This window comes from Trichomycterus rosablanca, chromosome 11, assembly GCF_030014385.1.
Source record: "Trichomycterus rosablanca isolate fTriRos1 chromosome 11, fTriRos1.hap1, whole genome shotgun sequence".
In the NCBI taxonomy this organism is placed as follows: domain Eukaryota; kingdom Metazoa; phylum Chordata; class Actinopteri; order Siluriformes; family Trichomycteridae; genus Trichomycterus; species Trichomycterus rosablanca.
The window spans coordinates 19,559,082-19,631,170 of NC_085998.1; the positions used below are offsets into that span (position 1 = coordinate 19,559,082).

The 72,089-nt window shown below is 37.9% G+C and overlaps 1 protein-coding gene across 1 annotated transcript; it reads right to left on the bottom strand.

Annotated features, from left to right (window-relative positions):
- Positions 1-32,879: 32,879 nt before the first annotated feature.
- ttc36 (tetratricopeptide repeat domain 36) lies at positions 32,880-36,776 on the bottom strand. The gene is made up of 3 exons (XM_063004526.1): positions 36,602-36,776; positions 34,445-34,633; positions 32,880-33,300 (listed from the first exon to the last, which is right to left on the bottom strand). The coding sequence occupies exons 1-3, from the start codon at positions 36,705-36,707 to the stop codon at positions 33,032-33,034; spliced, it is 564 nt and encodes a 187-aa protein (XP_062860596.1). The 5' UTR covers positions 36,708-36,776; the 3' UTR covers positions 32,880-33,031.
- Between the last annotated feature and the right edge of the window lie 35,313 nt (positions 36,777-72,089).

The following is a 72,089-nucleotide window of genomic DNA, read 5'->3' on the forward strand; positions in this document are numbered from 1 at the left end:
AGTTAAGCACAAGGCACACAAACACACATCCTTAGGGGGCTTTAGTATCTCCAATTGACCTGACTGCGGGAGGAAATTAGCGGTCCCAGAGGAAACCCGCACAGACATGGGAAGAACATGCAAACTCCACACAGAAAGGTATTCTTGCTGTGACCAGACAGTGCTACCCACCAAGCCACAGTGCCACCCTGAGATTAAGCAATTTTGTCTTATTTCACTTTATCTTATTCTTTAAGCTCTTTCAACATATTCAATGAGAAGTTGTATATGTTTAATTAAGACCAACACTTGTTGGGCCTATAAGGGAAGGTTTTTCACCAAGATCTCTTTAAGCTGCACACTATTTACAATCCAATCAGTTTTGACCAGACTGTGTGTCTCTGATGGTGTGAAGCATGTCTATAATATGATGCTACCACCAATATATTTAACAGTATGGTATGAATTTATATTCATTGTTGTATTATTTACAGTATCCAACCAGCTTAGTATGTAATGTTTTGCAGTTTCATTAATTCAGCACTATTTTTGCCAGTCCATGCTCTTTGGTGGAACATCTTGGATAACAATTATTTACAAACATTACCTTCAGTTGAAGCCACTGATGCCTGAAATTTAGTTACGTTTGCTGATTAGTCAAATTTTAAGTTTATAATTTCTTTACAGGCATGTATCCTGTTCCATGTCAGAATTTTTGTATAATTAGATTTAATGACTTGTTTTAAATGCTTTTAAAAGCAAGGGACATTTATTTTACTTAATAATAATAATAAAATTGGTTGGTTTAGTTTCTCCTGAATCACAGAACACCATGAAAATTTACATGTAATTAGATCAAGGTCTAGAAATGGTAGTTCTGCGTGTACAGACAATTAGCATGCTTATTATGACCACAAATAATCTTTTTAGTGACTTTCAAAAATCAATTATGGGACTTTCAAAGACCTTTCGAGGCACAAGGGTAAGGTGCCATCTGCTGGATGACACTTTTACATACATATACGAAAAGAATCCTAATACACTTTGTCATAATAGTTATATTTAAAATTTATAAACATTTATTAGACGTTGGCAAGCCTACGAAGCTGCTCAAAAGATTCCCCTATTATTTTTGTTAAACACTTCTAATGCATATAGTCATTTGGCAAAGTTAATAGCAGAGAAAGTAGGTAGTGCCAAATACTAAGAAATTATGATGTTTTTTTTATTTTATTTATTTAATAAACTGTTATGTACATTATATAATTTGTAATGTACGTAGTATATTAAAAAATGATAAAAGAAGATAAAACCTTTAATATTGGTCTTAGAGTTGGACTTCTCACAGCATGTATTTATCTGTGTACAGTATATACAGTGGGGGAAATAAGTATTTGATCCCCTGCTGATTTTGTAAGTTTACCCCCTTACAAAGACTTGAACAGTCTATAATTTTTATGGAAGGTTTATTTTAACAGAGAGAGACAGAATATCAACAAAAAATTCAGAAAAAAAACATTAAATAAAAGTTGTAAATTAATTTGTATTTACTTAAGGGAAATAAGTATTTGATCCCCTACCAACCAGCAAGAATTCTGACCCCCACAGACCGGTTATGTGCCCATGAGGCACACAAATGAGTCCTGTCCCTGTATAAAAGACTCCTGTCACAGAATCAGTTTCTTCCGTTCAAATCTCTCGACCACCATGGGCAAGACCAAAGAGCTATCGAAGGACGTCAGGGACAAGATTGTAGACCTGCACAAGGCTGGAATGGGCTACAAGACCATCAGCAAGAAGCTTGGTGAGAAAGAAACCACTGTTGGTGCGATAATTTGAAAATGGAAGAAATACAAGATCACAGTCAATCACCCTCACTCTGGAGGTCCATGCAAGATCTTACCTGGTGGGGTAAGAATGATTCTGAGAAAGGTGAGGTCAGTCCAGAATTACACGGGAGGAGCTTGTCAATGATCTCAAGGGAGCTGGGAGCACAGTCACCAAGAAAACCATTAGTAACACACTTCGCCGTAATGGATTGAGATCCTGCAGTGCCCGCAAAGTCCCTTTGCTCAAGAAGGCTCATGTACAGGCCCGTCTGAAGTTTGCCAATGAACACCTGAATGATTCAGAGAAAGCTTGGGAGAATGTGATATGGTCAGATGAGACAAAAATTTAGCTCTTTGGCATCAACTCCACTCGCCGTGTTTGGAGGCAGATAAATGCCCAGTGGGGATGGTGTTCTTGGGGTCATATCCAGCATTTATCTGCTCCCAGCTCCCTTGAGATCATTGACAAGCTCCTCCCGTGTAATTCTGGACTGACCTCACCTTTCTCAGAATCATTCTTACCCCACCAGGTGAGATCTTGCATGGAGCTCCAGAGCGAGGGCGATTGACTGTGATCTTGTATTTCTTCCATTTTCGAATGATCGCACCAACAGTGGTCTCTTTCTCACCAAGCTTCTTGCTGATGGTCTTGTAGCCCATTCCAGCCTTGTGCAGGTCTACAATCTTGTCCCTGACGTTCTTTGATAGCTCTTTGGTCTTGCCCATGGTGGTCGAGAGATTTGAACGGAAGAAACTGATTCTGTGACAGGAGTCTTTTATACAGGGACAGGACTAATTTGTGTGCCTCATGGGCACATAACCGGTCTGTGGGGGGTCAGAATTCTTGCTGGTTGGTAGGGGATCAAATACTTATTTCCCTTAATTAAATACAAATTAATTTACAACTTTTACTTAATGTTTTTTTTCTGGATTTTTTGTTGATATTCTGTCTCTCTCTGTTAAAATAAACCTTCCATAAAAATTATAGATTGATCAAGTCTTTGTAAGGGGGTAAAATTACAAAATCAGCAGGGGATCAAATACTTATTTCCCCCACTGTACAAGGATACAGTGAGTCTGAGACCACTATTAAAATGTCGTCATGTTTTTTGTCTTTGTTTCTTGAGGGATTATTTTGTAGTGGGTAAATCTTCACTCGTGTAGTAGTGTGAAAGACGAATCTTTTAAAGGATTGTCTTTCACACTACTACACAAAAAAAGGGAGCTTTCCAGCTAAATGTCAGCTCACTGTACTTGTCTGATAATCCCCTTTTTGTCACTCATTCTGACTGACACATGCTTACTCTCTGAGCAATCTCAGTGTAAGCTAGCCCCTTCCTCACTACCAGCACCTTTTTATTCTGTATAATACGTACATGGATATATCGAGAGACTCAGAGCTGTCAGTTAGCTCTAAGTAGAATGATAACAGCTCAATATGCCCAGTGAAGGTAAATAAAAACAAAAAAAAATGGATGAAAGCATCTGCAAAATGCTGAAAATGTAAATATACAGTACATCGATAACTAAGCTTATGTGGCTTTTACAGAATTGTGCCTGTTTGGACAACCAGCTAGATCAAAAGCACTGTCTGGGATTCGAACCAAAGAGCTTGGGATCTTGGGATACATTGTTTAGCTTCAATGCACCAGTATGCAAATTAAGCTTCTGTATAGACATTCTTGTTTTTATGCATTTTCTCTCTTTTTCTCCACCATTTGTAGCGTGTCCAATTTTAACCCTATTGCGTTATGCTTCCTCTCTACTGGTGCTAATCCCCACCCCTGATTGAGGAGAGCGAACTGACACATGCCCCCTCCGAAACGTGAGCATTACCCGACTGCATCTTTTCACCTGCACGAAGCGAGTTTTCATGCCAATCAGCCTTGTGCATGGAGAGCCACACCCTGATCAGCATTATTCCTCTATTCTGTGCAGACACCATCAATCAGCCAGCAGAGGTCCCTATCAGTTATGCGGTCCCTATCCAGCTCCTTACATGGATGAACAACAGCCAAACATTGTTCATGTAGCCGACCAGCTGGATGGCAGAGCTGAGATTCGATATGATGTATTTAAAATCCCAGCTCTGGTGTGCTAGCATATTTTACCGCTGCGCCACCTGAGCGGCTCTGTATAGACATTCTTTCAAATGCTACATTTACCATGTGAAACATGACATTACATTTTTTTTCTGACTGGGTCCCAGTCTGCATTATATGTGCCACAGTTGGTTACTATAACATTTAAAGTGCACTAATCATAGAGATGAATTAAGACAGAAACAACATTGTATGGTACATACACCGATCAACCATAACATTAAAACCACCTCCTTGTTTCTACACTCACTGTCCATTTTATCAGCTCCACTTACCATATAGAAGCACTTTGTAGTGCTACAATTACTGACTGTAGTCTATCTGTTTCTTTACATGCTTTTTTTAGCCTGCTTTCATGCTGTTCTTCAATGGTCAGGACTCTCCCAGGACCACTACAGAGTAGGTATTATTTGGGTGGTGGATCATTCTCAGCACTGCAGTGACACTGACATGGTGGTGGTGTGTTAGTGTGTGTTGTGCTGCTATGAGTGGATCAGACACAGCAATGCTGATGAAGTTGTTAAACACCTCACTGTCACTGCTGGACTGAGAATAGTCAACCAACCAAAAATATCCAGCCAACAGCACCCCGTAGGCAGCGTCCTGTGACCACTGATGAAGGTCTAGAAGATGACCACATGAAACAGCAGCAATAGATGAGCGATCGTCTCTGACTTCATCAACAACAAGGTGGACCAACTAGGTAGGAGTGTCTAATAGAGTGGACAGGGAGTGGACACGGTATTTAAAAACTCTAGCTGCGCTGCTGTGTCTGATCCGCTCATACCAGCACAACACACACTAACACACCACCACCATGTCAGTGTCACTGCAGAGCTGAGATTAACTCACCACCTAAATAATACCTGCTCTGTAGTGGTCCTGTCGGGATCCTGACCATTGAAGAACAGCATGAAAGGGGGCTAACAAAGCATGCAGAAAAACAGATGGACTACAGTCAGTAATTGTAAAACTACAAAGTGCTTCTATATGGTAAGTGGAGCTGATAACATGAACAGTGAGTGTAGAAACAAGGAGTTTTACATAACATACATTACATATTCCTCCTCCAATAAACATTATAAACATGATGAACAATGGACCAACCTAAATGTGCAAATCAGTGAGATGGTTAATGTGTTTGCACTGTTCCAGAGTCCAGTGATGGGATTCTTTACTCCACTAGGTATAATTGGAGAGCACAGGTGATACAGGAGAAAGAGAAAAAGCTGAACAACAGTTGAGTGAGGAACAGCTATCAAGTGGTGAGATTAATGAGAATGATAAGGCTAAAAGCAATTCCTTAAGAGGATTTTCTTTCTGCTTGGCGAAGGGCTGACATTTTCTATTTGAGCTGAAAGTGATGAAAAGGCACTTCCTTGTAAAAGTCATCCTGTGGACTTAATTGAGAATAATGTTCTATGGCCAAAAGGGACAGGGAAAGTGCCTCATTTCTTTATGGGAACGCTAGTTTTATGTTTCCCTTTGCAGATGAGCTTTAAACTTTATGGGTCATCAGTTAAAATATACCAGATAAAACTGAACCAGATGCTGAAACAATTATTTAACTGGCGCTGCAGAGCAAAATCGAACCTAGGGAGCTGGGTTAAGTGCTGACCTCTGCTTACTTATAGCTTTTCACTGGGTTCTCCCACCTCCTAAAACATGCCAATGGTAAATAGGTCAGTGTGTTTTGCCTCACAATGGAATTGCACACTGTCCACTGGATCACACTACAGGGATAAACCAGTTTGTAAAAAGAAATACTTGTTTAACTGAATGATGGGTAACCATACATAAACCCTGCAAAACAGTGACCCACACAACCAGCTGTTGTATCGAAAAAGTCAGTGGTGTATAAAGTACCTGAAGTCCATACTTGATTAAAAGTACAAGTATCTTACCAGAAATGTACTTTGATAGAAGTAAAAGTCACCTTTTAAAATATTACTTGAGTAAAAGTCTAAAAGTATCTGATGTTTAATGTACTTAAGTATCAAAAGTATCTGATATTAAATGTACTTAAGTATTAAAAGTAGAAGTAAAAGTAAATGCTGTTAGTATAAACTGAAGTGGTCAGAATTTTGAAAAATATGAAGAAAATCCAGGTCTTCACAACATAAGAATTTATAGAATTAAATACATTTTATTCCTTTATCTGAACATGATTTGTGCCAAATCATGATTATAATCAGCTGTTGACATCACCTGTTTGAAAACACATAATTATTATTATTTTTTTAACCTTATTACTAGCCCTAAATTGCCCTGTTCCAACTTTTTTGGAATGTCTTGTAGCTTAAAATGTATGTTTATGTATGTTAAGAGTTTAAATGAAGTTAACCAGACAAAACATGAAATATTTTGGGTTACGATGGAATAAGAGTCGATGTAAATGTAAGAAACACTGCATTCATTTCATTTGCATTTTCTATACTGTCCCATTTTTTTTTATTTGAGTAGTACATTCAAGTCATAGATATATATTAACTCAAAAGTTTAACAAATCGTGTGGCATTTTTAACCCTTTAATGTTCTGCTCAACTATTAGTTTAAATCGAAATATTTGGGTAAAAATAAGCTGTATTTAAATCATCTTGTGTGGGTCGTATCTACTCCCTGATTGGCATGTTTTAAACAAAAAAATATTGGTATTCTTATTTTAAGAAAACATCGTTTCTAACTTCAAGCAGCAGCTGAAAAATCATCCATGAAAAGTTGGAAACGTTGAAAACTAGGAAAAGCAAAAAAATACTTTTTTTTAACATAATTTTCTTGTTGAGACATTAAAGGGTTAAAGACGTGCATTTTCCTCAACACCATGAATGTTTCCTCTGCCGGTGTAATACAGAAATTAGATGAAGAAATATTAGTCGGCAGGTGAGTTTTTATAAATGGACATTTCTTCATGAGTTTTGCACTGAATTAATTCCAAACAAATTTAGTGAAACGTTATATCTGTGATTCAAATGTAATCAAAAATGTAAGCTAGATATCTGAACAATGTTAATGTTAATATAATGAAATAAAAAATCAGTGGTGCGGCGAATTTACTTTGTTAATCGTTAACTTACATCAGCGTGTGTTGCACGGGGAGCTTCTGATACGCCGATATTTTCGTATCTTTGGGTGAACGACGCGCTTCACTTTGTTTGCACATGCGCATTAATGTGCAATATCCGACTGCATCTTTTCACCTGCACGAGGCAAGTTCATATGTGGATCATCTTTGTGTACGGACACACACCCTGATCTTCATTATCTCTCGTCTCTGTGCAGGCACCATCAATCAGCCAGCAAAGGCCACATTTGCATCTGTTATGAGGAATCACAATTCAACACCTTAACTGAACAAAAGACAATCGTTGCTTGTGTAAGCACCCAGGCTGACAGGTGGGAGAGCTGAGTTTCGATTTGACGACTGAAATACTTTAAAGAGAGCCAAATTGTTATAAATAGAAAAAAGTCACTCAGGTTTTTATGATGTCCATTTTTGCTGCATTCAACAGCCCAATATTTAATATTTTCTTAACTGTTACTTGCATAATTGTTGTGAAATAGGGATTTCCAGGCACATTTTGGGAGCTAGTTCTAACCTAAGGTTCCTGAAAGATTCTGGAGTGGCCTGATTCAAACCCCACAGATAATATTTAATTGGATTTAAAGAATGTGGTTGCAGCATGCAAACCCAATAATATTACTAAACTGGAGGCCATTGCGTTACATTTACATTTTCAGCATTTAGCTGACACTTTTTTATTTAGTACTGCGCCAGTATGGCTACGACTACCCATTGTCAAGGAGAAATTGGCTAAGATTCCTTAGAAATGCTGTCAAAAGCTGGGGTCTGGCTATGCATTAAGTTTGCAACAAGACATAACAGCAAATGCGTTCTCTACTAAGTACTAAAGACGCTTGTCATGAAGGGGTTGAATCATTTTGAGACTGCAGTAGTCATAAAATGAGGCATTTTGTGTTGAATTTGGAGAGGCCACTTGAATTTTAAACAGCTCTTCATTGTTTAAAATTTTAATTGCTTAAAATTTATTTAAAATAAAAAATAATTTAATTTGCTATGGGGAATAAATCATTTTGTTTGTGACTATCTACTAATAAAAAGTAATACTAAGCATTTAGTTGATTTCTCTTTCTCTTTCTGCTTTCAAATAAGAACAACAAACATTTTTTTTACAATGCCAATAAAATAGTGGCATGTTTAAGCTTCAGGGTTTTTGTTCTTTTCTGGGTACAACATTTTCTGGCAGAGCAAGCAACTGGGAGGAAAAAACTTAACTGAATTAATGGTGCTGCTATTTATAGTCAGAAACTCTATTAATAGCCAGTTCCTTAGAGCAATAATGAGGCCCAGAATATATATACAATATATTTCTAAACATTATTTTTATTCAAACCTGCAGAAAAAGTTGGTATATGTTGAAAAATAAAAACAAGACTGTGTGATTTGTTAATTCTATTGAATCTTTATTACCTGACAGAAATACAAAGAAAACATTTCCAGTCTTTTAACTAAATAACTTGTTTGTGTTTTGTAGCTGCCACTATTTTTCTATACTGCTTTCTATACTACTACCTCTATTGGAGAGATGCCATACAAAATTTCATTGTACCTGTGTATAGTGACAATAAAAATTCTATTCTATTCTATTCTAAATATACTGTATACAAATGTAGAATTTGATACCTGTAACAAACTGCAAATAAGTTTGGACAAATACCACTGTCTACCACTGTCCAACAACACCTTTCCTAATATTTTTGCTGTTTATTCATTTGAGAACTGAGGATACTAATTGCTGCAGTTTGCAAGTAAAATTTTTGGACAACTTCTGACTATTAAAAAGACATCAGCTGCTCAACAGTCTGTGATTGGCGTTGTCTACTTCTTATCTTCATAGCGCACCATGCATTTTCAATAGGGCACAGACAGGCCAGTCAAGCACTTGCACTCTTTGACTGCAAAGCCATGCTGTTATAGCATGTGCAGAATGAGGTCTGACATTGTCTGCCCAGGAAGTCTATGATATGCCTCTTTAAAGGTAGCATATGCCTTTCTAAATGTAATTATAAGCCTTAATCTGTGGCATCTTCACACATATGGATGTCACCCACATCTTGGGCACTGATACCCCATACTATAACACATGCCTTTACACAGTTTTTTTCCTTTCCAAAAACAAACTAAAACATTGCCTTATCTGACCTCAAAATGTTTCCATTGTCTTTTGGTCAATCTGAGATAATCTTAGGCACTAAGAAATAATTGGCATTTCGGCATAGAATGTGGGACAGTGGTAGCCTAGTGGGTAGAGCTTTGGGCTAACAACTAAAAGGTTAAAAATCCCAGCTCTGCCATGCAGCCACTGTTAGGCCCTTGAGCAAGGCCCTAAACCCTCTCTGCTCCAGGGGCGCCGTACGATGGCTGACCCTGTGCTCTGAGACCTGCGTACTGTACATCTGTATATGTATATATGACAAATAAAGGTATTATTCTTCCATTCTATGTATGGCCCTCTCTTTGCACAATAGAATTTAAGGTGCAAAAAAGTGGTGAGCCATGACCCATCTTGGCTTGCATTCATCTACAAAAGGTGGATCATCCTTTTATGCCTAGTAATGATACCCTCACCTATTACCAATTCACCTGCATATTGTGGAAGTAATGTATAAGCATTTCAGTCATATTTTGCTCCTGTCCCAACATTTATGAAGCTTGTTGCAGGCATCAAGTAATGACTGTTGGTTTTCAATAAACCTAACCAACCTAAACAATGCCACATCACCCCACAGCTGCGTTCTCTTCATTGGCTTCCTGTCGCTGCATGCATTCAGTGTAAAACAATGACGCTCGTCTACAAAGCCAGCAGATTTGTACTCTGGATAAGAGCATCTGCTAAATGCCGAATATGTAAATGTGAATAAAAAGGACTGGTTTAAGCCTTATATTAAGCTTTTTATTAGGCCTAAAATATATGAATGTTGGCCTGTGGCAGGTATATTAAGGATCTTTCAGAGAGGCCATATACACTAAAGGGCAGCCCTGCTCATAATTTCTCCCCACTGCAGGGAGAGAATTTAAACTACAGGTTGCAGAAGTATGGACAGTGTCCTTGTTTTAGCTGCCTCTGCAAAAAATGTTCTAAGCAGTAAGTCAGAGAAGAGAGCATGCCTTTTTTCAAAAGCAGCCTCAGCGAAACTTAGTCATCTGTAAAACAAGCATGGCTGAGGGAAAAGTGTGTCCTGCCTGCACAAAACACACATAATCTGTCTGTCAGCTCTTATTTGGTGAGGGACATAGTTACTAAAAAATCTGTAAATGACCTTAGGACCAATGGATAAACCTAAACCACCAGAAACATTCTTTGACTAATTTCCTGTAGTAATACAGTGTTCTAGGTACAGTGTTCTTTCTTTATGAGTTTGGGGAAATGCTTTTTAGGACTACAACAGATTTTTACAACAGACAGTGTTTTAATTACTGAAGATTTTAATACAGTAGACCCTTGAGTTACGAACGGTTTACCATACGAACATTTTGGGTTACGAATGATCTTTTTCAGCTTAAGGTACGAACAAATTTCAGATTACGAACAGAAATACGAACAAAAAGTTGACTCCAACCGTCTCTCTCTATATATATATATATATACATATGGGTCATTGACGTGACGCCTAAATTTTCTGTCCGACTGCATTTTCTTCAGTTAAGAAAATGTTTAAATGCATAAAAAGATGCCATATGTATGTAGTATCTCTCCCTTATATGCACTTAATTAAAATTTTCACAAAACATTAGTAAATTGTCATTTTTTGATTTTTAAAGTGTCAAAACATCATATGGTGCGACCGTCCGGCCATGACTTCTGTTTTAAAAACGTCTTTATTTTATGTCCTACTCGGCATAATTTTTAAAATGTTTTGCAGTACTGTACAAAAATGCAAAGTGTTTTTATTTTAATTTCCATCATAATATACAAACAAACTTTGTCCGATGATGCCCATTTTATGAAATATCATGTGGTGCGACCATGAAGAAATGGCCACTTTGGGGTTTTAATGTTGAAAAGTCAAAGACTTGAAGTTGTATTATACACCTATTTGTCAAGGGTCCTTGAAAGCAACAAGCAGGTTAGTAACTCAAACTCAATTTTCAAAAAAATAACCTTTTTAACAGCTGTTATATACAGTAGTTGTCATATTTGGATATCATGTGGTATGACCTCAAAAATATAATGAATATTAAGTTATTTCTACAAACATATATTTTAATTATAGATTTCAGAATTACATTATGTGGGAAGCTAGCTTATTTTGTTAAGGTGGCCAATTCTGTGCCTGTAAATTTGAACTAAACTTGAAAAGATCATGTGGTGCAACCAAATATCATGCGGTGCGACCATTGCAGTGATTTCCATGATGGATTTATGTCCTAGATTGGCAGTATTTGTGCTTTTATATATATAAAACTGATGATTTATATACGTAAAGTACTTTATTATAGTTTTTGGGATATATTTTATTGCAACATGACTAATATTTCAGAAACAATGACTTATGTTTAAACTTTGAACAATTTTTGAAAAATGCAAAATTAAAATGAGTAAATGTAATTTCACTTTGGTAATTATGCATTTTTAGCCATTTATTCTTTTTTATTTACTGTATATATTTATTTATATCTGCAGTATGAGCTCAGTACCTGGCTAGGAGAAGAGAAAGGTTATGTTAAACATGCAGCATAAATAAACAAACATGAAGTACATATAGCTTGGGTGTATTGTAGTTCTTTTTATCACCTGGAGAAAAATAGATTTTTCATTAACATGTTTTTCTGCTGTCTATCATTAGTGCAAAATAAAATATACCCTATAATTAAGGCATAACACTATTTACTGACCAGGCATAACAGTATGAGCACTAACAGGTAAAGTGAATAACACTGATTATTTCTTCATCACAGCACATGTTAGTTGGGGGGGAGGGCGGGTATATTAGGCAGCAAGTGAACATTTTATCCTCAAAGTTGATGTTAGAAGCAGGAAAAGTTTGATGAGTTTGACGAGGGCCAAACTGTGATGGCTAGACGACTGGGTCAGAGCATCTCCAAAACTGCAGCTCTTGTGGGGTGTTCCCGGTCTGCAGTGGTCAGTATCTATCAAAAGTGGTCCAAAGAAGGAACAGTGGTAAACCGGTGACAGGGGCATGGTCGGCCAAGGCTCACTGATGCACGTGGGGAGTGAAGGCTGGCCCGTGTGGTCAGATCCAACAGACGAGCTACTGTAGCTCAAATTGCTGAAGAAGTTAATGCTGGTTCTGATAGAAAGGTGTCAGAATACACAGTGCAGCACAGTTTGTTGCATATGGGGCTGCTTAGCCGCAGACCAGTCAGGGTGCCCATGCTGACCCCTGTCCACCACCGAAAGTGCCAACAATGGACACATGAGCATTGCAACTGGTCCACGGAGCAATGGAAGAAGGTGGCCTGGTCTGATGAAGCACGTTTTCTTTTACATCATGTGGATGGCCGGGTGCTGGTGCTGTGTGTTGCTTACATGGGGAACACATGGCACCAGGATGCACTATAGAAAGAAGGCGAGCCAGCGGAGGCAGTGTGATGCTTTGGGCAACATTGTGCTGGGAAACCTCGGGTCCTGCCATCCTTGTGGATTTTACTCTGACACGTAGCTCCTACCTAAACATTGTTGCAGACCATGTACACCCTTTCATGGAAAGTTTGTGAAACATTTCTATTCATGTCAGTTTGATGAAATGTTAATAAAATCTGGTTTAAATTTATTGTTGTATTTGTTTATTGATCTCTTCAAATAGATTTTTAACAATAAGAGGTCTTCATGTCATTTGGGGCGACCACTTATCATGTGGTGCAACCAATAACAGAAGTAACTGAATTAAATTATAAATAATAAATCTCACTTATGTTGCTAAAATATTAATCACTGATGCAGTATGCCTAAGTTAAAGGTAGTTGTAAAAAAATGTATATGTTTAATGTGATTTACAGGAAAAATAAGTCTGTCAAGTACATTTAAGGAAGTGAATTTGATGTTATACAACAACAACAAAAAAGTACATTATTTACAAAAACTTAAAGTAATAACATAATTTGTTTCTAAACACATTATATTATTGAGTACTTGCAAAAAAAACTGTTAAGCATGTTGAGAAAATTTATTAATTTTAAAATAAATCACAGTCGCACCACATGACATTTTGTTAGGCCACAGCCAATTCATCTGGATGAAAAAACACTAAAATGACAATTTAAAATTTTAATAGGAATTTACGTGTACACAACATTCTAAATAAGTGAACAATTGCAAGAAACACTCTTATTTTTAGTATTTGAAAATTGGCCTGTTGAAAATCCTTATTCGTCATTGACCCATATATATATATACATACATATATACATATATATACAGTGAGTGAACAGTCGGACAGTGGACGGCATTTTTCTGGTGTTTTCTTTATATTTTGTAAAATTCAATATTAAAATGTCCCCAAAGAAGGTGCAGAGGAAGCGTAGTGCTGAGAAAATGAAAAAATGACTATTTGTTGTGTTGTATAATTACTCCTGCCAGTAGCTGTCACTGTGTATCAGACAGAGGGGACAGTGAGCGAGAGAGAAAAAGGAATTCGGCTCAGTAAAGTAAGTGTAAAAAAGTGTAGGTGTAATTGTCTTTCGTGCAATTACACCTACAAAATACAACACTATTGAAATAAAGAAAGAAATAATAGAGAAATATGAGAGTTATTGTTGTTTCTGGTAGATACATTTTATATAAAAAGAAGGAAATGTATTATGATGTATGGTACTGCACACGTACTGTACTGAAATGTGATGTGTTTTTTTATGTACAGTACTACTGTGTATTGTTATTTATTATTGTTTATTACAGTAATGTATATTCTATAATTTAAGATTTAAGGGAAAATATACTTGTATTTATAACAAAAAAGACCATTTAAGACATTAGAAAGGTTAGATAAGGGGGTGGTTTGGGAGGTCTGGCACGGATTAATTCTGTTTACATTATTTCTTATGGGAAAAATCGGTTTAACTAACAAGCATTTTGACTTAAGAACTTCAGTCTTAAGTCAACTTAAGTCAAGGGTCTACTGTATTCACATGGATGTGCACATAGGTCCAATAACCTCAGATTTTGTTAACATAATTTGATCTTATACAGCATGTGTCAGGTCCCACTAATAAGTGTGGGTACATGCCAGACTTGAGATATAATAGATCCTAAAATGTATCCTTAAATAGTCGATGTTGCAATCTCTGATCACTTTTGTGTTTTTTTTATTATGTTAGCATGTACAAAAACAAAAGGTAACAGAACACTAACTAGGCGCTATCTCACTGCAGATACTGCTGTGGCCTTCATGAATATAAAGACACGTTTAATTCCAGGCCTATCAATTGTATTGATAGTTTTGCACCACAAAAAAACAAGGTCGTTTCAGGCTAAACAAAAGCACCTTGAAGAAATATGTCACCCATCTTGAAACAAAAGACTGCAGGAAAGTTAAAAGGAAACGGAAAAGCACTAAGCTGTTTGGTTGACCTTGCCTTGTATAAAGCAAAACTAAAAAATTTAACTATGAGATGAATTCAGCCAGTAAAGCTTAATTCTCTATATTAATTGCTGCAATTTCCCTCTGGGATCAATAAAGTATTCTGATTCTGATACTCTTTTTTTTTATATATATTTTTTCTTTATGCATTTTCTCCCCTTTTTAGCGCGTCCAATTGCACTCTTTTGTGCAGGCGCCATCAATCAGCCAGCAGAGGTCTTAATTGCACCAGTCATGAGAGAGAGACCCCATTCGGCTTAGTCCCGCCCATATCTGAACAACTGGCCAATCGTTGTTCACGTGGCCGCTCAGCCTTAGCCGGCAGGCAGAGCTGAGATTCGATACGATGTATTCAAGATCCCAGCTCTGGTTCCAGCGTGTGTTTTTAGCACTTGAAACACTTTTATTTCACTGCAAACTGTATGAACCCAAACTGCTGCATGTTTTGTCTGGTCAGCTTCAATTATGTACATCCAGTCCTCCATTTCAGGCCTGCAACACATTCTAAAAAAATGGGGCTTATTTTTTTTATTAAATTTAGGGCTTATAATAAAGTAAAATAAATAAATAAAATAATTTTTTAAAAATAACTAAATATTGATGTGATTTCAAACAGGTAAAGTTAAAATCTGCCTGGAAAAGCCAGGATTCAAATCCATAACTTTCCAACTGATAGCCCAAAGCTCTGCCCACTAGATTACCACTGTCCCATGACATTATGCTGCCTCCACCAAGTTTCACATAGAATCCTTGTTCATCTATTGTATTTTTTTAGTCAACAGTGGCTTCCATCTTGCCACTTTTCCATAAATACATAATTTATGAAGTGCTAAAAAGAAAGTTTCCCACCTAACATGTTCTACCATCTTTGTTCTGGACTTTTGGAGCTGATAATTGAGTGACCATTAGCCATTACCTCCAATACCAAGTCCATACCAAGGAGTCTCACCCAAGCTTCTTTCATTCTAAAATTACTGAAGCATTTATAACGCCCATGTGGCCTAAAAGACTCAAGTGTGAGCCTTTCAAAACTACGTTCAGTCTTGAACAGGTGAACTCCAACTGAGTTCTAGGTACATCTCAAAGAGAAATGAAATGCACAAATTTGGAGTAATATAGCAAATGGTCTAATTTTCTTTTCTGGAATAAGAGATTTTTTTCATTATGGTTTAATTTCAAAGTGATTCATTAATTCAAAATCACAAAGTGTGCAAAAGGTCTAACAGCATCTAAATTCAATGTATATGCACAGTTTATGTCAACAGTGAAAGTAAATGCTATGTAAAATGTCAGAAAATTGATTTTTTTTTTATTTTTTATTTTTATTTTTTTACTTTCTGGATCTTAAATACTTCTGCTCAAAACTGAACAGCCTGATAGGAAATGGTGCATTATGCATTAGGAGGCTAGACAGGGATATTGATCAAAATTATGACACATGATTAAATTGTATCAGTGTCTGGCAGTTCAGTCAAATACCTCAGACACCATCAATTAGCCTTAGCAGCCCTTTTATTCAAGCTATATAAGGTCTGTGACTCATCCAGGAGGTATCCAATAGGGTTAAAGCTTTCCATAAGAGATCCAAATACAGTAAAAACTAAAGAATAATAAGTGCTGGGAATATAAGGCAATGTAGGGCATTTTACAACTTTACATCACAAATTACTGCTTCCACATTATTATTAAAGATTAATTATTTAACAAGTGATTGTTAAGAATGAAGAATAATTGAGAAATTATCAATACACAAAAATATGCAAAGGATAAAAACAGATTTCCAGTACACTGGTGCTATGCAGCTAACACACTACATGCTGTGCCATTGTAACACTGTCAGTGCCCCTGACAAAGGTAATTTACACTTCTGTGATGGCAGCATTAATGTAGAAGTACATTTAGAGTAACATATGCTGCCTTCAAGACGTCATCTTTTCCAGGGACGTCCATGCATTTTTCAACAAGACAATGCAAAACCACATGATGCACACATTACAAAGGCATGCCTGTGGAAAAAAAGGGTTTGGGTAGTAGACTGGCCTGTCTGCAGTCCTGACCTGTCCCCAATATAGAATGTGTGGAGAATTTTGAAATGAACAATGTGACAAATGATAACTCTGTACTGTTGCAAACCTTAAGCAAAAACAGTGGGGGGAAATAACACCTGAAACGTTTCATCGCTTGGTATCCTTGGTGCCAAAATGTGTTGTGAGAAGGAATGGCAGCATTACAAAGGGGTAAATACTTTATCGTCCCAGCTTTTTTTGGAATGTGTTTCAGGTCTGAATTTCAGGAATGAGTGTATATTACAAATGAAATGAAGTTGTTAGATAGAAAAAAAAAAAAACACAGCTAACATAAACATAAGGGCTTTTATTGATGCTTAGGCCAATGATTTGAAAGTGGAATTCAACATTCCACAATAAATAAAACATCATACCAGTGGTCAAACATCACAGTAGTGTGATGGTGTAGGGATGCTTTGGTTTTTCAACATGAATTAATGGAATTGTGAATTCTGCTATATACCAAAAATCCTAAAGACAAATGTTATTGCATACTTACAATCTATACACCAAGTGCAAAGGAATCATATATTAAGACAGTTATCCAAAGCACAAGTCTGACCAGTCAAAGTCTGTTTGAAATTCACTAAGATGCGTGACAGGGCCTTTGAAGAAGTTTACACTCAAAAGCCTTGTGACCTAGTGGTTAAGGTACTGGACTAGTAATCAAAAGGTTGCTGGTTCAAAGCCCACCACTGCCAGGTTGCTGCTGTTGGGTCCTTGAGCAAGGCTCTTAACCCTCAATTGCTTAGACTGTATACTGTCACACTACTGTAAATCGCTTTGGATAAAAGCGTCTGCTAAATGCCAAAAATGTAAATGATTTGATTGGACGAGACACACCAAGACTTCACTATTGACAGCCCTGTTAAAATCTGATTGCTTAAATAAATCCTTTCCAGTTATGTAAAGTTAAAAAATCTCTAGGCTAAAAGGTAAGCAGCAAACAGATTTCACATGAAACTATTCTGACCACTACTCCTCCACAGAAATGCTAAAGACTAATTACCTGTTATTAGACCTGTTTGGCAGGTTATTAGATCTTTGTGGTTATTATTATTATTTTTTTTTTCCGAGATATAGATAAAGAGAGAGGTTTTTATTTGTTGTTCTAGTTTGTTTGTGTGATGTTATTTTAGGGCACATTACTAATGTTATTGACTAATGTTAACTCAATTTAAACATTTGTATGCAATTATATTCTGATCAATTTTTCAGTCTATACAGAAGCTTTATCATGCTAATAAAGCACCTTGAATTGAGAATTGAATTGAGAGAGACAGACAGACATAACACCAGGAAAGAATCAAACAATTTTAGATTCAGGGGAATGAAACTCAGATCTGGTTTCAGAGGCTATACCCAAGTTGAAAACAGTTAATTGATTGGCAAAGACATTATTCACCGGTAATAACCACTGTCCTACTCTGGTTGTTCATTCCACTTCTGTTACCAATAATATTTTTTTCAGGCAAATACATGCATCAGCCACTTTAATGCACATAGACAGGGGTGCAGGGAGCACTAAAATATTTTAATGACCCCACTTCAATTTTCTGTGGTCCACAAACTCTGTCGACTTCCACAGCACACATGATGGAACGGTTTTCAACTCTAGGTCACTTTTGCAATTACACAAGGTGCCAGACTGACATAAATACAAGCAATGGTGTAATAACAACAGTATTACATTACATTAAGTGTTCTCTGTGACTGTTTTGTGATTGCTAATAAACATAATGCATGTCTAGGAAAAAGTGCAATAGGTTTGATATCTGTGGCTGGATCTGAAATATTTTACAGATTTTTTTAGAAACTGTGTATTTTTGTCATTTCCTTCAAATCCAACTTGCTATGAATTAAAAGCACATGAAAAACTGGTCTTTTATAATTATTACTTTTGAAAATCATTCATCATTAATTCATCATGATTGGTCCTGACACTCTTGCTGTGTGGCACCCATCACCAAAACACTTCTGAGAGTCAACAGCTGGCTGACAGGTGGCTCACAGGACAGCAACTTCAATCAAACTTTGGTCAAATAAACTGTAAAGACTTTGAAGCTACAAAAGCTACATGTTTATCAGGTTGAATGGCATAAAGAAAGCCATTGCAAATATGGCAAAATAATAAAAAGAAGTTTGTCTGATCATGCAGCACCTGCAGTGGATTACAGTTGACTATGGCATACAAAAACCCTGCATGATAAGATGAAGACTTAAAACTTAAATTGGTTGGTCCATTGGGCATGTAGATCACATTGGCCTACACCCAGCTGGTCAGGGGTTCATCCTACACCTAGAACATACATGATCTAAAACATATCTCTAGGCTTCATCAGAATTACCTTAGGAGACAAAAACAAGGTACTAGGCCTCACTTGTGCACTAGCGTACATTAGGGATGTCCCGATCCGATCTCAAAGATCGGAATCGGGGCCGATAAAGGCATTTTTTAACTGATCGGTATCGGCTTTACTAATGCCGATCCTAAGCCCGATCCTTTGTTTTACATCAGCATGTCCGCTGTGTGGAAATACTTTAAATTGGAAAGTGAAACAAGTCCAGCAGTGAAGTGTAATGTCGGCAATGTGAGCTTTTCACGAGGCGGTAGGAGCAGAGCTGCGTTTATTACTGTAGAATTTTACTATTTATATGGTGTGTGAGTCAAGGATCACTCCAGTTTACAAAACAATAACTTTTAATCCGAGTATGAAAACTTCAGGACCATAACATACAGCTTTTACAAGTTTACGTGTTACAAGACTGAACGACATCTCAGTATCGAGCACTCTGATTGGCTTAGTTATGTAACCGAGCGTCGTAGTGATGCACTTGCTTAATAAATAAATAAATAAATGGTATATTCACAAATTGTCAGGAGCATAACACTTTATTAACGCTATTCCATGCAATATGGAAGCCCCAAAGGGTCAAAACACACTCACTTTGCGTAGAAACGTCCATCAGACCATTGTCACAATACAACCACAGAAAAGTACGCATACAAGTACGGTGGCTCATAAGAAACAAACCAGATATCATTTAACCAAACGATCTACAATTACTACCAATTTGATACGGCACCTAAAAAATAAACACTCAGCCGAATACAGCGAGTTTATTATTATATGATGAAAAGAGGAACCGGCTGTCCGCTAACACGGCAGAGATGCTGATTTTCCTCAAAAAGAACCTTCACTTCATTTTAAGTGTTCTAGTTTTACTACTACAATGCTGCACTAAGTTTGTTTACTTTTATTTTTTAAAAATAAAAGAACATTAAGCAATAGCTTGGATGCAGGCAATTTTTTTTCCTACAGCACTGCAGAGCTATTCAGTTGTTAAACATATACATTGGATTAATTTGAATAACTATAATGTACTTGAAGTGTGCACTGTGTGAACTGTGTGGATTGTTTTGTGACCTCCTGGATGTGCCGTTGATGCATTCTCAACAAAATGTTGGTAGGCCGGCCACTGGAAGGGTGCACCACAGATTTTCTCTGTTTGTTGATAATGGCTCTTACTGTGTACTGCTGAAATACCAGAGTCTTAGCAATGGTTTTTTAACCTTTGCAGGACTAAAAGATAAAAATGACTTGATCTATATTTGAATCTCTGAAGAAAGTGGCATTGTGCTGGTTTTTAAGACCTTCCAACCTGTTTCACATTGCAAGACAGGTTCTATTTATATAAAAATACTAAAAAAGCTAAATAGACTAATAGCAAAGTAAATGAAACACATCTAAAAACAGCACAAAATGATAAAAATAAGGGAAAAGGAAGACTGATGTGCAACTCGAGTAAAGTCATGCATTTTATTCATTATCATTACCATCATCTCATCATGTGAATTATTAATGTCCTTATCGTAATGGTAATTACATTCCATAATCATAACAATTATGACATCCAGCAATGTCATCAATAATGCATGGCTCATTAGCAATACCAAGGTGCAACTATTTTCTAGAAACAAACAGTGAAAAACTGTTTATGATTTAGAAAGAACACTGGGCATGAATAAATCTATTTTTTATACCTAGAAAGGTGCATAGTGAGTGAACTTGACAGTACGTGTTAAAATAAGCAAGGTTATAACAGATTGCAGTCTTTATGGGTCATCTTTATTGCAGGTCTTTCTTTCAAAGCACAAGCTCATTAGAAATATCTATACATTTTATGACTGTGCATTATGCTGATGCTTTTTTATGGCACACTTGATTAAAATGCTGAAATGTCTATAATTTTAGACAAGCATTTAAAATGTAAAAATAAAGCATAGTCCTAAATGTACTTATTAGTTTGCTCAACTATTTTACATTTGTCCATTGTTACAGTGCATAAAATAGAAGTATATAACAATGTTATCTTCATTAAAAAAAATACTGGCTCTAGAATGAGACATGCTGACAAGCTTACAAAAACACTCAATAAATCTTCTTAATAGCAATATTTGTACTTGATTGCATCTATTGCAGTTATTAAATCTGTATTTGCTTTTGGTAAAGTCTTAAATAAATTTGCCCAATACCATAATAAGTAATGAGTGATGTACATCCTAATGCAACACTTTACAAGGATTTTACTCAATCATCTGTGGTGGTGGTATTTGGTATTCATCATTTTACAGGAATACAGTTGTTCCACAAGTTGTTTAGGATATCTGCTGTAGATGATAAGCAGTTTTTCCATGAAATGTTCACAAACAAATCATTTTATTTATAATTTACTATAATCAAAATTTCTGAAGGTCAAAAGTTGACATATGCCAAGTTGACCATGCATTTTAATATCTTGGAAAATTCCAGAAAACAATATTATGGCTTTAGAAGCTTCTGATAGGCTAAACTGACATTATCAAGTTAATTGAAGGTATACCTTTGGCAGTATTTTAAGGCCTTCTTCTGAGCCACTAGGAATGTAATAAAAGAAAAGCTGAGAAATGCCGCTCAGGTAGCGCAGCGGTAAAAACACACGCTAGCACACCTGGGATCTCGAATACATCGTATCAAATCTCAGCTCTGCCATACGACTGGGCTGAGCAGCCACATCCACAACGATTGGCCCGTTGTTCATATATATATATATATATATATATATATATATATATATATATATATATATATATATACAGTATATACAGTATGTGTGTAAATCAGGAAGCAATCAGGCAATTGGACGTGCTAAAAAAGTTGGGAGAAAAAGGGGGGAGAAAAAGGGGAGAAAATGCATATATATATGCTGTATATATATATATATATATATATATATATATATATATATATATATATATATATATATATATATATATATATATGTATATATATATATATATATATATATATATATATAAAGAAAAGCTGATAAAGCTGCTATATTTTACCTTTTGTTAATTGTTGTTTAGTCTTCTACTTGTTATACATTATTCATAATAATACTAATAATAAAATAATGTTACCAATTTGATTGCAATAATCTACCTATATTTCATACAAACAACACCGGAATTTGAGACACTTTCATGCTGGGAGAAGATTAATGCTCTAAACAAAAATATGTAGCCAACAGCATCTTGTGTTCACTGATAAAAGACTACAGAAAAAGTAACACACATCATTCAGTAAAATTTAAAATAGTTCTAGTTTCTAAATGTACGCCAGAAACAATTGCCAGTGGTTCGTGTTTATAATAAAGGGATCAGTGATTTGAAACAGTATTAATATCAATAAATAAATAATTAAAACAAATAACCAACAGCACTTTGGCACCTGCTAACACTCATACCAGAGCAACACACACTAGCATTACAGGTTTCATTTTTTGAATCCCAATGTTTAAAATACTGATTGTGAGTCTCTACCTGCAATACATACAGATATAAACTGTATTTACACAATAGCTGGTTTCTTGCATCTTATAATGAATTAAATGTAGGAATATTTTAATATTTTTATTCTCCTGATTTTTAGCGCGTCCAATTTTGACCCAATTACGTTATGCTTCCTCTCCACTGGTACTGACCCCTGCCCCGGTTGAAGAGAGCGAACTGACACACGTCCCCTCTGACACGTGTGCAGTAGCCGACTGCATCTTTTCACCTGCACGAGGCGAGTTCATATGCGGATCAGCCTTGTACACGAGGAGCCACACCCTGATCAGCATTATTCACCAACTCTGCGCAGGCGCCATCAATCAGCCAGCAGTGGTCGTAACTGCACCAGTTATGAGGTCCCTATCCAGCATTTCCCTCCCCTGTATGCCAAACATTGTTCATATGGCCGCCCAGCCCAGGCGGATGGCAGAGCTGATTTTCGAACCGACGAGCTGTGGTGTGCTAGCGTGTTTTACTGCTGCGCCACCCGAGCGGCCAAATGTAGGAATATTACTATTAACGTAATTTTAACTACCAGGCAAGACTTAGGTAAAGAAAATTTTAATGGAACAACAATCATCAAGGATTCAAATGCACACAGAAATATTTGCCTTTCAAAATTAGCGATTTCAACCAGGCAATGCGTCAAAAAATGTGCCTAATCCTACAACACTTAGAAAAACAATGGAATGAAATTCAAGAAATGCAATTCAAAATGCATCAATAAGAAACACATGCTGTACGCATCTAGATCACAGACAAAATACAATGCACAGAAATAAAAAACAATCACAGAATAAGAACACAGGAAAAAATATAAAGGGTTCTTGAATAAGGTAAACCATGCAAAACAGGTGATGACTGGTAAGATAGGTTAAATGTTAAAATGAACTTTTAAACAAAGTAGACTGACCTATGATGGCATTTATGGCAATTACTAATGCTCAGTACAGTAAATATTGTATATGTCCTTCATATTGAAATAATTCCAGTATAGGCAAGAGAATTAAATATTATTAAAGAGTAGACAGCCAGACAACATAAATATATTTGATTCAGGCAGATTTCAGACATTTATATTTGTGGACAGCTTGTTCATTTAATCCACATACTGTTTCAGCTATTTTTCTTAGATGACTAACATCTCTTAATAGAAAAGTTTGCCTGGCAAACTGTGGACTTCTGTCTCAGACATTACCTTCAGATAATGAACAGACACAGACAAAAAACAAGATACAATGCTGGGAAATAACTACAGGCCTATGAGAATTGCTACATCAATATAATTGTTTCCTTTTTTTAGATAGAGTTGTTAAACAGGAATAATCTTTAAGAAAAATGCTTTTTATTTACTTTAAATGCCCTGGCAGACAAACAGCATTCTAGATCAAAAGCTCAGCTCACTGAGGTAGATGCCAGACTTTTTGCCACAATTTAAATTCCCAGGCTAGAGGCTGGAGTTGAACAGTAACATTTGAAGTCTGCTAAGCAATAATGTGCTGCAATATTGGCCATTCTTTGGTAATGAAACTTCCAGGTAAAATTAAAATATGTTCATTATTTCAGCAGCTTTATTTGTTGCTGTTGGCATTAACATAAGCCAGGGAATCTGTTGTGCTTATGCCAACCAATATAGATACAGAGATGATGTGTTGGTTTCCATATTGCTAATATCCTTGTATTTCCCACAGGTGCAGCTTCACCAACATGAAGAGCCATGTAGTTCCATTAGAAGTAAACCATTTCTTAGAATATAGTCCTAGTGGATGTACACCGATCAGGCATAACATTAAAACCACCTCCTTGTTTCTACACTCACTGCCCATTTTATCAGCTCCACTTGCCATATAAGAGCACTTTATAGTTCTACAATTACTGACTGTTGTTCATCTACTTCTCTACATACCTTTTTAGCCTGCTTTCGCCCTGTTTTCCAATGGTCAGGACCCCGACAGGACCACCACAGAGCAGGTATTATTTGGGTGGTGGGTCATTCTCAGCACTGCAGTGACACCGACATAGTGGTGGTGTGTTAGTGTGTGTTGTGCTGGTATGAGTGGACTAGACACAGCAGCGCTGATGGAGTTTTTAAACACCTCACTGTTACTGCTGGACTGAGAATAGTCCACCAACCAAAAATATCCAGCCAACAGTGCCCCATGGCCAGCGTCCTGTGACCACTGATGAAGGTCTAGAAGATGACCAACTCAAATAGCAGCAACAGATGAGCGATCGTCTTTGAGTTTACATCTACAAGGTCAGTGAGTGGACATGGTATTTAAAAACTCCAGCAGCGCTGCTGTGTCTGATACACTCATACCAGCACAACACACACTAACACACCACCACCATGTCAGTGTCACTGCAGTGCTGAGAATGATCCACTACCTAAATAATACCTGCTCAGTGGTCTTCCTGTCAGGGTCCTGACCATTGAAGAACAGGGTGAAAGCAGGCTAAAAAAGTATGTAAAGAAACAGATGGACTACAGTTAGTAATTGTAGAACTACAAAGTGCTTCTATATGGTAAGAGAAAGAGCTTCTGTCTCCAAATAAGTACATACATAATTTGTAATGATGAATGTTTATTGTCAGTCTGTCTAGGTACATATAAGACCAGGCCTTCCAAGATCAGAGGTCCCACTTAACTATTGGATAAACTATAAGATGGTTTACACACTTTACTTCACATTAGGTTGCTATTTAGTACCTATATACACCAGCACTGTTTGTACCATGCAAGCGGATCCATAAAGCCATAAAAATCCCAGCACAGTGCCTTGCTGTTTTACAAGCAAACCCCACAAGCCATATTTACCACTATTACTTCCATTTGTACAGCAATAACAGCATCCAAGCCCATGCCATTTTCACATTAACTCCTATAAACTACATATGAATTATAAATGTCATATGAACTACAGCTAAGGCTAGACTCTGCTTAAAAATTTATTATTTTAGGACAATACAATTACAGTACAAGAGAATTCAAAATATACAATTAGATCTTACTTCATACACATTGTTTATGATCATTTTGATCTAATGGCTATTATAATTTTACTTAAACCACATTGTGTTAATGTGCTTCTCTGTTCTTAAAGCTTCAACTGTACAGTCAGGAAGATGCATTCGAAACTCAGCTCTGCCATCCGGCTGGGCTGGGCAGCTACATGCACAACAATTGGCTTGTAATTCATACAGGGTGGGAAGCCAGATAGGTACCTAATAACTAATGCAATTACGACCTCTGCTGGCTGATTGACGGCACCTGCACAGAGTCGAGGAATAATGCATTGATCAGGGTGTGGCTCTGAACTCTGAACTTTGAATATGAACTCGCCTCGTGCAGGTGAAAAGATGCAGTCGGCTACTGCACACGTGTCGGAGGGGGCATGTGACCGTCTCGCTCTCCTCAATCAGCAGTGGGGATCAGCATCAGTAGAGAGTATCTCTAATGACACATCTGCATTGCTTTTATTCTCTCAAGATTTAATATTTAAATGATTTCACTTTTAAATCAGTAGATCAGACACATGCTTATTGAAGGGTACTGTAAGTATATGTATGTAGAAATGATTGTATTCAAAAGACCTAAACTAGAACTAGTGTTTGATTTAACTGAAGTGGTACTAAACTAGGAGCAGTTGAGTTCAATACTTATGTGTGTAATTGAGAGTAAGGGCGGTTGAGGTGGTTGAGTTTACATTCTTGAAATTGAATGAAGTGAGTGCAGGCAGGTTGGAGTGGGTGGCATCAGGTCACATGAGTGATTTGCAATGGAAGGGTATATACTAGAATGAAAGGAAAAGTTTACAAGACAGTAGCGAGGCCCGCTATGCTGTATGACTAAGGTGGTGGCACTGGCAATAAAAAGGGGGGGGGGGGGGGGGGGGGAGCTGGAGGTATAGGTTTATTAGAAGAATAGCACAAACACAACTTTTTTGGGAGGCGAGATTATTTGTGCATGTGCAGAGCAGGGATGAGAGTTATATTTGGTAAAGAGTGCTGGATGGAGTGGCCAAGCACGAAAAGGAGAAGAAACCCACAGAAGAAGTTAATGGATGAGGTGGGGGAGGACATGCAGGTGGTTGGTGTGACAGAAGAGGATGTTCAGTACAAATGAAGACAAATACTCCACTGTGGTGACCCCTAACAAGAGCAGCAGAAGGAAAATCATTGATATAAAACGGTCCACTAAAGCATCACTTTCTCCAAATGAATAATAAAGTTGCCTGTTTGTCTGTAGCCAAAAAAACTTCCAAAAAGTCAGTGTATGCTTCAGATATTTGTATATTGTATAGAACCAGAGTTTAGATGATCTAGGGCAGACTGTTTGCATCACCCCTTTCTAAAGATCATGTAATTTCTACAAAAGTGAGCATCCAAAGATAAGACTGATTTTTTTTAATCAATAAACAATGCAACGTTGGTGGCATTAACTTACAATAGTCACCAACAATCAGAATTAAATACTTATTTATGAACTGACTTGACTTCTATACACAGCCACATTATTATCATAATATCATAAGGTAAGGCACCTTGGTTTTGAACTATTAATCCAAACAGCACTTACCACTAGAGTTTCTCCTAAGAACCTTATACATTAAGGAAACTTATGATTAAGGTAGCAACATTATTACAGAATGTATTAAACCCTAAAGTAAAGCCACACTTTCCACTCATTCTCAGCACTGCAGTGACACTGACATGGTGGTGGTGTGTTAGTGTGTGTTGTGCTGGTATGAGTGGATTAGACACAGCAGCGCTGATGGAGTTTTTAAGCACCTCACTGTTACTGCTGGACTGAGAATAGTCCACCAACCAAAAACATCCTGCCAACAGCACCCTGTGGGCAGCGTCCTGTGACCACTGATAAAGGTCTAGAAGATGACCAACTCAAACAGCAGCAATAGATGAGCGATCGTCTCTGACTTTACATCTACGAGGTGGACCAACTAGGTAGGAGTGTCTAATAGAGTGGACAGTGAGTGGACACGGTATTTAAAAAAACTCCATCAGCGCTGCTGTGTCTGATCCACTCATACCAGCACAACACACACTAACACACCACCATGTCAGTGTCACTGCAGTGCTGAGAATGATCCACCACCTAATATAAATAATAAGGGGTCCTGACCCTTGAAGAACAGGGTGAAAGCAGGTTAAAAAAGTATGTGGAGAAACAGATGGACTACAGTCAGTAATTGTAGAACTACAAAGTGCTCCTATATGGTAAGTGGAGAAAGTGTAGAACAAAAGGGTTTTAATGTTATGGCTGATCAGTGTATGTACAGTGTATCACAAAAGTGAGTACACCCCTCACATTTCTGCAAATATTTCATTATATCTTTTCATGGGACAACACTATAGACATGAAACTTGGATATAACTTAGAGTAGTCAGTGTACAGCTTGTATAGCAGTGTAGATTTACTGTCTTCTCAAAATAACTCAACACACAGCCATTAATGTCTAAATAGCTGGCAACATAAGTGAGTACACCCCACAGTGTACATGTCCAAATTGTGCCCAAATGTGTCGTTGTCCCTCCCTGGTGTCATGTGTCAAGGTCCCAGGTGTGAATGGGGAGCAGGGCTGTTAAATTTGGTGTTTTGGGTACAATTCTCTCATACTGGCCACTGGATATTCAACATGGCACCTCATGGCAAAGAACTCTCTGAGTATGTGAGAAATAGAATTGTTGCTCTCCACAAAGATGGCCTGGGCTATAAGAAGATTGCTAACACCCTGAAACTGAGCTACAGCATGGTGGCCAAGGTCATACAGCGGTTTTCCAGGACAGGTTCCACTCGGAAAAGGCTTCGCCAGGGTCGACCAAAGAAGTTGAGTCCACGTGTTCGGCGTCATATCCAGAGGTTGGCTTTAAAAAATAGACACATGAGTGCTGCCAGCATTGCTGCAGAGGTTGAAGACGTGGGAGGTCAGCCTGTCAGTGCTCAGACCATACGCCGCACACTGCATCAACTCGGTCTGCATGGTCGTCACCCCAGAAGGAAGCTGACGCACAAGAAAGCCCGCAAACAGTTTGCTGAAGACAAGCAGTCCAAGAACATGGATTACTGGAATGCAGTGTGGTCTGACGAGACCAAGATAAACTTGTTTGGCTCAGATTGTGTCCAGCATGTGTGGCGGCGCCCTGGTGAGAAGTACCAAGACAACTGTATCTTGCCTACAGTCAAGCATGGTGGTGGTAGCATCATGGCCTTGGGCTGCATGAGTGTTGCTGGCACTGGGGAGCTGCAGTTCATTGAGGGAAACATGAATTCCAACATGTACTGTGACATTCTGAAACAGAGCATGATCCCCTGGGCCTCATGGCAGTTTTCCAACAGGATAACGACCCCAAACACAACCTCCAAGATGACAACTGCCTTGCTGAGGAAGCTGAAGGTAAAGGTGATGGACTAAACCCAATTGAGCACCTGTGGCGCATCCTCAAGTGGAAGGTGGAGGAGTTCAAGGTGTCTAACATCCACCAGCTCCGTGATGTCATCATGGAGGAGTGGAAGAGGATTCCAGTAGCAACCTGTGCAGCTCTGGTGAATTCCATGCCCAGGAGGGTTAAGGCAGTGCTGGATAATAATGGTGGTCACACAAAATATTGACACTTTGGGCACAATTTGGACATGTTCACTGTGGGGTGTACTCACTTATGTTGCCAGCCATTTAGACATTAATGGCTGTGTGTTGAGTTATTTTCAGAAGACAGTAAATCTACACTGCTATACAAGTTGTACACTGACTACTCTAAGTTATATCCAAGTTTTATTTCTATAGTGTTGTCCCATGAAAAGATATACTTAAATATCTGCAGAAATGTGAGGGGTGTACTCACTTTTGTGATACACTGTATGTGTGAAAGCACAATTACTACACTAAATATAATCCAACACCATTAAAAAGATCCTCAAAACTGCCAACCGTTTTTACTAGGAAGATGTTAAGAGCAAAATTAAATCAGGTTACCAAAACCAGGTCAAACATCAAATTGAGCAAACAGCTTACTCCACCAAGTCAAACAGGCCAAATTAAATAAACATGGTACTCAGACCTAATCAAATGTTATAATCTTACTCTAGTCAGGTCAAACAGGTAAAATTACATAAAAAGCTTACCCAAGCCAAGCATGATCATTTTTAATAAAAACCTTACTCAAGCTAAGCTTGAGTCAAATAAAGAACCGGGTTGCTCAGATGATGCAGAACAATGAAAATTTAGCACGCGAAACATTAAAAAACAGACCAATAATTTCCACCAAAAGTAGCAATTGTATAAATTAAATATGTAGATCATACACCGACTGGCAGGGGTGCAACTACATACTTTCTGAGGTGTATGCAAACATATTATCGGCGTTCCCCCCCAAACCCAACCCCCCCCCCCCCCCCCCCCCCCTTAATAAAATACAAGACATATATTTTACACTTTTATTGTGTTCTTTCGTTACATATTACAGCAGGTGATCTTCTGAAACATCACAAACAAAAAACAGTCTAAGTAAAAATATGTAACGGCAAATCTGAACAGCAGCCTGGACTCTATGTAAGATTTTTAAAAAGAGTTGTAACTAAATTGTTACATGTCGTGCTTTTGCACTTAACACGAACAAACAGCTCTTACAGAAAATGCTGACAAGAAATAATTTTCCGGCATCGATTTGGCACCCCCTCTGGTGCAGCGCCCCTATGCTTTGCATACGCTGCATACCCCCTTTTTGCACCACTGCCGACTGGCAGTAAATAACACTGATGACCTCTTAATCACAACACCTGTTAGTGTTTGTTTTTTTGTTTATTGGGATTTTAACGTCATGTTTTACACTTTGGTTACATTCACGACAGGAACGGTAGTTACTCATTACACAAGTTTCTTCAGTTCACAAGGTTATATCAAACACAGGCCTGGACAATTTTGTATCTCCAATTCACCTCACTTGCATGTCTTTGGACTGTGGGAGGAAACCGGAGCACCCGGAGGAAACCCACGCAGACGCAGGGAGAACATGCAAACTCCACACAGAAAGGACCCGGACCGCCCCACCTGGGGATAGAACCCGGGACCTTCTTGCTGTGAGGCGACAGTGCTACCCACTGAGCCACCATGCCGCCCACCTGTTAGTGAGTGGGATATATTAGGCAGCAAGTAAACATTTTATCCTCAAAGTTGATGTCTTAGAGGCAGAATAAATGGGCAAGTGTAAGGATTTGATCGAGTTTGATTAGGGCCAAAGGGGGAACCAACACAATATTAGGAAGGTGGTCATAATGTTATGCATAATCAGTGTATATTAAAGTTTGTCAATTTTACAAACATCATACCTAATTATCGGGAACCTTTTCCCATTTAATATGCATTCCAGTGCCTTATTTTTACTGGTTAATTTGCACTATGAGGCAGTCCTAGTGTAACCAAGCGTCTTTAGAGTTTGTACAGTCAGACTGTTAGGAGCATAATACTTTACTGGCTTGTTCTTTTGAGGCGCAGCACAGACTACCAAGAGATGATCACATGTGTAGAGAAGCACACTTTTCCATTGATTATGGAATCCCCACAGTGACAAAATCCACTCAGTATGTAATCATATACATCAAACACTGTCAGCACACTACACCACAGAACAGTCTGTTACACTAGCTATCGGTTAGTCAAAATGTCCAAGATGTCAGTCTGAAGCAGCCAAAAACACGACTCAGGTAACTGAGTTTGGAAAACTCCCAACCAATTCTGTAGATGCAGAAGAGGGGCTTGTCAAAACATGGACGAGAATTTTAAGGTAAGCTGTGCTGTGTATTGTAGCTTCCATTTATTATAATCATTTAATTTATGCATGTTTTTTAATGACTGCCGTGAAATGTGGCACTTTTCTTTAAAAATCCGTAAAATCTGTGATTCTTGAAAAACAAGGTCCATGAAACACAGCACAGTTTCCCATGAATTTGGTAGGGCCCTAAACATAACCTGCACAGCATTTTACATCTACAGGTACCCTGATTGCTGGCAAGAAGCAGAGTGACCATTGTTAACTTAATAAACCAAGCTTTAAATATAAAAGTACTGTTTATGTATAAAAGTAAAAGAAAAAACACAATCACAATACATAGATAAGTGTAATTCATTCTAAAAACAAAATGTACACCAATCAGCCATAACATTAAAACCACCTCCTTGTTTCTACACTCACTGTCCATTTTATCAGCTTCTCTAATTACACATCTACAAGGTGGACCAACTAGGTAGGTCTAATAGAGTGGACAGTGAGTGGACATGGTATTTAAAAACTCCAGCAGTGCTGCTGTATCTGATCCACTCAAACCAAAACAACACACACTAACACACCACCACCATGTCATTGTAACTGCAGTGATGAGAATCATCCACCACCTAAATAATACCTGCTCTGTAGTGGTCCTGACTATTAAAGAACAGGGTGAAAGCAGACTAACAAAGCATGCAGAGAAACAGATGGACTTCAGTCAGTAATTGTAGAACTTCAAAGTGCTTCTATATGGTAAGTGGAGCTGATAAAATGGACAGTGAGTGTAGAAACAAGAAGGTGGTTTTAATGTTATGGCTGATCAGTGTATGTAAGTAACTTATATAAGTATCTTACCTTACTAACTTGCTCAAGGAGTGGCACTGTGGCCTGGTGGGTAGCACTGTTGCCTCACAGAGAGAACGTCCTATTTTCTATTCCCAAGTGCTTGTGATGTGTTTGACATTAACCTTAAACTGATGAATCTTGTGTAACATATAACTCCCTGCCCTGAATGTAACCAAAGTGTATAAATAAATAAACACTAACTCTCTCATAACTTTACCACGTCATATTTAGCACCAGGTGTAAAACTGCTGGTGGCGTCTTGATTGGAGTAATACAAACGCTACCGCACACAATAAAAATGCACGGTATTGTGCTGACCTCTGGTGATGAGGATGATATATTACAGTTTATACTGGCAATCGTGTTAAAGCCTAAAATACATTTATTCTTTATCTGTTAATATTAAAAGGTTGTTTTAACTATTTAAGCTATAATATTATAAGATAACTAGATTAGATTTTAACTAATTAAATGTTAATATTGGTATGAGTATTTTGCACCGCCTTCCAATTAAAGGATTAAAACAAAATTATTTCAAGCTATTTTTACAGCTTACCTTTTTAGGTTTGCAGTTGCGACATTTTGTACAAAAATAATAATAATAATAAAAAAACTTTATTTAACTGGACATTGTGAATGTTTTTCTTTTATTTGCGATTATTAACTTGTAGATAAAGTTCAGTTGCAGAAGTCCTTGACATCCTAAGACTGCCAAATCTTTGACTTCAGCTGTAGACTCATAACATATCTTGATTGATAAAAAGACTCAAAATGCTAATTCACAAAGCTTAACACAGATAGATTTTAATAATAATTTGTTATCCAGGTATTTAATAACATTACACATTCTTTGTAATATGTATTTATTTTCCATATGCATATATTTAAAGCTGATGTATAATATACATAGAATTCACCGTTTGGGTCTCTTTACTGGGTCTCTGGCACCTCTGGGTTTCGTAGTTTGCTGATAACTTCATTGAGCATGCGATTGCACAGAGCAGCATAAGGGTTCAGGATTACTGCCTGCTGCCGGGCAAACTCACTGCCCAATGCAGCTGCACGCTCAAAGTCAGACCTGGCTTCATCATTCCTGTGTGCCAATCTGAGTAAAAGGCCACGCTGAACAAATGCCTGGCATGCAGAACGACCTTCGCCCTTGCTTAATGAGATGGCCTGTTCCAAGTCCTCGATTGCACCTGAGACAGAATCAGGTTATTAAACAAAGTTACAAGTATTAAATGTCAATTAATATAAAAGACCACTGAAGTGTACTGACTTATTCATCTACTTATTCATAAGAGGGTCATGGTGAAATACTTAGAAACTTTGGCATGTTTTTAACTGCTAGGGTTTGTTAATTACTAATAAGTTTATAAGATTATTTCCAGTGTTTTTAGTGATCACTGTTATTGTATTATGTAAATCGAAACACATTTAGAACTTTACAAATAAAACCCACAAAAACAAACACTTATCTCGCATTTGGAAAACCATCTACGCACTTACCAAAGTTTTTTGCACTACAGACCGGTTTCATATAAGATATAATTTCACGGACCGGCATGGGCTGTCGCTTCACAGCAAGAAGGTCCTGGGTTCGATCCCCAGGCGGGGTGGTCCGGGTCCTTTCTGTGCTGAGTTTGCATGTTCTCCCTGTGCGTGGGTTTCCTCCGGGAGCTCTGGTTTCCTCCCACAGTCCAAAAATATGCAGTCAGGTGAATTGGAGACACTAAATTGCCCTACAGGTGAATGGGTGTGTGTATGTGTGTCTGCCCTGAGATGGACTGGCACCCTGTTCAGGGTGTTACTGTGTGTCTTGCACCCATTGAAAAGCTGGGATAGGCTCCAGCACCCCGACCCTAATTGGATAAGCAGTTAAGAAAGTGAGTGAGAACTATAGTTATTGAAAATTAGTGTGAAACCTCGATTCAACAAGACTCTGCTCCCACCTAGTGGTCATTGGAGAAAATAACACCCAAAGAATGTTGGAAATGTAATTGCTCTTGTAGCGATCTTTAATTATTTATTCTTTCTGTGCAGTCCGGTAATAAATGACCCACAGAAAACTGATCTAAATGACCCACAAGGTTTTAGGATAATATGTTGTGGTAATATTTTAGGATAATGGTGGTAGTGTGCTGGTCTTGGGCTGCTTTGCTTCCACAGGATGCAAATAAAATTATAATTTTGTATGGGTTATGTGCTTAATTATGTTCTCCTGTCATATATATCATCATGAAGCATTATATCATAAAATATTAATGCTAATTATTTTATTTATATTTATTGTATATAAAAGTAAACAATTAAAGAGTATTTAGCTGAGAACAGGCAACCTACTTTGAGTGTCTCCCTGTAGACGTTTGAGCTGAGCACGGTTGTTGTAGGCTGAAGCTCTTAGTGGCAGTATCTGTATGGCCTGGTTAAAGTGATGCAGGGCTTTCTCCACATCCCCAGACTCAGCAGCAGAAACACCCTTCAGCTCCAGATCCTTCACCTGCTTCAGCAGCTCAGGGTCAAAAGAACTGTCTGGAAAATAGAAGTCAATGAAGACACACATTTACATTCACATTTTCGGCATTTAGCAGATGCTTTTATCCAAAGCGACTTACAATACTAGGACAGTATACAATCAATTGAGGGTTAAGGGCCTTGCTCAAGGGCCCAACAGTGACAACCTGACAGTGGTGGGACTTGGACCAGTGACCTTTTGATTACTAGTCCAGTACCTTAACTGCTAGGCTACAACTGCCCTAACAAGCAAACTAAGAGATCCATTTAGTTGTTGTAAGTATTTTAATTACTGCTTCTTGTCATAATCTCTGTTTTTAGCATTTTATGTTTTTATCACTTCATTTCTCAGCACTTTATTGGTAATCTGAGCTTTCTGGGCCTGACCATCTCTCTCTGTAACTGGATCCTGAACTTCCAGGCTGGAAGACCTCAGTCCATCTGGATCGGTAATAACACCTCCAGCACCACCACAATAAGCAGTGAAGCTCATTCACAGACAGGCAGACACACACACACACTCACACACTTATAAACACACACACATAAACACACACCTACAACTGACACAGTCCTGCTGGACTCTGACAATCTCCAAATAATACATTCAGCTACTATGGTCACACTCACTGACTCTACTACAGTACTTGCATTTTGCACACTATTCTTTGATATATTAGAAAATACACAAGGGTTTTTCAAAAAGTTTCCTCACTAGTTTAACTCTATTTATTAAGAATTTTAAAAACAAACACATCACTTTTCTACAGTCACCTTCCTTTGCGATGTATTTTTCCCAGCATCGTACCATTTGAATGCCGTCAGCCACTGATGCACCGCTGCTTTCACATCATCACATGATCACAAATCTTCTTCCCCTTAAAGCTTCTTTGAGCATCCAAAAATAATCAGATGGTGCTGGAAATCAGATGGCGCTAAATCTGGACTATACGTTCTCTCTCAGACACGACCAATTACTACTCCTCCCACCCTTACCAAAAAAAGCGGAAGCTTTATGAAGATCTCTCGTACAAACCAAACACTACATTATATACAGTATATTAAAATGTTATATGTTCCTTTTCCTCACTTTACCTTTACTCAGTACTGTGCACTGGCCAATAACACTATTCAATAACACATTCTTTGTATTTCTCCTTTGTATTTATATGTATATTTTTTGCACTTGTGTTCTCTGTTGTATCATGGTCCTGGTGAAACATTGTTTCATTTGAATATAAGCTAAAATGACAATAAAACCCATTGACAGTAGCTTCCAGCGGCCTGCCTATTAGCAGTGTGATGTATTAACTACTTAATACTATCAACGACTATTGTGGAACGTTTTGCTACCAAATATACAAATATAAATCAAAAGTCTAATACAAAACCCAGCCATGTTAACAAGATGATTAATATGAGCTAAACAAATTACCCACTGGTGGAAAAGACTTGTTACTAATGTTCTTGTATAAACTACATGAATAGCACTGATTACGTAATCTGACACAGTTGTAAATAAAAGAACAAATACCACAGTAGTGGCAGAGGATAGACCAGTAACTTGATACAACTAAAATGCCACATTGGATGGTGCTGAAATAAAGTGTCCTATAATTTTTATTGTCTAGTACATCAAGTGTAAAAATACTAACACCACAACTGTATATTTAATACAGCAGTATGTAGTTTGGGACACAGCCAAAATGATTGATGTTTTTATTTATTTCAAGCACCTTACATTTTCATTGTGCTTTCAAGTCACTACATGCTGTGAATGTAAATATATTTAGAAAGACTTCAATACTATTAATTCACTAAAAGAGTCTATGACAAAAAAGAAAGCACTTAATTTTATTATTTATTTCAACAATAGCCATAAAAGTGTTCAGATGTCGCATGCATACTGTTAATAAACAATTTTACTGTCATGTAAATAAAATGATCTCAAACAAAATTCTATGTGATATAAAACTCTAAACATACCATCATCCGTCAGCGTCGTCGCTTGGTTTAACCCAGGAATGTCTGCAAAAGGGCTGTTAGGGTTAAAGATGGTCCGTAAAACTGCCTCGTCATGTTCTGAAGCCATTGTGTTGTGTTAGAGAAAAGACAAAGTAACTCAATACTCAAATACAAATATAGTATCTGAAAAGTAAGTCAGCTGTACATGAAAATGTGCAGAAGAGGGGTGTTCTTCTCCAGAACCCTACTACAGCCAATAAGAGCAGGGGGTGGAGGTAGGACTTTGAAATTGTGGAGAACATGTGTATTTGATTAGCACCGAAATTCCATGTTGTGCAGACAAGCTGAGTACTCTGAGGCAGCCTAGACTTTTAGTCTAAATTATATTTTAAAAATACTATGTTTATTTAAAATAAGCAAAATGATTACTATATACCATTTATGTACAGTATAGTAGCAGAGATAAAAAATGTCATCCTTTAGGAATTATCTGTATTTCTGGTGGTATTCATAGTAAGGTTCATTTATAGATAATACACACAGTTGTAGTTTAGTGGTTAAGGTACTGGACTAGTAATCAGAGGGTCACTATTCCAAGCACCACCTGTTGGGCCCCTGAGCAAGGCTCCTAGCCCTCAGTTGCTCGCATTGTACACAAAGGGTTAATCACTGCAGCCAATTAATCTTCGCTGTGTTATTGGAATGTCATCAGATCGCTGTACTGTTCACACTACACAACTTGATCTCTTGTAATCGGGAGTCTTTAAGTCATTGTGGTTTGCACACATGACTGATCAGCAATAGGGGGTCACATATTACACGATCTTTTACCAGGAGGAATCCCAGATGAGTCTGTCTGTTATCCTAAACTACGAGAACTGACAAGAGGGATGACGCTACACCATACATGAGACAGATTTTTGTTTTTCCTTCCAAACAGTGATCCAAGTTGTTTGTGCACTAATATGCAGCAAAAAAACAAGGGCAAAAAAGAAAAGAACATAGGTTAAGGAGTGGATTGGGACACGCAGAGTTAGGTAGGTAAATAATTTTTTAACATAGATAGCATGGATGATAAGGTTACAAATACTGTAAGGCTTGTGTATATACCAGTGTATTCTGATAGAAAATATATTTTGCTGTAGCCTTGTTCACGTTTATACAACTCCTCCCCAAGTTTCCCCTTATTCCGTATCTTGCATCCTCATTGGCTGTACCTCGACACTGCACTCACTGCCAGTCATAACCTAGTCAAAACATGTTTTACACTACAGGATTTAAAGTCGCCAACAGGTCCTGATATTTAGAATGATAGACATTTTTCACAAGTCTGCGAGCAATCTGCAAGCCTCTCAGATCACATCTTTGAAACACTCACACAAAGCGATCAAGAGTCGATTTTCAAGCCCAGAGCAAAAGCCGATGTGCCTCCGAGCTGGCGCATCTCTTGGAGACCTCCAAGATTAGGGACGAAATCATGTAGTGTGAAAGCCTTAGTAATATTCATTTATTCATAGTCTGTTTTACCATTGCTTTATCCAATCCAGGATTGCAGTGGGTACAATTCACTGGGTGAAAGGTAGAAAACACCCTGGACAGGTCGCCAGTCCATCACAGGGCAAACACACTCACATTCACACCTAGAAGAAATATAGTATCTACAGTTAACCTGACTGCATGTCTTTGGACTGTGAAAGGAAACTGGAGCACCTGGAGGAGACCCACGCAGACACAGGGAGAGCATGCAAACTCCACACAGAAAGGACCCAGACTGCTCCACCTGGGAATTAAACCCAGGACCTTATTGCTGTGAGGCAACAGTGCTACCCAACGATAGTAATGTGTTCAGTAAAAACATTAAAAATATGATTGTTTTGCTTTTTCCATTATGCATGCTATTGTCATTTATTATCTGGAAGAAAATCATTCTACCATCAATAGTTATAACATACACCTATTAGGCATAACATTATGACCACCTTCCTAATATTGTGTTGGTCCCCCTTTTGTTGCCAAAACAGCCCTGACCCGTCGAGGCATGGACTCCACTGGACCCCTGAAGGTGCGCTGTGGTATCTGGCACCAAGATGTTAGCAGCAGATCCTTTAACTCCTGTAAGCTGTGAGGTGGGACCTATGGATCAGACTTGTTTGTCCAGCACATCCCACAGATGCTTGATTGGATTGAGATCTGGGGAATTTGGAGGCCAAGTCAACACCTCAAACTCGTTGTTGTGCTCCTCAAACCATTCCTGATGCATTTTTGCTTTGCAGGCTGCATTATCCTGCTGAAAGAGGCCACAGCCATCAGGGAATACCGTTTCCATGAAAGGGTGTACATGGTGTGCAACAATGCTCAGGTAGGTGGTACGTGTCAAAGTAACATCCACATGGATGGCAGGACCCAAGGTTTCCCAGCAGAACATTGTCCAAAGCATCATACTGCCTCCGCCGGCTTGCCTTCTTTCCATAGTGCATCCTGGTGCCATGTGTTCCTGCAGTTTGGGAGATGCTCTGATCCAGTCGTTTAGCCATCACAATTTGGCCCTTGTCAAACTCGCCCAAATCCTCACACTTGCCCATTTTTCCTGCTTCTAACACATCAACTTTGAGGATAAAATGTTTACTTGCTACTATAGTAAATAAATAAAATAGCCTCCTGTTAATGTAAATATATTTTAATTAAGAAAATTAAATTACCATGCCAAACTTACTATACAGTGATGATGACAAATGTACAGAGAACAGGAATTTCCTCCCTTTTGCCCTTCTCATCACTTTTGTGATCAACATCTGCATATCAGCCATGCATACATTAGCATGCATTTACATACTAAAACCTACTAAACTGAATCACATATTCAAAACAGGACTGTTTCTCTCCATTACCATGGCTGACTGTCAATAATCTTTCCAAAGTTGGTCTAGAATTTTACCTTATTATCATAAAATATGCAGTTGAAGTCATAACTGTACATACTCTTGTCGGGACATATACTGTATGTAATAGTGGTTTTAGCCTTTTAGTTGTTTGTAAAACTGTTCTTTATTGCTATATGACTGGAATGAATGTGTGTGTGTGTGCGTATTTTATGTGTTCTAAACATTCACCAAGACTGCTGGGTCAAAAAATGCTCACAGCAACCTAAATAATGATTTATTTGTGGAATGGCTTTTTAATTTCTTGTAAGTGATTATGATTGACAATACCTAGTGATTTTTTTTTGTGTAGCATGTCAATCTGCTGTATAGACCAGCAGGAGGTGCAGATTATAGTGTCATGCCCACCTGCCATGCCATTATGGGCCGGCAGGGGACATGGAGACACAAAACTGACAGCTCCTTTAATCCACAACCGGGCATTGTACACAGTTGTGGATTACTTTGGCTGTCCCTAACCGACCCTCATTAGATCAGTGCTATTTAAAAAATCAGACGTAAATAAGTGTACATCATACAGTACATGCAGTACAATAGCATTGTTTTTATATTGATGGGCCTTTTTTTTCAATTTATGTTTGTGCTTGTGTGTGAGTGTATCCAGCTTCACCATAATGTTTTGGTGAACAGAACTGTAAGTGCGATTGATATTAAATGTATGAGTTTCTAACAAGACATAGACGTCTAAGTATTTATTTACTGAAGTCAGATGTGTAGCTGTGTGTTTAGCTCGTAGAGAACAGACCGCTGTGTTTAAGGATTACAATTAAAATCACCATTACGGTACTAAACAGAGTACTACTAGAACTTGATCAGTGCAGTCACATCAAAACTTTGCTACTTAAACTGTAAAAGCAACAAAGACTTTTTACACAACCAGGACTGAAACAGTCAAGACCACCTTTGTGATATCCAAAAATAATATTCAACAAGAACTGAAGGACTGAAAAACAGGAAATAAAGTAATCAAAGTCCAAACAAAATAGCACTTTGTGTAAACCTTTGTTCACAATTGTCTTTGAGAAAGTTGATTAAATAGTGAAAGATTGATGTTTCTACTCTGCCTGGTTCTCATTTTCATTGCCTGATTGTAACATCTACTCTTTACAGTAACAGTTTCTACAAAAATGTACAATTTACTGCCTTTTTAAAGAGATAAAATAAGTATTGAGTGGAATTAAGTTCAGCCTATTGGTCCGGCCCTCCACAACAGTCCCAGTTTCTCATGTGGCCCTCTTGCTCACCCCTGCTTTAATCGAAAATGTTTAATCTGTCCAACCAATCGGAATCCAATACGCCAAGCTGAATGTTTTGTTTTTGGTCCAGCCTGACTTTTTTGCCAACTATATTGCTGACGGTCTTTTTCTGTTACTGGGAACTTATCTAAGTGGCTTGGTATTCTTAAAACTACAAGATTAAGATTACTTATGTGAATGGAAATTTTATATTTTGTTACTTATTTGCATTAAACTCATAAGTTTCTGCTTTCTTAGTTCAATTAGCAGTGGTAGAAGAGACTTTTGGAAGGTTTCTTTTTGGAAGGTCCAGAGATATGTTGACCTTGGCATGGGCTTCTTGCTTCCATGGGAATACATGGGTGTCGGGACTGTGTGTGCAGGGGTGCGCGCGCAGTTTTGATACTGGTGCATTCTTGTGGAGGTACGCCATGTTTCTAACAAACTGACTATTCTTGTAGGATGATAAGCAAGTTTGGTGTGGGAAGTTGACCTTGAGCTGGGTTGCTCAGCAGAGTTAGCCTGAAGGGCCAGTAAGCGGGGTATAAATACTGTGATAGGGCAGACAGAGTCGCCCTTTCTCTCCTGTAAAGGCATGTGTGCGTTTGCATTGAGATTGGCCCTCAGCTGAGTAATAAATTGATTATTTGCTTTTATCATTATCCCGGTTGTCTGTGTCAATCTTTAAGGGTTATTTTGAATTCCCACAACACTTATTACAAACTAAGATTAAGATTACTAATTACAAGCTGCTGGAACACAGGTGTTACTGTCCATAGTCCAATAAACTGTGCATCACCATTGCAAAGACTGCAATATAAGAAATGAGCCTGTGCTTCAATATAATAACCTCAAAGCTCGAATGGATTTTTATTTTTATTATTATTTATTTTATCTTATTTTTAATTTTTTTTGCTGATTATATGGACCACATGGAATAATATTATGTTCTGGGCCAGTGTAACTATTTCATTACAAAAAGTGGATGCAAAAATGAAGATGAGAGATATCCCCAGACAGTGGTGAATTGTCAGGGCCATCTAAGATATTTAAAAAAATTATTTGACAATTAACATTTAATCAAATACAAATCAAATCCAATCAAATAAATTGTTTACAACCAATCATACCTGCTTTTTCCATATGTGCTGGAATGTGAATCTTTTTTGTCACCCTCTGGTGTATGAAATAAGAACGTCAGGCCAGCAAGAATATCTCATAGGGCTTTTCCACCAAAAGAACCATGGTTCTTGAACCTTGGTGTTCTGTAGAGAACCGACACGTGTTTCCACCAGTTTTCGAGAAAGTTAAGAGTAGTAATATCATGGCGGAGCGTGTAGATTATGTGCGAGCATTTGTGCTGCTTTTACAGATTCGATGTTATGTAAAAGCATCGATCAGCTGTTGGTTATAAGAAGATGTAGACGTGTTTGTCGCAGTTGTTGTTTTCTTTAGTTCGTTGACGTGAGAAGCGTTTTGCGCTTTGCTCTCACCGCGACTCTCGGCACAAATAGCCGATTTGCTCAGCGCTCGACTCAAGCGATAAAACATCACCAAAGTTCCACAACACGAACATCCATTTGTGTGAAATAACCATCAAATCTACTCTAAAATACAATACATATATCTGTGTTAGCTGAATTTACTTTACGTGTGGTGTTTATGCAGCTCGGGGTTCTGAATCTGAAAAAAGCATAACGTAAAAACTAAAACATAATGTGGCTGAATTTACTAAAAATATGACTCAGAAACACTACATTTCTCTCCGTTATTACTGGTTATAAGTGCTCTGTACTGCCCAAATTTATCAGTCGTTGTTTTAGTACAACAAACCACGTTACACTTTATTTTTCGCGTTAAGCGGTGTTCGTACTGCCCGGGTCATGTTTACCACGTCATATCTAAGACGCTTGGAAATATCAGCGGCAAACTGGATCAAAATGTAATCAGGTGAACTTAAAAAGATAAAAAAAATGCAGCGACAAGCTCCATACGAGACACCAGCACAGTGGTTTAGCAAAGCACCCAAACCTCTACACTCTGACACGCCCACCGATGACGTCACGGTTCGCTCTGAAAAACCAAGTATTCTGTGGTGCCAGATTGACCCGCTAGTTCGCTGTCTGGAACCTCTTTTTTTTGGTGGAAACACGCGGAACCGGTTCAAAATCAAGTTCGCGAACCAGAACTGGAACCGTTCCGCATCGGTGGAAAAGGTGTATCAGTGGCCTTGGCAATACTGTTTCTGTTAGAGACCAGTTTGTTATGACAAGATCCGTCAAGTGTAATGTACTGTAGAATTGTTAATAGTAATGGTTCTACATGGATATGTTTAGCACACAGACAAGTGTAACACAAGATTAAGTAAAGTCAGTTCTTCAGTTAATACATATAAGGTAATCAAATGCGACTGCTTTAACTGTCCATTCTGTTTATTTAAGAGGATAAGAGAACAGAATGAAACAGCAGTGCAGTATATTAAAGCCTGTGTGATATAAAGTGATTATTATGATTTGACTTATAAAGAATAAAGTCCAAACCTGAAATACTTAAATAAATAAATAAATTATGGCCACTAATGACCGCGTTGATTGTGTCTATTTGACAGAATTGGTTGTTTCAGACCATGACAATGACCCAAACAAGGCTAAATAGCATTTAAAAAGGGTTTAATTAGGCTTTTATAAAATTGCATTTCTGAAAGTCCTGACTTTAACCCTATTGAAAATATGAAAAGTGAAATCCATGCTAGCAAATTAGTAGTTGTGATTAAACTTTATTAATTTTGCCAATCTGAGTGGACAAAGTTCCTGTCAGAGTTGCTTCAAAGCCTGTTGTTTTTTGATGGAAGTAAAAAAGAGACATATAACTAAACATCAAAGTGTGTTGTATGTATACATTTTAGACTGCCATGGCATTACACTAAGTCACTTACTGTATATTAACCTTTTAATAACAAGTAAGTTGTATAGAGATGATTTTTATTATCATTTTAATTACAATACTGTCCTGACCTGTTAAATATGCATTTAAATGATGTGCTTATGTTGCTCTGATGCACAGTTCCATATTTAGAGATGGCAAAACATTTATTCAGAGCACCATGTGAGGGAGCTCTGGTCTAAGGAAATTCCATCGTTCAACGGAAGACCAGGGCAACAGATTATCAAGTCAGCCTGAAAACTACTTCTTAACTAACTAGCTATTACTTAGCTAAAACTTACTAACTATTTTAATAAATAAATAAAATTGTAAAAACTAAGGTGGTCTGTGTCATTAAAAATGTATTATTTTTCTCTGTCAGAGAGATGCAAATTTATAGTCATTATAAATCTCATTATAGATTTGTTATGCTGCTGATGAAAATTTCATCATAGTTAAAAAAAAAACAGTCAAAACATTCACAGTGGTGCTATTCAAAGTGATCACTGATCACAAGGAAGAGAAAGCGACATCTGTTTGTGTATACACTGTATATGACTGCTTCAAGTAATAATGAAAGGACATATTTTTGTCTGCACTGTGTATATTGTGTTGTTTACACTCATGTTCTGTGTTGCAGCATGGTCCTAGAGGAATGTTGTATAGTTTTAATATGTACTTATATAGCTGAAATGACCAAAAAAGCCTCTTGAACTTGATCTGTTTTAGAACAAGTTTTATATAAGACTGTATTATTAAGTTAAGATTTGTTATAACACTTCCAAATAAATTTACTCCTTAATGTGCATAACAAACAAAATGTAACATCTGGAAACAATACTGCAACAGTTAGGTTTGTTTATACCAGGTGGTTTTGTTTAGGGAGAATAAGGTGGAGGGGGACTCAGCCCCCTTACTGCTAATACAGCAGTTCCTTCTGCCTGGTTAAGGCACTAGGTCATCTACATCAGAATTTTTTAAACCTTGGGTTACGACCCTTGGGTGGGTCGTGAGCTGAAAAAATGGGTCACAGAGAAAAATAATAATAATTTAACAAACTTGTACGTGAATGCCCCTTTGTGGAAGCTTTATGTTACATCTTGTATAGAGTAAGGTGCATTGTGTTGCCCGGGTCATGTAAAAAATCATGGACAAATGTGGGTCGCTTGAAAAAAAAAGTGAAAAACCCTGACCTACATGAGCATTAAAGGAATATGGAGAGAGTAGTTTTGTCCATTCTTGTTGAAGCTTTTGGTAAGAATCCACTGCTGGTTGGTGTAAAGATGCAGAGGGCAGAATCACACGTCAGTTGATTTGTTGTGTGCTAATCTACAGCCTTTCTCACCCAGTGTTGGGTGTTGTGCAAGAGGTCACCAAAATGCACAGGAAATTTTGTGTTCAAGGTTTGGACTATGCAAAAAAGGTACAAATAAATGAACAAATAAAATGTATTTTATACAAAAAGACATTGTTATACCTAAAAGATTACATTATTATATTTAAAAATATGTCTTGGTCTATTGGTCCATAGGGGGTCATTACATGAATCCATTCTTAAATGGGTAGCAGGGAAGGAACACACCTAGGCAGAGCACCACTCTTTTGTAGGGCACCACACACTTATGGGTTTAGATAGATAGATAGATAGATAGATAGATAGATAGATAGATAGATAGATAGATAGATAGATAGATAGATAGATAGATAGACATCTTTTCACCTGCACGAGGCGAGTTCATATGCGGATCAGCTTTGTATACTGAGAGCCCCACCCTGATCAATAAATTTTTTCTCAACTCGTTGCAGGCACCATCACCCAGCCTGCAGAGGTTGTAATTGCATCAGTTATGAAGTCCCTATCTGGCTTTTCCCTACCTGTATGAACAACAAGCCAATCGTTGTTCATGTAGCCAGCCAGCCCAGCCGGATGGCAGAGCCGAGTCTCGAACCGCCGAGTTCGAAATGTCAGCTCTGGTGCGCTAGCATGTTTTACCGCTGCGCCACGTGAGCGGTCCTGTTTACATTTTTTTACTGGTACACACTTTATTGTGTTGACAAGTATCTTAGAAAGGCTGTTTTCTTAAAACCATCTTCCAATATTTTTGAGTTTAACACATGTTAGTTAACCAAGGAGATATGGCCCAAACAAGATTATTTGAATTCAGCAAGTATTTACACTTAAAGTAAGACCATTAAAGTAAACAAGTATTACTGTACAATACTATGATGAATAAATTGAATAATAGTATACTTACTGCAAATGACATTTTCATAATAATAAACTTTTATTTTATTTTACTTTTAAGTGTGATTTCCAGTAAGTATTACATACTGTATGTGCAATGTACAATACTAACTCACAGTAAATGTACATTTACTTCCTCACTACTACCAACAGGCATGTTTCTAATAAGTCATTAGAACCTGGAGTAACTAAAACCTATGTGGCACCAACACTATCTGCTCCACTTCACCACTGTGCCACCCCAGTGGCTTATTAGCCAAATTCAGTGACTCAGAGTTTTATCACAGTGATATACAGTAGACCCTTGACTTACGAATTTAATTGGTTCCGAAGGGCTGTTCTTAAGTCAAAATATTTGTTAGTTAAACCTATTTTTCCCATAAGAAATAATGTAAATACAATTAATCCATGCCAGACCTCCCAAACCACCCCCTTACCTAACCTTTCTAATGTCTTAAATGGTCTTTTTTACCAGAAACAACAATAACTCTCATATTTCTCTATTATTTCCTTCTTTATTTTAATAGTATTGTATTTTGTTGGTGTAATTGCACGAAAGAGAGAATAGTTTACTGAGCCGAATTACTTCTTTCTCACTCACTGTCCCCTCTGTCTGATACACAGTGACAGCTACTGGCAGGAGTAATTATACAACAACAAATAGTGATTTTTTTTTCACTTTCTCACCACTGGACTTCCTCTGCAATCTCTTTGAGGACATTTTAATATAGAATTTTACAAAATATAAAGAAAACACCGAAAAAACACCATCCGCTGTCCAAATGTTTGCTCACGGTATATATATATAAATATAAAAAGAGAGACGGTTGGAGTCAACTTGTTTGTCACGTATTTCGCGAATTTCTGTTTGTAATCCAAAATTTGTTCGTATGTTAAGTTGAAAAAGATTGTTTGTAACCCAAAATGTTCGTATGGTAAACTGTTCGTAACTCAAGGGTCTACTGTACCTCGTCCCTATTTCATTTTTTCAGATTAGTAGTAAATCTAGTCTAAAACCTAATACATAGTGATTAAAACTAGTGTATTCTACACACAGTTGTAAAATGTAATTACTTGCACCCAAATTGGTTAAAGAAAACTGGGGATACTGGAGAAGTTAAATAGGCACATTAATTTCTGTTCATGGTCTGTTGATCATTCCCTCCTCTGGTGTAATTGGATCATTACCAATTCTGCAAAGACCCTGCACCAACCTGTATGTGGCCTTTGTGACTGACATTTCAATTTACCAAATAATCTGGATCAGGGTCTTATCAAAGACTTTAATCACCTCCAACTAAATTGTATGTTCAGTGCTCGTGAGGCTATCCCACAGGTCAGCGTAGCTACACGTCTGGAGCAACACTTTTAACTTAGTTATAGCTGTACTATTCTTATCACAGTCTGCAGATCTGAATGCCTTTTTTTAATGCATCCCACAGTTGTTTCTTGCATTCCTGGAGCCAAATCTGTATGTTTACCTGAATTCAAACAAACAAAAAATTCTTATTTTGAAAGTTTACTGTTGTGTAAATAAAATCTCAAGCTGAAATTGATGCCAGTTCCAAAAAGAATAAGATTAGGAACATTGTAATATATCTCAAACAGCTGGGTTATAAGAGGAATAGGTCCAGGTCCATCTTTTTGTTATTTGTTATTTGTCTTCTATACTGCATAATATACATAAGCAGCCACTGGGGATCAATTCACTGTCTAAAGGTTTCGACATCAAAAGAGAATTAGAAAATACAAACAAACACAATTAGCAAATAATTCAGTGAGTGAGGAAGACTTACAATGCTTGCATATAAAAATGTCTGGTCCTGGTATTCACAGTGTTTTAGAATAGCTGACATTTAACATCAACCCAGGATGAATTTGAAAACCTTTGGAGAGCTTTTTTTTCTATTTATTTATGCATTTTCTCCCTTTTTTTCCTGATTTAGCGTAGTCAATTTGTCTTCCGCTGCTGTGGATCCCTGATTGCATTCGAGCAGGGTATATTTGCTGCTTAAGTGCCCTCCGACGCATGTGCAGTCCTAGTGGACCCTTCTTTACGCCTGTGCTTCTGCACAGATGCCTCTATCCGCTAACCAGGGTCCTTACACAGTGCTTGAAGACCCCACCCGCTTAGTCCGGTCATTTTCCCTACCCAGCAGACACGCTGGCCAATTTATGTTTGCTGCAGGCACTGCCAATTGTGCCTGCTAGATGGCACCCATCCAACCAGTAGCAGAGCCAAGACTCAGTGTTCAGAATCTCAGCGCTGGTGTGCTAGCAGAATATCCCATTGTGCCACCTGGGCTTGGAGAGCTTTTCTAATTAATCATTTTCAATTGTTAAGAATACTGTCTGTCTGCCATCATTTTTGGTGCTCTGATTAATTCTAAACTTAATTATGCAATTGATTTACATATTTGACATTATAACCCTAGACTTCTTATGTGCCTTAATTTAAATAAACAGTTTCCTATAAACATAAAAATAATGCATATATAAAGATTAAAAATGTATAAGCAATGCAACATTCACTTGCAGTTGGACTTTGCACAGTGGCAAATCAGAAAACGTTGGGACAGTAGGGACAGTATTTTATGTTTTGTCTTCTCAACTTCATTTAATTTGTTAATAAACCTCCATTACACTTAAAACTTTACTATGCAAAAAAGAAGCCTTATGTTAACCATGTCCAGAAGCAGCGTCGACTTCTCTGGGCTGGGAGGCATCTAGGATGAACCATCCCACAGTGAAAACGTGTATTGTGGTCAGATGAATCAGCATTCCAGATCTTTTTTGGAAAAAAATGGACATTGTGTGCTCCAGACCAAAGACAAAAAGGACCATCCAGACTGTTATCAGCAACAAGTCCAAAAGCCAGGGTCTGTCATGGTATGGAGCTGTGTCAGTGCCCTTGGCAAAGACAATTTACACTTCTGTGATGGCGACATTAATGCAAAAAAGTACATTGAGATCTTAGAGCAACATATGCTGCCTTCAAGACGTCATCTGTTGCAGGGACTTCAATGCATTTTTCAACAAGACAATGCAAAACCACATGCTGCACACATTACAAAGGCATGGCTGCAGAAGAAATGTGTATTTCTACTGGACTGGCCTGCCTGCAGTTCTGACCTGTCCCCAATAGAGAATGTGTGGAGAATTTTGAAAAGAAAAATGCGACAATGACGACCCCAAACTGTTGCACATCTTAAGACATGTTTGAAGGAAAATCACTAAAAAACACTAAATCACTTGGTATCCTCAGTGCCAAAATGTCTTTTAAGTGTGGTGAAAAGGAATGGCAACATTACAAAGTGGTAAACGCTTTACTGTCCCAACTTTTTTTGGAATGTGTTGCAGGCGTGAAATGCAGGAATGAAGGTTTATTAATAAATAAGTTGACCAAACAAAACACAAAATATCTCAGATTCATCCTGTTTGCAATGAAATAAACATCAAAGTAAATGTAAGAAACCCTGTGTTTTTTTTATCATTTGCATTTTCAATGCTGTCCCATATTTTTCTGATTTGGGGTTGTATATTGGGTGTAATAATGCATAGAAGCTAGAGTTATGTCTTTAGTACAGTCAGAGAATGTGACATTAATACCTAGACCTGTTAATCCTCTGCTTGATACAAAGCTGGAGTGTGTGGATCTCTAGGCTCATACAGTTGTATGTGTCTCGTATGCGTGGGTGTTTGAAACAGGATTGTAACAAAATAATCCACTCAGTGAAGGTACACACACGTGTAGTTAGAATGTCAGAGGTTTCACTGGTAAACAGTTCACCCTCCACCCCTGACTTACACACGGTTTAGTTTTCTGTAATCAATCCGATCATTATTGCACAATACCGTAGTTCCATTTTTTGTTCTTCTTTCTTTTGGAGTGTTTTTGGAAAGAAAATGAGGTATAGATACCAATGTAATCCAGATATAATCCTTAGAAAATACAGGACTGCCATAAATTAGAACCTGTAGGAATGCAAGTGACATTAACAAAGCAAAGTGAGATTAACATCGCAGAGGTGGCTGTGCAAGTAGAAAGTTATTGCTGAAATGTTAACACGCCCCCTAAAACTCAGTTAAAAACATAAAGCAGTGATCTGTCAGTTGTTTTTTTACAGGTATAATCTTTCTGTAGTCCAGCCCTGTGTGAACCACAATATACGACCCTAAACTATTGAGTTGTCGATATGTTGTATCAAACATAAATAGTAAGAATTATACCCTCACCAAAACAATTGGTGTCATCAGTCTCCAAAAGATTACACATCAGTAAAAGCAAAGATAATGTACCACAGTGATAAACATACCTCTGTCCCAACATTTTTGGAACATGTTGCACCCTTTTTTTTTTCTTTTATCACTACTAGCTGGAATATCTGTAGACATATGGCTAAAATTGGGCAAATTATTCATTAATTTGTTTTACCACCACTTTATCCTATCTATAATCACTGGGTGAAAGGAAGGAAATCACAGGGGCAAACACTCATACACACACTTATACCTGGGGCAGTTTTTTTTTTATCTCCAATTAACCTGACTACATGTCTTTGGACTGTGGAGCATCCGGACGAAACCCATGCAGACACGGGAAGAACATGCAAACTTCACACAAAGACGATCCAGATTCGTTCACCTGGGAATCGAACCCAAGACCTTCTTGCTGTAAGGCAAAAGTGCTACCCACCAAACCCCCAGGCCATCCTGGGCAAATAATATAATATATAATATTTATATATATAAAGTATGTAATTTTACTATAATTAATAATAAACATCAGTGCCTTTTCACTAAATAAGCACAACATTCTACAGTTATGCATCCACATACTTTTGACCATATACTGTATTTAGCAGCATCTGGGATAACTGAATATTTGGCTAATTTCCACAAATTTTAATCCATGCTAGAGGCAAATACATTTTTATTTGTGAATAAAGAAGCCTCTACAAAGACAAAGCTGAAATATTATATAACAGAACCACTGTTGAGCTGCCAGGAGAGCATGGGGGCAACATAATAATCTGTGCTGCATGGTGTACATGCTGTGTTCACAAACACATCACTTAGTCATATAAAACACATTTTTTTAAACATTTTAGACAGACCATATACAGTGTATCACAAAAGTGAGTACACCCCTCACATTTCTGCAAATATTTCATTATATCTTTTCATGGGACAACACTATAGACATGAAACTTGGATATAACTTAGAGTAGTCAGTGTACAGCTTGTATAGCAGTGTAGATTTACTGTCTTCTGAAAATAACTCAACACACAGCCAGTAATGTCTAAATAGCTGGCAACATAAGTGAGTACACCCCACAGTGAACATGTCCAAATTGTGCCCAAATGTGTCGTTGTCCCTCCCTGGTGTCATGTGTCAAGGTCCCAGGTGTAAATGGGGAGCAGGGCTGTTAAATTTGGTGTTTTGGGTACAATTCTCTCATACTGGCCACTGGATATTCAACATGGCACCTCATGGCAAAGAACTCTCTGAGGATGTGAGAAATAGAATTGTTGCTCTCCACAAAGATGGCCTGGGCTATAAGAAGATTGCTAACACCCTGAAACTGAGCTACAGCATGGTGGCCAAGGTCATACAGCGGTTTTCCAGGACAGGTTCCACTCGGAACAGGCTTCGCCAGGGTCGACCAAAGAAGTTGAGTCCACGTGTTCGGCGTCATATCCAGAGGTTGGCTTTAAAAAATAGACACATGAGTGCTGCCAGCATTGCTGCAGAGGTTGAAGACGTGGGAGGTCAGCCTGTCAGTGCTCAGACCATACGCCGCACACTGCATCAACTCGGTCTGCATGGTCGTCATCCCAGAAGGAAGCTGACGCACAAGAAAGCCCGCAAACAGTTTGCTGAAGACAAGCAGTCCAAGAACATGGATTACTGGAATGCCCTGTGGTCTGACGAGACAAAGATAAACTTGTTTGGCTCAGATGGTGTCCAGCATGTGTGGCGGCGCCCTGGTGAGAAGTACCAAGACAACTGTATCTTGGCTACAGTCAAGCATGGTGGTGGTAGCATCATGGTCTTGGGCTGCATGAGTGTTGCTGGCACTGGGGAGCTGCAGTTCATTGAGGGAAACATGAATTCCAACATGTACTGTGACATTCTGAAACAGAGCATGATCCCCTCCCTTCGAAAACTGGGCCTCATGGCAGTTTTCCAACAGGATAACGACCCCAAAGGTAAGGTAAGGTGGTAAAGGTGAAGGTAAAGGTGATGGACTAAACCCAATTGAGCACCTGTGGCGCATCCTCAAGTGGAAGGTGGAGGAGTTCAAGGTTTCGAACATCCACCAGCTCCGTGATGTCATCATGGAGGAGTGGAAGAGGATTGCAGTAGCAACCTGTGCAGCTCTGGTGAATTCCATGCCCAGGAGGGTTAAGGCAGTGCTGGATAATAATGGTGGTCACACAAAATATTGACACTTTGGGCACAATTTGGACATGTTCACTGTGGGGTGTACTCACTTATGTTGCCAGCCATTTAGACATTAATGGCTGTGTGTTGAGTTATTTTCAGAAGACAGTAAATCTACACTGCTATACAAGCTGTACACTGACTACTCTAAGTTATATCCAAGTTTTATTTCTATAGTGTTGTCCCATGAAAAGATATAATGAAATATTTGCAGAAATGTGAGGGGTGTACTCACTTTTGTGATACACTGTACATATAGAAGTTTAAGACAGTTATACTGTATGAGATGGTTTGCTTTTATCATTGTAATGTAGCCCATGAGCTATTTAATGGAGAAAGGAGTTTCTTCCAGCTTACTCTATCTTAATGAATAATAAAAGGTTGCCACCCTATCACAGGGCAAAGAAACACACACACACATCTATCTATCTATCTATCTATCTATCTATCTATCTATCTATCTATCTATCTATCTATCTATCTATCTATCTATCTATCTATCTATCTATCTATCTATCTATCTATCTATATCTATATATAGCATAACATTATGACCACCTCCTTGTTTCTACACTCACTGTCCATTTTATCAGCTCCACTTACCATAAAGAAGCACTTTGTAGTTCTACAATTACTAACTGTAGTCCATCTGTTACTCTGCATGCTTTTTAGCCTGTTTTCACCCTGTTCTTCAATGGTCAGGACTCTCCCAGGACCATTACAGAATAGGTGTTATTTGGGTGGTGGATCATTTTCAGCATGGCAGTGACACTGACATGGTGGTGGTGAGTTAGTGTGTGTTGTGCTGGTATGAATAGATCAGTAGATCAGACACAGCAGCACTGCTGAAGTTTTTAAATATCGTGTCCACTCACTGTCCACTCTATTAGACACTCTTACCTAGTTGGTCCACCTTGTAGTAAAGCCAGAGACGATCGCTCATCTATTGCTGCTGTTTGAGTTGGTCATCTTCTAGACCTTCATCAATGGTCACAGGACGCTACCCACGGGGCACTGTTGGCAGGATATTTTTGGTTGGTGGACTATTCTCAGTCCAGCAGTGACAGTGAGCTGTTTAAAAACTCCATCAACGCAGTGTCACTGCAGTGCTGAGAATGATCCACCACCCAAATAATACCTGGTCTGTACTGGTTCTGGGAGTCCTAACCATTGAAGAACAGCATGAAAGGGGGCTAAAAAAGTATGTAGAAAAACAAACTACAAAGTGCTTCTATATGGTAAGTGGAGCTGATAAAATGGACAGTGAGTGTAGAAACAAGGAGGTGGTTTTAATGTTATGGCTGATCGGTATATATATACTGTATATATATATAGAAAGAGAGAGAGAGAAATAATAGATAGATAAAAATATGATTAGTGCAATATTCAGATGAAACTTATGCAAGTGTCAGTGCAGTGGTGTGACTACATGAAGAATAAGGTGTAAGGTATCAGAATCTGGAGAATAAGGTGACATAGCAGAGTGTCATGTTTAATAGGTATACTAATATAAGCTAATAATAGATAAGGTGTTTTTGCAATGTTACTATGAATTATATTATGAATATATGCCTGACACTCGGATGTATAAGTACAATATAAAAAGTAAAGTCCAACCGTTACTCTTGAAAGTGGCTCAGTACACAATGTCCCAGCACTGTGAAAAGATGTTGTGCAGCAGGATCTCTGTCTTACCAGTAGGTCATTGAGCAGGATAGGTTAGGTTTTTGACAAACAGCCAGCCAGAGAGTAGTCAACGTCCAACATCCTTGATCAGTTTGTTAAGCCTTTTGTGTGTCTCCACTTCTGGTAATGTCTACTGTAGCAAAGAGGACAAACCTCACAACAACAAACTGGTAGAAAATTGTTAAAGGATCTGAGCTTCCTCAACAAGTAGAGTCTGCTCATCCCCATCCTTTACACAACCTCTGTTTTGACCCTCAAGTGTAGTTTGTTGTCAAGGAGGACATCCAGGTATTCAGCTCACATGGGACTACTTTTAGCCAACTCTTCTTCTTCAAGCATGAACTGCCCATGCCCATGCATGTTCTCCTTTTGTCTGTATAGGTTTCCTGTGGTGGTAAAACAATGAATTTATATAATGGATAAGTAAACCATATTAATCTGTATGTGCCATTCTAATTTTGTTTGTTTGTTTATTTGGATTTTTAACTTCATGTAATAATGATAATAATAATGAATAATATTAATGTGTAATAATAATAATGTAATTTAGTAGTAGTTGTAATAAATATAGAAATGTGTTAAACATTGGCGGCACGGTGGCTCGGTGGGTAGCACTGACGCCTCACAACAAGAAGGTCCTTGGTTCGATCCACAGGCTGGGCGGTCTGGGTACTTTCTGTGCGGAGTTTGCATGTTCTCCCCGTGTCTGCGTGGGTTTCCTCTGGGAGCTCTGGTTTCCTCCCACAGTCCAAAAACATGCAGTCAAGTTAATTGGAGACACTGAATTGCCCTATAGGTGAATGGGTGTGTGTATGTGTGTGTGTGTCTGTCCTGCGGTGGACTGATGCCCCATCCAGGGTGTTACTGTGTGCCTTGCGCCCATTGAAAAGCTGGGATAGGCTCCAGCCCCCACCCCTGCGACCCTAATTGGATAAATGGTTAAGACAGTGAGTGAGTGAGTGTTAAGCATTAAAAAAAATAATACAAATGGTATAATAATTAAATAATAGTTTGTTTATGTCTTTCAAGGTTTCAAAAACACTAGACGTTGCTTTCTCTGTGTTTTTGCAGATTACATGGCCTAGCTAGGAGAGGTTATCCAAGAACTGCTAGAGTCAAAATCTGTATATGCCCAAATGTCCAGAGATTTGGCTTCGTTGGGCTATAATTTATCTATAAAGGAACATGTAATCAGCAGAGAAGCACAAATGTAACATACCTTCAGGTGATTTAACCTTAAAAAATGGCAGATTTAAAGAGTTAAGAGAGAAACACAGAGATGAAAAGTCCATTCAACTGATTAGAACTCCACACACCTCTTAAAATGTGCTCAACCTAATGTAATTCTCTGATATTTAGAATGTTTTTTAATGAATCTCTTTGAATGTTTCACTTTCAAATCATCAGTCTCAAAAAGCTTGAGGCTTATCAGTGTTTTTGAAACGAATGAGAGACAAGAATTTATGTAATTTCTGGATAGCATTTGTTTTTGCCTTGCTTATCCCTCATGAATACCAATTTTGTCTCTTTCTAATGATGTAATTATAACACTGACCTTGTCTGAGAAAAACAGGGCTTGCAATTCCCTAGATGTTTGTCTGGGTTATTTGTGATTTTCTGAATAAGCCATTGATGTGCTGGAGAAATGTTGGTAGGACAGACAATGGTAGGCCAAATTCGCAGCTGTCCCAAGATTTCACTATTTTATAAAACGTTTTTCATACTGTGGTGCTACAGAGCCATAAAATTACTTTGTATTTTTTAACTTATTTACACCGATCAGCCATAACACTAAAACCACCTCCTTGTTTCTACACTCACTGTCTATTTTATCAGCTCCATTTACCATATAGGAGCACTTTGTAGTTCTACAATTACTGACTGTAGTCCATCTGTTTCTCTGCACGCTTTGTTAGCCCCATTTCATGCTGTTCTTCAGGACCACTACAGAGCAGGTATTATTTGGGTGGTGGATCATTTTCTGCACTGCAGTGACAATGACATGGTGGTGGTGTGTTAGTGTGTGTTGTGCTGGTATGAGTGGATAAAACACAGCAATACTGATGGAGTTTTTAAACACCTCACTGTGACTGCTGGACTGAGAATAGTCCATCAACCAAAAATATATTCAGCCACAGCACCCCATGAGCAGCGTCCTGTGACCACTGATGAAGGTCTAGAAGATGACCAACTCAAACAGCAGCAATAGATGTGCGATCGTCTCTGACTTTACATCTACAAGGTGGACCAACTAGGTAGGAGTGTCTAATAGAGTGGACAGTGAGTGGACACAGTATTTAAAAACTCCAGCAGCGCTGCTGTGTCTGATCCACTCATACCAGCACAACACACACTAACACACCACCACCATGTCAGTGTCACTGCAGTGCTGAGAATCATCCACCACCCAAATAATACCTGCTGTGTGGTGGTCCTGTGGGGGGTCCTGACCATTGAAGAACAGGGTGAAAGCAGGCTAAAAAATGGACTACAGTCAGTATTTGTAGAACTATAAAGTGCCTCTATATGGTAAGTGGTGCTGATAAAATGGACAGTGAGTGTAGAAACAAGGAGGTGGTTTTAATGTTATGCCTGATCGGTGTATTTCTTCAGTTATTTGTGTGCTGCTTGTTAAAACCATTTACTCTACACTGCTGGAAAGGTCTTTTGGGTGATGTTTACATTCAGTAGGGTAAGCAGTATACTAAGTAACTACTTATTACATATGGATGATTGGTCAGTTGTTTTTTCAAAAAGGAAAGTTAACCTCTGTATGTCTTTAAAAAAGCAAATGTATTTTGGAGTGGCCTAGTAGGATGTTGACTTTGACGCCAATGAGATACCGTGGCAGGACGTTAAATGAGTAGTACATGCCTGACAGCCAGTCAGTGTTGGATAATGTATCAGCTAGTCTTTGTTTGATCAAATTGTGTTTAATAATCTGAAACAGTAATACAAAATTGTGACATAGACTTGACATGTCACAGACTTTTTGCCATTACATCTAAACACATCATTAGACTATTTGATTTTATTATTAAGGTCTGGGGTCTTTTTATTTATTTATTTTTTTTCATGCTATACCTGTTTATGTATTATGCAGTTAGACTAGGATGACTGTACATAATTTTTGAAACAATAATTGGATCAAGTTCAGTGAAAATACTTTGCAGAAGAAAACAGAAGGCATAAGGGAGAAATTATGCAAAGAGGTAACCAAGCACATCCCCAACCGAGCACAAGTTCAATAAGAGGAGATGAAATCAAACAGGTGATGATGCTTGGTGAAACATAATTTATCATGGTTACATTTGCTTTGCTGGAAATAATACCCCCCATTATTCAAACTTATTTTATGTTTAAATAATCCATTTATGCAAAATGGCCATCAGTTGTAATAGATGATGCTGTGGTATGTGAGGACAATGCGGAACGGGAATAAAGAAAAACAAAACCTAAACTTGACCTAAAGGATGTGTCAATTCCAGTGAAAAATACTCCGTAATACCTTCCTAATGTCTGACATACACTGTATGGTAAAAAGTATTGGGACACCTAATTTTTTAATTCATATGTTTCCATCCACAACAGTTGCTAACAAACATAACTATTTAATTATATTAAGTAAAGTGTATGCTTTCAGCTGTGCAGCAACAGTATAGATAAGGTCCTTACCTGTTTCTGGCATTACTGTACATACAAAGCAAGGTCTATAAGAGGGTGGTGAAAACTGCCCCTCAGAGGGTGGTGAAAACTGCCCAGCACATCACAACAACCGCACTCCCACACATACTGGACATTTACAGCAAAAGATGTCTAAGGAGAGGAATATTTCCTCTGGCCCCACACACCCCAGCCTGTTCCTGTTCCAGCCACTGCCATCTGGGAAGAGGTACCGGTACTGTTTTTATCCACCCAGAACAGTTTTTATCCACGAGCAGTTAAACTGGTCACTCCTGCAATGCCAACCAGAACGTAACATACACAATTCTGACTGTCACTATTCAACCCTGCACAATAGTGCTAATCCAATACCTCAGACCTGTTTATGCACCTACGCACCTTGCCTTGTCAATGCACCTTTGTCTTTGTCTATGCACCTTGTCTAAGCACCTTTATGTATGCACTTTTTCTCCCTTCTCCCCTCCACTATTCCTTCTCCCCTATTGTCTTTGCACTATTGTCTTTCGTTGTCTGCACTGAAGAGTAGCCTGACAGTGTTCCGGTGGCTTGCAAAGTGCCCAGACCTGAGCCCCACTGAACAGCTTTGGAATGAACTGAAGCATCAATTAAGGCTTTCTTGACCAACATCAGTGTTCAGCCATACAAATGCTTAATGGGCACAAATTCCCACATTTTTGAAGTCTTGTAAGAAGTTTTCTTTAAATGAGTGGCTGTTGTTGTTCTAATACAATTTTTAAATTGAATATATAACAAGCTCATTGTCAGGTGTCCAAATAGTTTTGGCCATATAGTGTATTACTGTGTGTAGCTTATGTTTGTAGTTGTTAAGTGATTAATGGGTTTAACTGCTGTATTAAGTAAACCCAGATGTACGCTAGATGACCAATAGTATGTGACCATTATGACAAGTATGTGCTTGTTGAAAACCCTACTTAAAAAAACTATGGGAATTCATTTGGAGTGGTCTCCTCTTTGCAGCTATAACAGTGTCCACATAATGTCTGTAAAAAAGGCCTTTAATAAAATTTCGGATTTGCACCAATTAAGTCATTTGTAGTGTCCGACATCGATGTTGGAAGGCCTAGCTTGCAATCGGCTGAGATAAGTGCTCTGTCTATGTAGGCCATGGAGTTCTTCCTGTTTAACCTCAACAAACCATATCTCTATGGACCTTGCATGTGATTAGAGGCACAATGATGCTGATACAAAATGTTCTTCGATACAAAGTTAGAAGCATATCATTTATTTTAATTTATTTATTCGTTAAGTTATTTGATACCCTTGTTAGCAATGAATATTGCTCAAACTCAACATTTAAAATTGGTGTCTGCATTTGGCTTTATATTCTGCAGTATATTACCCATGAGAAAAAGCATGCTCACTCTCTTATTAGTTCCAATCAGAAAAGCATTTGGAAATGACAATAAAGAAAACGTATCTGCATTTTACTGAGCTAGTTATTTACTGAGCTCGCTAAAAGCCTATCTGCTTAATTGCTAGGCGTAGAAAATAGATTTTTATGCTAGAGCACCCAATGTATTGCTAAAGCAAAGTAGAATGAATAACTCGAAGCAGAGCTTATTTAACACTCAGTACCATGCTGCTAATTCATTTGTAGAAGCGAGAGAACTCATTTGGAAAATGTAAAGTTCCTTGGAGTGAAAGTAGAATATAAGAACTGCAGTTCACACCTCTGTTAGTGTTGGGATGTGAAAATGCATTATGTCATGCTCCACATCATTTAATATGGTGCGAATGCACTAGTATATAAAAACATATGGTTTAAAGCAGACATACACAAGCAGCATTTATTTATTTAAATGATGATTCAACCAGGAGATGCAGGTCACAGGTTCATACATTACACATATTTTTTTTGTCTAAAGCCTAAAATCAAAACTCACAAAATCTTTTTCTAGCTTTATTTACACATTTTGCTTTAGAAAAAATTAAAGTAATAAAGATATGTTTTTAAAATTAATAAAAAAGACTACAATAACGAAGTTTGAAAAGGGATGAGATCCCTGATTTAGTGCTTTGTAGAGCAAGCTTTTGCTTTAATTACAGTCATCAGTCTAAATATGTCCCAAACCAGCTTTGCAGGCTCAGATTGGGGAATATTTGTGTTCGAGTTCAGTCGAATTTCATGGTGACATGCAATGCACTGCTGTCTTCAAGTTAGAGCTTTAACTTGGCAGCTGAAGGACATTCACCTTTCTGTCTTCAACACTTGAAGCTTTAAATGAAGTTTTTGTGTAATACCGCCACCAGTCTTGCGTTTGATGTTATTTGCTTCTCTTTAACACTGATTTTCTTTTCTCTCAGCTGAGACTTTACTCATACTAGACTGAAGAATAGAATAGAATAGACACTCTGTCATTGTACATAGTACAATGAAATACTGTGTGGTACTTCTCAACATGGATCATATACACTTCTACAGTTCTACAATTAGTGATTGTAGTCCATCTGTTTCTCTACATACTTTTTTAGCCTGCTTTCACCCTGTTCTTCAATGGTCAGGACCCCCACAGGACCACCACAGAGCAGGTATTATTTAGGTGATGGATCATTCTCAGCACTGCAGTGACAAAGACATGTTGGTGGTGCGTTAGTGTGTGTTGGGCTGGTATGAGTGGATCAGACACAGCAGCGCTGCTGGAGTTTTTAAATACCGTGTCCACTCAATGTCTAGTGTCCCACTCACTCCTACCTAGTTGGTCCACCTTGTAGATGTAAAGTCAGAGACAATCGCTCATCTATTGCTGCTGTTTGAGTTGGTCATCTTCTAGAACTTTAGCAGTGGTCACAGGACGCTGCCCATGGGGCGCTGTTGGCTGGATGTTTTTAGTTGGTGGACTATTCTCAGTCCAGCTGTGACAGTGAGGTGTTTAAAAACTCCATCAGTGCTGCTGTGTCTTATCCACTCATACCAGCACAACACACACTAACACACCACCACCATGTTAGTGTCACTGAAGTGCTGGGAAATGATCCACCACCCAAATAATACCTGCTCTGTAGTGGTCCTGGGAGAGTCCTGACCATTGAAGAACAGCATGAAAGGGGGCTAACAAAGCGTGCAGAGAAACAGATGGACTACAGTCAGTAATGAAAGAACTACAAAGTGCTCCTATATGGTAAGTGGAGCTGATAAAATGTACAGTGAGTGTAGAAACAAGGAGGTGGTTTTAATGTTATGGCTGATCGGTGTATATAAAAAAACAGCACACGACAACATACGGCAACACACAGACAGACACAAAATATGCAGTCAAATATGCAGCAAAATATATGAGGTACATAGCTACTTACAGTAGACCTACCGTATATATATATATACTGTTTTACTGTTGTAGCACAGCCAAAGTAATAAGATAAAGTAATTTTTTTAAATTTTTTAAAATTACATTATTACATATTAAGTTTGGGGAAAAAAGTTCAGGTGCCAGGTAGATTTATCAACTGAAAAAAAATGTGAAACATCATACAGATGAATAACAACAAAGACACTATTTGTTTGAAAAATTCATCCAACAGACTTCAAAAAATAGCAGCTTAAACAAACTTAATCTATCAGCAAGCCGATGAACAAATAAATCCAAAAAAGAAACAGTTCATAAGGAACTTTCAGCTCACAAACACAAAAGAGAATAAGTTGAGTCCTAAAACATAGGAATTAATTTGTTCAATAAGAACCAAAAGGGAAACAAGGATAAAACCCAAAAATCCATACACACACAAGTACAGTCTTTAGCAAAAGTTTGGGCTCCCTTGCTTAAATTACAAAATGTTTGGTTGATTTTCTAATTGTTGATAAGTTATATCCTCCTCCAGTCCTCCATAAATAACATAATATGACATTTTTAAATGTGAAATCTTTCCCCAAATCTTTATGCACAATTTCTATTATTGCTGAATTTAACTTAAAATCACACATATTAATTGTATCTATTAATACCACATGATTTAATGTTTCAGGTTTTGTTTTGTCCCATTCTTCCTGCAAACACGTCTTAAGATGTGCAACAGTACGGGGTCGTCATTTTTGCATTTTTTGTTTTAAAATTCTCCACACATTCTCTATTGGGGACAGGTCAGGACTGCAGGCAGGCCAGTCCAGTACCCTCTTCTTCTGAAGCCATGCCTTTGTAGTGTGTGCAGCATGTGGTTTTTCATTGTGTTGTTGAAAAATGCATGGACATCCCTGGAAAAGATGACGTCTTGAAGGCAGCATATGTTGCTCTAAGATCACAAAGTACTTTTCTGTATTAATGTTGCCATCACATAAGTGTAAATGACCTTTGCCAAGGGCACTGACACAGCTCCATACCATGACAGACCCTGGCTTTTGGACTTGTTGCTGATAACAGTCTGGATGGTCCTTTTCGTCTTTGGTCCGGAGCACACAATGTCCATTTTTTTTCCAAATAAGACCTGGAATGCTGATTCATCTGACCACAATACATGTTTCCACTGTGTGATGGTCCATCCTAGATGCCTCCCAGCCCAGATAAGTCGATGCCGCTTCTGGACATGGTTAACATAAGGCTTTTTTTTGCACAGTAAAGTTTTAAGTGACATTTGTGCATGTAACTCTGTATTGTAGTGCTTGACAAAGGTTTGCCAAAGTAATCCCTCACCCATGTGGTTATATCAGCTATTGTTGAGTGGTGGTTCTTGATGCAGTGCCGTCTGAGGGATCAAAGATCACAGGCGTTCAGCTTAAGCTTGCGCCCTTGGCCTTTATGCACTAAATCTCCTCTTGATTCCTTGAATCCTTTAATGATATTATGCACTGTAGAGGGAAAAATATGCAAATCCCTTCCAATCTTTCTTTGAGGTACATTGTTATTTATTGTTATTGTTATTGTTATTTCAATCATTTTCTCACGCAGTTGTTGACAAACTGGAGATCCTCTTGACTCGGCCTTTCCTGGATGCTGCTTTTGTACCAAACCATGATTATAATTACCTGTTGACAACACCTGTTTTGAATCACATAATTGTTTAGTTTTCTCGCTCTAAATTTCCCCCATCCCAACTTTTTTTGGAATGTGTTGCAGGCCTGAAATGCAGGAATGGAAGTATATTAACAAATGAAATGAAGTTGAAGCATACTGTCCCAACTTTTTTTAATATGGGGTTGTGCATGTTAAATGCAATTCCCTATCTAGAGAAAAATGACAGCAGGCCGACCTGTCTTATTATGGACTATCGGACAAAGCCGTCTTACCTGCACTGTCCCTCTCGTTCCTAATTTTGTCCATCCATTGTCACTTTTAATAAGAATCACAGCATCTTTATCTCTGCCACCTTCAGTTCCCTATCCTATCTTTTGGTCAGTGGTCCAGCCTCGAAGCCATACAACAAAGCAGGCCTGACTACACTCTTGTAAACTTTTCCTTTTACTCTAGCAGATACCCTTCTACAACAAATTACTCCTCCCCCACCCACTCCACACTGTCTGCACTCTCTTCTTCACCTCTCTACCGCACTCTTTATTATATTGTACACTCAATCGCAAGTATTTAAACTTGTCCACTTTCATTACTTCAGCTCTTTGCAACTTAACCTTCCCACTTCCCTCCCTCTCATTAATACATACATACTCCGTTTTAACACCTACTAATTTCCCCTCTCTCCATTTTTCACCGCTATCATACAGTCTTCCTACATATCTTGCACCACCCTCACATGCCTCTCTACCACTCCTGTTGTCTCATACAATACTACAGCTTCTCTCTCAAGACTCTATTATAGGCTTTCTCTAGACCTACAAAGACACAATGCAATTCCTTCTGGCCTTCCCTATACTTCTCCAACAACATTCTCAAAACAAATACGTATCACATTTGTGGTGCACTTTTCTGGCATGAAACTATAATGCTGCTCGAAAATCCTCAGCTCTTTTTTCAACCTAGCCAACTGTCATCTGGGCCAGCTGTCTTTCCACTTTTCATTCTCTTTTAGCTGCCCTCACTTCCTCTTTGCTAATGTGAGGCACTCCCTGGATCTCTACATCATCCAACCTTCTCGCTCTCATTTTCTTTATTCATCAGCTCCTTAAAATACTCGTTCCACCTTCTCAGTATACACTCTCCTCAATTGTCAGCACATTTTTATCTGCATCATTATTGCTGTATATCTTTTAACCTGCTGTTTATCCTTCCTTGCTCTGTTCATCTGTCTGGCCAGTTGGTACAAGTCCTTTTCACCTCCTTAGTGTCCAGCTTGCTAAATGCCTTTTTCTTAGCCTTTGCCCTTTCTCTCCTTGCTGCATCTTGTATCTCTATCTACTCATTTCTGTCTACTATCTACTTCATTGTTTAGAAATAGAGACATTTTCAGTTATTAGGCAATTTGGGACTATTGTCCTAAAGTTCCAACTTTATGAAGCAGCATAAAACTTGTCTGGCCATAGGAGAAACTCCAAATGCCCAAAGGCATGTAATAACAGGGTAGTTTCTATTTTACACTAAACCTTTATAAGGTTCTGTGAATCTGTGTCCTGATGTAGCCTTGATATGTTGTAAAACCAGTGTACAAAAATTGGAACTGTGTGGTTTGGCAGTCCTCTTTAAGATGTTGCAGATGCTGCTCTAATCCTAAATGAATGACTTAATAACTGTTCAGGAGAAAAGCCGCTTAGGAGGAAAAAAGATTTGGTCCAAGGGTGAGCATGTCTAAGCTTAGCATAAACAAAAGATTTGTATGTGCTAAAAATAGAATCCAGTTATTTGTATAGGTAGAGAGGTGTTGATTATTTGTCTTCGTCCAAGTTGATCTGTTTTGTTTTGTTTGTCCCATAAAAATAGTGGGTCTTTGCCTAGGATCATGAGGTCAGAGGGGCAAGGATGGTATTAAGGAATAGATTATCTTTGGCAGTAGCATACTCAGAACATCTTAGGAAATGAAATAAATATATCCAAATTGTATTGTTTACTTTCAGCAAGGAGAAACCTGGTGAAATGAGAACCCATGAGTAGTCCTTTGTATTTCTTTTAGGAGAACGGTGACTTAAAGTGGTTGGCACAGATGTGAGGGCCGCACTGTGCAGCAAAACAAAGAGGGTGAGTGATTTAAACAAAATGGTAAGTGCCAACTTTAAGTGCTGTGGTGAAAGCAAAAAGCCCAACGTCTCAAAAAGTGAAGTGCAGCGGCAAGCTAAGCAACACCGCCACACTCCATAGGAAAAACAAAGGCACAGTCAGCGCAAAAGCGGTTTTGCCGCTTCTCATGTGAACGTGCCCTAAGAAAACAATAGCATTTGTTTTTTAATTCTATTTTAGTGGGGTTTTTTATAATATATTTGTGTTTTCAGTGTATAAGTGTCAAAAACAACCCCATTATTTTACATTAGCCTAAAATATATGCAGTTTCATGGGACCAGGAAAAGCATTAACAGGTTTCCCATACATCCCTATGGGAAAAATTACCTTTAAACTCAACGTCTTTAAAAAATAACGCCACTCCCAGAACCAGTTGACGTCGAGTTTCAAGGTACCACTGTATTTTGTGTGTGTCATCATTAGCTGATGCAATATTTTTCAAAATGTTAAAAGAACAAGGGACAAATCATAAGACCTTTTGGGGGAGAGAATGGTAGCATATGAAGTGTGGTACCAGAAAAAATGGGATAAGAGGAATGTAAAGTGGATGAGATAGTCCAGTAAAACACTATACTATAAGTGGTTGAAATGATGTACAGGATTGACTGCTCAGGCATGACAGAATAAAAGTTATTGCACATCATTGTTGCATAGCTTGTGTAAGGAATGCCTACAAAACTGGAAGATTCTGTGTATGATTGGCATCACATTGTTTGACCAGCAAATATGTGGCAGTATAATTCCAAGTTAAGGTATTCCTAGTATGTAAATACATCCCACTGTCGAAAGCAAGGATAGTAAGTTGGATTGTTTGGTTTTAGCTTGAAGATACAGTGTGAAAAGTAAATGATTTGTGCTGTGTTGTTAGTAAAGCTTGAAAGGAGGAATGGGTTAAAAATGTTATTGTGCACTTGCATAACAGCTTTGATTTACCAGCTACTGAACTTCACAACCATGCTTTGTGAACTGTGGATGCAACCTTTGGGCATTTTAAGCATAAACTTCCTTGAGTGGCCAATTTACTGATTAAATAACACTCAACAGATATTTACTTAAAAAAAAAATGTGTAGCAGTAAAGGCCAGCTGTAAATAATGCTCATGATCAAGGCTGTACTTTAAAGGTGTAAGTGATTTCACAGTGTACAAAGTATAAGGACTGAAGCTACTACTACTGTGACAATTTCAAATCTGTCACAATATTGTCTCTGTCACCGGCATTAGACACACATGCAGTTATAAAGATACCTATAATTTTTTTTGCAGTGTTTTCTACAGAAGAACTAGTTTATACGTCAATGCACTAGTTATTTTGTTGTATGGTTGGCCTCACTAATTACATCATGATTTCTGAGCCAATTTTGGCCCACTTACTGTCTTTTCCTCCCTCTTCCATTTCCTTCATTAAAACTCAATTTATAAATACAGTTGTTTATAACAACTGCACATTAATCAGGCACATTTAAGCAACACATTGAGCATCTGCATCATTAATCTTACTCTTATAAGTTCATTAGTTACAAAGGCCTGAGTGTTGTGTGCTTAAGTCTGCTTACGTTTAAGGCATTGCAATATAATAGTTCTTTATGTCCCAATCTACTGTTTCTTCTCCTTTTTATCATACCAATTTGAAATTCATAAGGCAAAGCGAACAACATTTATTTACAAAAATTATTTGTTTAGTTCATAATGACTTGTTTTCAGGGTGAACGTTTATGGTATCAAAAACGGAGTATAGCTTGATACATGTAGTTTTATATCAATATACTATAAAGAAAGTATTGTTGTTAGTTATGAAGGACTGGTGCATTACCTACATTTCCATCCCAAATGTATTCAGTAAGATTAAGGTAAGGCCACTGGAAATACTTAACTTACCTAATATACTGCCACAAAGTAAAAAGAATGTAATCAACTTTATAAAATAATTGTATACACTTCTTAGCATTAGGTGTGCCTTAACTCAATAATTAAAAAGAGTGTCCACACGCATCTGAAGGAATCCTTCAACATGGATTGTTCAAAGTGCGAATATGAGACTGGTGATTTTCAGATTAAAATGTTTATAGATTAAAATTATTTAAATGTTTTCTTAATAAATACCAATAACCATTGGAAAAAAATATAAGCATGGCATAAGCAGAAGGTTTTAAAACACTTTTAATTCATTATGGCTATGCTAGTCATGGTAAAAAAATGTCAAAACAATTTTTTTTCTTTACCCTGCTGTGTGGAATATGCATCCCTCTATGATTTGAAATGTCAAGTTTAAGACAACTTAAATATTCACTGCGGGCTTCCCCGGCCCGCATAAGTGACAGGGAATATCTACGGAGTGGGTGATGTGTGTGGCAGACGCTGACAACCTGGAACTAATTTATTCTATTATTAAATGACATTCACTCTATAATGTACATTATGAAATTATCAATTTAGACTGCTGCTTCTTCGAGACAGTTGATATAAAAAAATAAACTGTTGCCAACACATATCAAACTCAGCCTTCATTTCTATGCAATTATTTCATTCTAATATAACACTCAGCCTGTTGCGCCTGATAGTGTGTGATACAACACCAGTGGGTCTTCATTTCTGTCGCCCTACAACTAGGATAAATTACACAAACAAGTAAGTAAATGTTTAAATGGGTGTCTTGGTAATACATTTATCAGACTATGAAATCAATTACTATTGATTTTTCATTTATAAAAGTTGACAGGACAATTTATTATGCCTCTGAGGGATTTGAGCTTGATGAAATAGCCTGTCTAGAAGTGTGTTGATAGTGCCTTCGCTATTAAACAACAATTAGGGTTCAAAAGTCTTTAAACAGTGTTTCAGATGAAGGAAAAATGGTTTCGATAATGTTTCCCTAAGATTGCATGTTCATATTTGATGAGGAAACCATTGAGTAAATATTGTTTGGTGTTGCTGATTAACACCTGCTTTGTAATTCATCTTTCAGCAATGCACAAATATTTGTTTAAATCTGCCTCTGTACACATGTTCCAGTAAATTTTTTTATCAGGAGACACATGCTTCTTCTGCTTTCATGTAAACAATTGGCAAACATACAGTATTTTCAGATACAAATGTTATTAGTACCCATATTTTTTCTTGATTAACCCTTAGAGCACGTGTCAAACTCAAATCCGGCCTGCCACGTCATTTCATGTGGCCAACGAGAGCTTAAAAGATGTATGATTGTCTTAAAATACACTGTAAAATTGTACATAAACTGCATCTCCCACAATGCATGCCGATTTTGTGACTGCATCTCGTTTACCTGAGGCAGTTTTCCAACAAGTGACGTTGAGAAATATTTACAAATAATCCCAAAATGTACAAGAAGAGAAAACTGAAGCAGAAGGAATTAAATGAAAGATGGGAAAGTGAATACAATACAAATACAAATGTAGATATACATTATAAATATACAGTATACATTTGGCATTTTGACACCAAACACAGAATTTAGCCTTCAAGAAAAACAACAAATTGTCCAAGACTTAAAAGGCAGACTGCAATCACAGCAGGATACGTTACGACCCTTTGAGGGCCACCATAATGCAGATGTGTTTGACACCCCTGCTTTAGAGCTTAAGTAAAAAAAAAAATCAATTTGAGAATGAATTACGTACATGAGCATTAAATCCAAAAGTGTATAGTATAAAAACATAGACATAACGAAAATAGTAAAAAATACATTATAATAAATACATTACCGTACGTATTGTTTAAAAATAATAAAAATCTTTGCAGAAGTAAAGGAAACAGTGGGCTGACTAATGTCTAAAACAGTGAGATTTTGCCCTACAAGCATGCTTAGTACTTAAAAAGGATAAGCTAGGCACCCTGAAGCTCATGATTTGAACTGACATTAAGGTGTGTAATTCTGAACCAAGACATGTACAGTAAATCACAGCCCTTTAACATCAGAAAAAAGACAATGCTTTTAACCTTATCTTGGCTGCATAAAGATATTAGTAAAAATATTTTATTAAAATCATTGGAAGCAAAGAAATAATATCAGTAAGTTGTAAACCAAGTGTGCAACAGCATTCAAAATGATTAATTATAGTTACTGTTATGTAATATTAACCTAACCCATTAGAAAATACAGCCCCAAATCAGAAAGGCTGGGACAGTATGGAAAATGCAAATAAAATAAAAATGCAGTGTTCCTTACATTTACTTTGACTTTTATTTGATTGCAGACAGTTTGAACCCAAGATATTTTGTTTTGTCTGGTCCATTCCTGCATTTTAGGCCTGCAACACATTCCAAAAAAAGTTGGGACAGGGGCAATTTAGCTTAAGCTGAATGCCCATGATCTTCAATCCCCCAGAAAGCACTGCATCAAGAACTGCCACTCAACAATAGCTGATAACCACATGGGCAAGAGATTACTTTGGCAAACCTTTGTCAAGCACTACAATACGGAGTTACAGGCATAAATGCCACTTAAAATTTTACTGTGCAAAAAAGAAGCCTTATGTTAACCATGTCCAGAAGCGGCGTCAACTTCTCTGGGCTTGGAGGCATCTAGGATGGACCATCACACAGTGGAAACGTGACATTGAGAGAATGTGTGGAGAATTTTGAAACATAAAATGCGACAACGACGACCCCGTACTGTTGCACATCTTAAGACGTGTTTGCAGGAAGAATGGGGCAAATTAAAACCTGAAACACTAAATCACTTGGTATCCTCTGTGCCAAAACATGTTTTAAGTGTGGTGAAAAAGGAATGGCAACATTACAAAGTGGTAAATTCTTTACTGTCCCAACTTTTTTGGAATGTGTTGCAGGCCTGAAATGCAGGAATGGATGTTTATTAATAAATGAAATTAAGCTGACCGGACAAAACATGAAATATCTCAGGTTCATCCTGTCTGCAATCAAATAAAGGTTAAAGTAAATGTAAGAAACTCTGTATTTTCCATGCTGTCCCAACTTTTTCTGATTTGGGGTTGAAGACAGAATGAAAACAGACAGACCTAAATTCAGACAGACCTAAATGGGAACTAACAACAGTAGTTATTGTTGTGTAAAGTGGAATTTTTATTCCATTTGATGTTAATTGCCACCAACACAGGGTGTCCTGCTTCCTGCCACTGCCAAGTATTCACAATCCCATGTAGTAGTATTTATTACAGAAGTATGTTGTATTTTAATGCAGTGCTATTGGAGGGGTAGATAAATATATAGGTATTCATTATTGGTTGTTGGCCTTACACATTTTTTTATTCTATTTAATCATCTTTTCTATTTTCCTGTCAATCTAGTCATATCCAATTCCGATTTGTAACTTTTTCACCACTGAAGACCCCCACTTCGGCCAAAGCGAGCAACAAACAATTATATGTCCACCTGACACACGCACAGTCATTGATCACTGCGTTTCACCTGCCAGAGATGGTGTATGGAGATTCATGAACACTATGTGTGAATCAATCATATCTCATGCAGGTGCCTTGAACAGCAAGAAGTTGCAATTGCAGCAGCAATGTGGAACCCATATGAACAATTTAGACACAGTCAGTTGTGTCTGTGTGGTTGGCCAGTTGTCAATAACACAGTTGAGATTCAAACTTGTGTGCTTAAGATCTCAGTGGTGGTGGTTGAATGAAGATGTATTATGTATTGCATCACCTACAGTTCATAACAATTGTTCATTGAAAAGTTTTAGACTTTAAACATGCTTTTTTTTCTCAGAATGGCAAACCGTTCTTGTTTGTCTTTTGCTAATTCTTTGTTGCTATTATATTGCCCATATTGTTACCTATTCACCATTCCTTCCAGACATTGCCCTTGTCCCAACTTTTTTGGAATGTGATGCAATTATCATCTTGTGAGTAAGCATATATTTACAAACATTAAAGTGTTTTGTTTGATTGAGTTAGCTTTTTTTTTTTTTTTTACCCAAAATGACCTGAAAAAAGACGATGCATGCATAGTTTGAGGCAGCTTCTTGTAGTCAAAACTGTAGAAATCCAAAAATAAAAATGGTAAAAAACACTCTCAAAATAAGCTGAGTTTTATGGTTTAAAACAGTACTGGTTGGGCTGTGTTTTATATTAGATTAGATGTTTCTTCCCCCTGTTTAGTGCATTCTTAAAATATAATCATTGGATACATTACTTTTTTCCCTTGACCTTCTTCAGGCTATAAAAATCTCATTTGCAAACATAAACTCCGCTTGGGTGGTAATGTAAGTGAAGCTTAATGATTAAAAATGGGAATACGGTATTTCTTCTCTTCCCTAGTTCTTTGGAGTATTTATGATATCAAGATAAACTATTTATTGCATCTTAAGAGGTTGCAACAGTCATTTAAAACACTCAAAAGACTCCCAGCATTTTCTGTGACTTAGCTACAGCTATTTTCTACATGTATAAAATACTGACATGAAATCTCAGTAGATCGTACTGAAGTAGATCGCTCAAACAGTTTAGCATACCATTTAGATAAAGCAACATACCCTATATGTCCACACAGTATGACTTGTTAAAGATCTTTATTCCATCTGATTTGTGTCTGTGGAGAAAGGGATCCTGGTATTTGAAGGGAGTGGTAGCTGTGGCTGCCATGCCCCCAACACAGCACTTTGTCCCAACTTCACTTAGACAAGGAGTTGTAGAGGCTGGCTCCAATCACTCGGCTGGTCAGGACATGGCCTAGGTTGTATCTCTCATGGGATCCCTAGAAGACACTGACTCAGTGTCACGTGAGCACCTGTAGCATCTGGAGGCTTGAGTATACCAGCTTTGTATCCCTGGTGCACAACCGATGAAGTTTCATAACTCTGTGCACGCCCTTGTTGACATTTATGGCATTTAGCAGAAGCTTTCATCCAAAGCGACTTACAGTACTGTGACAGTATATTGTCCAAGCAATTGAGGGTTAAAGGCCTCGCTCAAGGGCCCAACAGTGGCAACCTGGCAGTGGTGGGGCTTGAACGAGCAACCTTTTTGATTACTAGTCCAGTACCTTAACCGCTAGGCTACAACTGCCCTCATATGAATTTGGAAATATGAGTTTGGAACCAAACCCTAAACGACATGTAAAATGTGAAATGAGTTCAAACAAAAAGACAAGGGAACCTAAATAAAACAAATACATAAAGCATCACTTTCAACAAACCCTTTCCTACCTCAAAACATCCACTAGATATCTGAAGGTGGATGTTGAACATTACATTCCTTACCTGTCAACCTGTTCCTCCAAAAAAATGCAG

What these genes read in the sequence shown, in the direction of transcription:
- ttc36 (XM_063004526.1), bottom strand. Translation starts at nt 36,707, where the DNA reads ATGGCTTCAGAACATGACGAGGCAGTTTTACGGACCATCTTTAACCCT. An exon ending in GACGACGCTGACGGATGATG is followed by an intron (nt 34,634 to 36,601) that starts GTATGTTTAGAG and finishes TCTATTTTCCAG; the next exon opens with ACAGTTCTTTTGACCCTGAG. An exon ending in TCTACAGGGAGACACTCAAA is followed by an intron (nt 33,301 to 34,444) that starts GTAGGTTGCCTG and finishes ATTCTGTCTCAG; the next exon opens with GTGCAATCGAGGACTTGGAA.